Raw genomic sequence first — 72,089 nt, forward strand, 5'->3', positions numbered from 1 at the left:
TGTTTTCTCTAGTTTACAAGCCTCACCACTCTGTTGTTTTACTCTAGCTAGCCCTTTTCATTGTTATACCCGCCTGGTCTTGGAAGGGTGGGGGGATAGTTTTCTTGTTATTTCTAGAGTTTATAATAATAAGAAATAATAGAATTTGATTTCCTTATAGAGTATTTTACTACATAAAAATTTAAACAAACCACTCTGTTGTTAAAGATTCTATTCATTCTAGCCCGGTGTTTCTCAAGGTAGGGGATTTGGCATAGAAGTATCACCATCTTCTGGGCACTTGTCAGACATGCAAATTCTCAGTCCCTAGCCCAAATCTGCTGAAATAGAGTCCCAGGAATCTGCATTTCAACAACCCCTCCAGGGGATTTAGATGGTTGTGCAAGTTTGAGAATCACTGTTCTAGACAATGCTACACAGTAAATCCTCACTTAATGTTGGTGCTAGATTCTGCGACTTGAAGCAAAAGTTTGGATAATGAAACCAATTTTACCACAGGCTAATTGATACAAACAAGAGTTAAGTTCCTAAGGCATCTCATTAACACTATAATGAAATGACACTCAACTAAATGACATTATTGGAGGACCTGCTGTACTTTGGAGTGATAATCTTCTAGAGGAAAATCTGTCACTTAGAACTGAGGGTAATCCTTAGATCCACACATAGTCCTGTGTCCTCTTATCTCCATACTGTCTTGGAATGCATCTTCTCTCAAATTTTAATTGATGCCCTCTTTTGGCTATGAATATTTCCAAATGTATAACTATATCCCTAACCATTATTTCCCTTTTGGCCTTTTATTGTTTCATTTCTGGAAAACTCAACCGCAATGTTCTGACAGTATTGTAAAGCTTCCTCTTGGCCTCCCGTACAGATTTTTCTTCCCTCTTTTGCCCTTTATTATCAATGACCCGGTAGCAGGACTGGGCCTAGAACTGGCTAGGGTAACTTGAATGAGTCACCGACCTCAGGTGCAAAACTTCAAGAGGGCACCAAAAATCCCAGAAAACAAGATAAACAGTATTTTAATGAAATATATTTTTGAAAGACATTTGATGCCACATCATACCAAGTGAGGTAAAGGCAGAAAGTCAGTAATGCTTATCCTGTCTGTATTTAAAATGTTGATATTTTGCTCATTATGGATACTTTACATAATTATTTATTTTCAAAAGTACTGCATTAAAATATTTCTGTCTTGGTTACTAAATTTTTTGCTGCCCAGTGAAGTTCTGTGCCTGAGGCATAATTTTGTGCCTTGCTGGCCTCACCAACGCCCCAAAGACTGAAGAGCCAAAGTTTCTCCCAAACCTTGGATACAAACACCATTGCTTTATGAAGGTGCCTCTTACTCTTCTCTGCGTTCTCAGACCTTTCTGCTAGTTACAGATGCACTCAGAAAGCAGACAAGAAAGGTCATCATAAGTGGGGATACAAGAGCCAATGAAAAATTGCCTGACCTGTCAAACTCAGCTTCTTCCTTTGTTTTAGGTTATTATTCATAGTTGATACTTTGGTCCCAGAGGAAATAAAACAGATTTTGATTCCAGGTTCCAAAGGGGATACAGGAAAAAATCTTGGATCCCATAAGTCTCCCTTGTATTAACAGGTGATGGGGCTCCTGGGGATCGAGTTCCCAGGTAAGAGGAGAGTTGAGATGGAAGGGAGAAGCCTAGAGTAGAGGGGAAAGATCATCGCTTCCCAAGGCCCATGGCTATCTGCTCATCATCTCTGTAATAACTGCACACTCAGCATATACTGAACAACCTTACACTTGCTGGCAGACTCCTTTGTAATTAGTCTGTGAACAAATCAAATGTGTATATTTATCTTCTCCAATTAGACTGAACTTTTTGATTTTAGGGATCATGTTTTCTTTTTTTTTCCTATCTAATTCTTTGAAGAGGGTGAACCACATAGCCATTGCAGAAGAATGATCTATGCTCCATTTGACTTCATCCACTCAACCTTTTCTTTTTGTGGTTCACAGTACACATGAGATCAAATACAAATGAGGAGATGTCATGGAATGAAGCAACTCAGCATTAGAAAAAGTTAAAAGCAGAGCTGCCTTTTGTGTCTACTAATTGTTGACAGTTTCATGGAGGTAATTAACTCTCCAGGAGCTTCTGAAGCATGGAGGTAGATGCCCCAATGCAGACATATATAAATAGTACATATAAAATAACTTAGAACATTAAATCAATGTGTCAAAGTAAATTGACAGTTAAATCATATTCTTAAGGAATAGCAGTGCTTCTTTCATATGTTTCCAAACCAAATGCTACATGTACCCACAACCAGACTCATGGGTCTTTGAAGATGCAAGCATTCTGAACACAAATTCACCTTTCATGCAAAATTCCACAACCCAGCTCACAAACATGCCCTTCATAAATCACCAAATAGTCTCTTCAGTTGTAGTACTACACAAATTAAATTGTCAAGAGGGGTTTCCTTTTATAGCAGTTGACTCAGTATCTTTTCAAGTCTTCAAAGCTGCCAGATTTCTACATTTGAACTCCAGTAAATAAGCTTATGCCTTTCTTTGTATCTAGAAGTTTACTGTGTAGAATTTCAAGCTCGGACCTGTTGAGAAAGTTGCCCTACCAGTGAGAGTTTATTACTATGGTAACTTAACAAGATAGAAGTATTAAAAGCAATTTTCCCTAGTATTCTCAGGGCAGTTTGTCATCTATGGCTTCAAATCACTGCCTTACATTTAAAAAATATTGGGAGGTGATCTTCAGATGGTGCATTTATTTTTATATTTGTCATAGTTTAGAATGAATTTACAGACTGTATTGAACTGAGCAATTGTCTTTTGGAACAGTTTTACACTGGTGAAGAGCTGTTCTGCGTCCGTGGGGCTTGGTGCCATCGAGACAGCAAACAGGCCGTTCCGCTCTGCCTGGCTTAGCACCTGCCACTGGCACGGAGGGATCTGGGTGACAACTTCATTTGTTTTGAGCTGATGAATGGCCATGTGAGGTGCCAACAATTGATGGAAGGGAGCCATTCCAAAGTCACCATCCCAAAGATTCACCTGAAAGCCCCATGTATAAACATCTGGAGGATACTGCCCCACAGCCAAGTTCACTGGAGCGTGAGGTACAGAGCCCTCACTGCAGTTGAATCTGTGAGGCACAGGAGCATAGATGTGCACATGAAGGACACAATACCTAGTTCTCTGTGTTATATTTACAGAAGACCCTACAAAACGATGCCTGGATGACGGACACAAGGAAAGGCTCACCGTAGTATTATTACACACCTACCCAACAAGATTGTGATGCTCACGGACCTGATGAAGGGAAGATACCTCCAAAGGCAGTACCGTCCTGGGGAACAAGTGAGTCACAGTAGGAAACAGCCAAGGCCCCCAGAACCCTTTTGCATGGTGCTATGCATAAACAAGTCGCGAGGCAACTTAGAATAATATGAGGTTAAAAGAAATTTTTCATTTTAATAGTTTTAAAATAATCTCCAAGCATCATCACAGCAGAAGTGGGAGAGGAGAGTAACGTGTGTGTCCGTGTGTGCGCATGTGCGCACATGTGTGTTTTGCTTGGTACTTGGTTATTCTTCTGACTGTCATCTTTTCAGGGTTTGCTGCTCCTACAATACCTGCTGAGGGTGAGTCAGTTCCCTTTCAGCTGGATATAATTTGCAGCCACATTATCCTAATAGGAACAAAAAGCAGCCAGAAAGATTTCCTGAGGAGCAGCTGGCACATGCAAATGTGAGGCTGCTCATTTTAATTTGGGTTGTCATGACATTTCCTCAATGACCTCATTGACCTGAATCACACTTCCTCATGCTGCTTTTAGCCTCCCAGTCTAGAAGATTCAGACTTGTTTTCTTATTTGGATAGCCCAAAGAAAAACCATGAGCAAGTCTGGACGTTATGTTTCTCTGAAATGTTGGATAGAGGCAGAAAATGTCATTTGAAACTGTCACCTACCAAGAATATAACCAAACAAGCCTGGCAGTCAAACATTCACTGGGTTTATTTCTTTGCCAAGTAACTGTTCATGGATGATTTCTTCATTTCACAAATAGAGAAAAAATATGCTCATAACTGATAAATGTGGAGGGTGCAAAGCACATATGGCTAAGAGAAACAATAAAATACAAAGATATTCATGTGAAACCACCTGGATGGCACGGACACAAACTTACGTATGTTCCCTAAAGATGTCAGCCCTCATTCCTCCAGGTAGATGCTTAAGAAATGCTGTTCCGCATCTTCACTATTGCTGGCACGATAGGGTTGCTAATAGCCCTCAGTTGTGTTTCAAAACATAGAGAAGAGAACCACTGGTCAAATCTTTGCAGCCACTCTGATTTGTCCTCAGAAAGACATGGAGTACATATTCTAGCTCTTTTTTCATGATAAATAAAGATTTTAATATACATCAGACAAATACATTAACCAGTCACTGAGACATATGTTAAACAAATTACAAATGTAAGATATGTTCGCATAGCAAGAGATGTGATATGGTTTTCAGTAATAAAGAAATGAATAACTAGCACTGATATATATATATATATATATATATATGCAAAATAATTATAGATAATTAGACTTTGGGGGGTACTATGGTTAAACAAGTAAATCCATGATTACAGTAATAATTATCTACTAAGTTTTATGAATGTATACAAAAACTCTTATTTCTTATTAGCTGTTTTCATACATTGCTAATGAGGGGAATTTACTAAACTGGTTGCTGATGAAAATACAGACAAATACAATGAGAACCTCTGTTCATTCTCATTATGCCTAACCTGTAAGAGCATTCAGACCAGTCTTTCCCAGAAGCGCTGAGGGTACATTGTGTCTGAGATCAGATGGTCAGGTGTGCGGCCTTTGTGAATAGGTCTGTTCTGCTAATATTTACCAAAGACCACAAGTTCCTGTAGATGGAAGATCCAGGAGCTAACCTATTGTTTGAGCAAACTGAAGCTTTCTTTGGAAAACCTTGGCAATGGGAAGTGCATTTTCGTATTTATTTATAACAACTGCCATACGTGTTTCTGTCTAAAGAAAAATAAGTCTTTAATTTCCTATTGAAATGGCTCGGTTGACAGAAGTTTTATTATGCAAGAGCTTCATGTATAAAACATGAAGCAGGAACAAACTACCAGTACTGTATGGAAATCTACTGAAAGGAAGCTCTCTCTGGCTTGAGTCAGCTACACTGGCAACACAGAAGTGATCTTATTGAAAGCAGTGCTGTATGACGTGAATAGCTGAAACAATTTTCAAGTTTCATCTATTTAGAGTACAGATAATATGGTAGTACGTTGAAAGAGGCACAGAGTGATAATTTTAGAAATGGGATTTGCCACCCAATTACAACATTTTTTTCATAACATTTCCTAGTGTGCTATTTTTCAAATATCATTAGAATACTAGAAAACTCATCATAGAGATACACAACCTACACCCTCTGCCTGACTTTTAGTATCTCATACCCGTATGTATGATTTCTTGGACTTCAGCAATATCTTAAAGTACACCTTTGTCCTAAGGAGATGCCATAGGACGAAGGAACCTAGCTTTTGAGAGCACTCTACCCTCGGTTAGATTCCAGCAGGCTACCAACCACCACCTGCCCCCCATCCCTTTGGTTTTCAGACTCTTTTGCATTTGTCTTACTGTCTAGGGCCTGGTCTCTGGATTCCACAATTACTCCTTTAAAGCTGGGGATTGTGTCAAGTCAGAAAGTCCACAGTAACACTAGCAGGTCCTCTTAGCTAATATATTTTTCAGAAATTCTGAATTCTGCTTATTTCTCTGCACCCTGTCTACACAGTTATTTGGGACTGGAAAAGGAACCCAATATTTCTGATCCAGCCTAAAAACACATTTCAACAGTAATTCTGGAGACCTTCAAATAAACCTATATCCTTCAAAATGGACTTAAGTTTTCTCAGCAGGTCTTGGCTAGCTTAAGCAGCAGTACAAGAACTCTCTGGAAGCAAAACACAACAAAACCAAACAAATACAAAACGTTGCCAACTAATTAGCTTTGCAGTTGCTGACAGGGAATTTTAAGTTTCTAAGTCTTCCCCTTTTCCAACACGCTAAATTGGTCTGGTATTAATTTAGCCATATTTTGGTAAAAGACATACAGTGTATGTTAGCCTATCTGTATAAATACATTCTTTCTGCCTTAATTAATCAAATATTTTTACTGAGCTCCTTCTATTACTAAGAACTATGTCAGGTGCTATGGTCCTAAAAGAGGCAGAAGATTCAATCTCGAAACCTGAAAAAAAATTTCAGGTTTACAATTCAGTTGATAAGACCAAATTAATGGAAACCAAAAAGACAATGTATTGCTAAAGTAGCTGGTGTTGAATTTGGCACACCATGATGGGAGTCCATGGTGTGATGACACGATGTGTGAGGACTGACTGGGGGAGGGTCAGTGAATAAGGTCACACTGGAGCTGTTTACTGAAGGATGGTCTCGACGGGCAGAGTGGTGGGACAGCCTGCCACAAGGGGAGAATGGCACCTAGCAAACGACCCCAAAAGGAGTAAACATCATAAAATTGGAGAATAGGAAAAAGCTTTGGGAAGCCAGGCTTTTGACTTTTGGGGGGCACTGTTCCTGTGCAAACAAACAAACAAACAAACAAAGCCCTGGTTTCCGAAGATCTATTTCACATTTATTCCATGCATATAAATATGCAAGATAAATCATGCATTTTTCTCCAGACATAATTGTCTTAACCATGTAGTTCCCTTCCAATACAATAATCTGTCATTCCAGATCGAAAAAGGAAATATCTTTTTCTCAGCTTTTTTGGAGGAGTATAATCACAGCTTTTTTTTTCTTTAAGGACAGGAAATTAATACACTAAATGTGCTAAACTTTCTTCTTGAATACCTAGTGAGATTTTGGGGATGTAATCTTAACAGAACCTGATATTTGGTAACTCATTGCATTGTTTTTTAATGCCATGATGAAAAAGTAAAACATATTTCTTATTATGTCAATATAACCTACCTTTAAAAGTACTTCAAACTTCTCAGGGATCTAAAAATTCAAAAAGATAGTTGGGATGTAGTTGAAATCTAGTTAGCTCCACAGAGTCCACCGTGGACAATTTACGCTTATGTGCTAGCACGTCCTAGGTTTGGTGAAGCCATGGTTAGCTTACTATGGCCAGAAACCGGGACTTTGTTTGTTTGTTTGCACAGGAACACTGCTCCCCAAAAGTCAAAAAGCCTGGCTTCCCAAAGCTTTTTTAAGTTTGCAAAAGTCCTGTGAAATGTCACTAAAGACATTACAGTGTCATAAAGTTTTAAAGTTGGAAGATACTATAGAGATTGTGATCCATTTCAGATGACAGTGAAGAAGGGTGAGCTGTAGCAGTACACTGCCATCCCGTCTCTGCTTTGCTGTAGGCTCTGACCCTGCTCAGCTCCCTTCTGAATCTCCTCAGCTATAGACACCCTGCAGTCTGCATCCTAACACTTGAGCTGCTTCCCACTTTGCCAAGGCGTGGCGGAACCCCTGGGGCTGGGAGCCTTCTCTGTGACTAAGGACACTGAGCAGAGGGCAGAGACCACACAGCTTCCGAGTGGTCCCCAAACGAGGGAGCCACTGAAGCAAACGAATGGGTGCCCACGGTGAGTATGAGGCCAGAGGAAGGTCCTGCTTTACTCTCCTTCCACGTGAAACTCAGTCCTTAGAATAAAATTATTTTTAAAACTATTTTAATGCATATAGATGTGGAAGAAAACCTCATTTAACAGTTGCAAGCCCTGTTCTACCTTTAAAGATAGAGGCTCAGATTTATACAGCAAACTGGGAGAAACCCCACAATATGCATTTTTTTTTGTTGTGTAAAAGATAAAGCAGAACTTCGTCTTACTTCTTAAAGAAAAACTTGAATGTAGTGAAATAAATTAGATTTAGATGTCTCAAACTGAGAAGTTCAGTTCCCTGTTTAAAGTCCGTCTGGTGTACAATATGTGTTAGCAGTGGTTACCTAGGGGCCACAGTTGGTTTTCTCTGTGCTGAGTTAGACACTTCTGCTATATTTGTTACTGAGTGGCCTTGAAGAGTGATTTTCAGTCAGAGGTTTCCTTACACCACCACTCCTCCCCGCTCCCCGAAAAGTTAGAGCCATTTCAGGAAGAAATGGTTTAAAATACGGAAATAGCTTACCCTGTGGAGGAGTCAAGAAATTCAGGGAGTTTGGTGGTGTGCCACATGGGCTAAAAGAATGTTGTTTATTTAAGACTGAATAAGCCACATTTGGAGAAATACATTAAAGTTGGAGGGCCGTATATGGATCAGGTTGAGGCAACAGGTCCGGATCACGTTCCTAATGGTGGGTGTAGTGGTTTCTCCTAAAAGTGGTGGGTGATAAGCTGTTCATCCACAGGGAAGGGACAGATACTGAGAACGCAGGTGCTCCAGACTGGGGGCTTGGACCGTTAGGGTTGGAGGTGGGGTACTGGGGGTCTTCTCTCCTCTCTGAAACCTCATGAGATTCAAGTAAGGCAGACATGCTGGAGGAATACTTGCTGAAGTGCAGCTGGCTGTCCTTTCCAGAAGGCAGGAGACTGGGAGGAAGGCAGAAAAGTAGAGGACTTAGGGACTCCTTGAAGAATGTCGTCCTGGCCTTGGGGCTGAATGGTTCAAGCACATTTGCATGTAACTTATAATTAAGCCTGTATGTGGTTCCTTCCTTCCTTCCTTCCTTCCTTCCTTCCTTCCTTCCTTCCTTCCTTCCTTCCTTCCTTCCTTCCTTCCTTCCTTCCTTCCTTCCCTCCTTCCTTCCTTCTTTTCCCCCCCTTCCTTCCTTCCCTCCTTCCTTCCTTCCTTCCTTCCTTCCTTCCCTCCTTTCTTCCTTCCTTCCCTCCTTCCTTCCTTCTTTTCCCCCTTCCTTCCTTCCCTCCTTCCTTCCTTCCTTCCTTCCTTCCTTCCCTCCTTCCTTCCTTCCCTCCTTCCTTCCTTCTTTTCCCCCTTCCTTCCTTCCCTCCTTCCTTCCTTCCTTCCTTTCCCTCCCCCTTCCTTCCTTCCCTCCCTCCTTCCTTCCTTCCTTCCTTTCTTCTTTCCCTCCTTCCTTCCTTCCTTCCTTCCTTCCCTCCTTCCTTCCTTTCCTCCTTCCTTCCTTCCTTTCCTTCCTTCCTTCCTTCCCTCCTTCCTTCCTTCCTTCCTTCCTTCCTTCCTTCCTTCCTTCCTTTCCCTCCCTTCCTTCCTTCCCTTCCCTTCCTTCCTTCCTTCCTTCCCTCCTTCCTTCCTTCCTTCCCTTCCTTCCTTCCTTCCTTCCTTCCTTCCTTCCTTCCTTCCTTCCTTCCTTCCTTCCTTCCTTCCTTCCTTTCCCCCTTCCTTCCTTCCCTCCCTCCTTCCTTCCTTCCTTCCTTTCCTTCCTTCCCTCCTTCCTTCCTTCCTTCCTTCCTTCCTTCCTTCCTTCCTTCCTTCCTTCCTTCCTTCCTTTCCCCCCCTTCCTTCCTTCCTTCCCTCCTTCCTTCCTTCCTTCCTTCCTTCCTTCCTTCCTTCCTTCCTTTCCTCCTTCCTTCCTTCCCTCCCTCCTTCCTTCCTTCCTTCCTTCCTTCCTTCCTTCCTTCCTTCCTTCCTTCCTTCCTTCCTTCCTTCCTTCCTTCCTTCCTTCCTTCCTTCCTTCCCCCCTTCCTTCCTTCCCTCCCCCTTCCTTCCTTCCTTCCTTCCTTCCTTCCTTTCCCTCCTTCCTTCCTTCCTTCCCTCCTTCCTTCCTTCCTTCCTTTCCCCTTCCTTCCTTCCCTTCCTTCCTTCCTTTCCTCCTTCCTTCCTTCCTTCCCTCTTCCTTCCTTCCTTCCTTCCTTCCTTTCTTCCTTCCTTCCTTCCCTCCTTCCTTCCTTCCCTCCTTCCTTCCTCCCCACCCTCCCTCCCTCTCTTTCTTGGAAAAGTAAACGTTTATTTTTTTTCACTGGTCTGTAAGGAAGGTGAGATAGCTTTGCTAGTCCTTTCTATTTTCCAAAAACTTTTCAAAAACCCTCATTAGAAGTTACCATTGGGTGTCTGAGAGCCCAAAGACAATCTGAAGTGACTAATTTATGGTAAACAAGTAGGTAAGACTCAAGTATTATTTTGGGAACTTCACAAGAAAATATGACTTTATCATATATTCACATGCATCTGAGGCTTGAACCTTTAATTATAAAAATTTGTGTAGTAAGGCAGAGACTGGTCCCTTCTTCTTTACTGAGGAAAATAGTAAATCATCATACAACAGACCATTTTCCAGAAACTCTTGAATGGTTTTCTTAGTTTAGATAACTATGCAGTGACTGCTCAGAATTCTTTACCTGGGGGAAGGGCATAACGGGAATCCTTATGGCCTGAACAAGGCTAGCTCCTCACCATACCTCTTAATCGGTATAGCTGGTTGGTCACTGGACAGGAATCTGATAAATTGCACAAGAAACCTAGGAATTTTGAGAGCAAGGGACCCTAGTCCTGCTCACCTCTCGAGATGAACCTGGGTAGGTAGACCAAAGACTTAGGAAGCTCATCAAGGTTCTTCAAAGAGAAACATAAAAAACAGGTACAGGGGCAGTGACCCTTAGCACAGACAAAAGGGAGACATGTTTTAGGAAAAAATGTGGCTGACATTGGAATTGCCTTCAGATACAGCTATGTTGGCCCATGGTTGGGGTTTGGGAACGAAGGCTGAACGTTTGAACCCGGGACACTCTTTGGTTGAGATCTGAGGTGTCATCGCAGAATGGTCTTGCTTTCGTGGCACAGTGCAGTTCTAGGTTCGAAACAAAAACACTTAATGGTAGAAAAAACAAGAGTAGTGATGCAGGACTGAGTAAACCTGGAGCTACTAAACTTAAAAAGGGTCTACATGTGTGTGGGAGGGGAACTTTCTAGGCAAGGTCTCAAGAATGAGATGCTGAACTTCCCACTAACAAGTATGTGGATGCTCTTTGGAAAAATAAAAGAATTTGACTGTTTTCTACCCTCATTTTAATGAATCAGAACATTTGTGTTAATGTGTAAAATTAAACAGAAATGATGTGGCTCCATTATGTAGGGCAATATCAAATCATAATGCATGTAATTTCCCCCTTGTGTTTATTATTTTAAATGTAGGGCCCATGGAACTTCAGGTTAGCAGTAAGCCTGGGAATCTTAAAGAAGATTTGGTTTCTTCTGGAAGGTGTAAGAGAGCAAGTCAAAGCACAGACATTCTTTAGCATGGCTATTAGACATAGCAACATCATGTACCTCCCGATGTACACACTGAGAAGGGCATCACGTCACTTTTGTGCTATGGTTGCCAAGAACACAACCTGAATCCTTAGAAAATATCAGACACACTCAAACTGAGGGCCATTCCACCAAATTGGCCAGCACTATTCAAAAGTGTTGAGATCACAAAAGACTGAAGAACTGTTCCATGTTGTAGGAGATTAAGGAGCCACGACAATTAAATGCAATCAGGGAATCTGGACTCTGGACCTGAAAAAGGACATTGGTGGAAAAACAGGTGAAATCTGAGTAAGAAGTGTAGATTAGTTAATAGCATCACTGTCAATGTCAATTTCTTGATTCTTCTAATTGTACTATGTATTATTTTTGCCACTTTTGTGTAAGTCTGAAATTATTTCAAAATCAAAGTTAGAGTAAATAAATAAATAAGTTTGCTCCTGAAGCCAAGCCAAATTAATTTTTATCTTTAATTTTAATTTACATAAGTTTCAAAATTCAACTGGTAATAAATCAATAGTCCATTTCTGTATTATTCAAACCCATGGATGACAGTCCTATTCTTCTATGTTCTACCGTAGAATTCTGGGGAGACATAAAGCATAGAGGGAAAAATATAGGACTTGCATTTGGACAGACACATTTTCTACATATGTATACCTCAGTTTCTCTATCTGAAAAATGGGGTAAGTAATGGTATTATAGAATTGTGGGACTGAATGACTCAATGCAGGCTAACTCCTTACCACAGTGCTAGGTGTAGGTTTCAGCTTTTTAGCTATCATTAAATTTAAATAAAAGAATGAAACAGAAGAGCTCCCTGGGCCAGTCACCACTTTGTGTCAGAATGGCTCCATCGGCTGGTACTTCACCAACGGAAATGGACATGCTTACTCAAAAACTGTTGAAAGCATGCTCACTACTAAAAAAAAATTTGAAATTAAATAGGGATATTTTGAAAACAATACATGAATCACAATTAAAAGCTTGCACTGGAAAATATCTCAGCCATCAGCACTGCATCAGCAGTTGGTTGAGCATCGTCACTGGAAGAGCAAGGGGAGAGCAGAAGCCCTGTGCAAAGTGTCTCTGCCTGGGACGGAGAACAGGGAAGAGGCCATGACTGCTCCGGGAGTCCAGCAAACCTGCCCTGAGTGGGCGGACAAGGCTTTAAACAACTTGGAAAAGCTCTTCAAAGAACAATTAAAAACAACCTCCCATGGTGGGAGGTGAATCTGGCTGGGAAGCTCCTGCTTTCTTTCCCCAGGGTAGAATTCCCAGGCTTCTGGATCCTGGTGGAGTGCCCTTGGCAGTGGACTCTGAAGTATGTTCCCTTTTCGCTGTCCCGGGGAACGGAGTGGTGGTCTGAGCACACAGGGCAAAGAACATCTGGCTCTCCCGGAGCTGCAAGGGATTTGCAGTCAGCAGGTGGGGGTTGGAGGTTTATGAAAATAGTGGGGTAAAGTTCATTCTGTGGACAGCTCTTGGCCATGGGTGTTATTTATTTCAAATTTTATACTGCTGAGCTCCTGTGGGCTTATCCCAGATCAATTCATAAACAAACACACGCTAAGTTGTGTCCTGGGGATAAATGATGAGTTTATGTGACTTTGGGGTTGCGTGTTCGAGGCGAGAGGGGAGCCACAGCTAAGGTCTTGGTGTAATAAACGGACATTCCAGGCTACACCCTTATTTGGGCAAAAGACTGCAGAAAAGTCCATGAACTATACACAAGTTTTCAGGCCCTGAATTGATGTCTTCAATGTTTCAAAAAGAGTTATGGACTACATGCCGTGAATAATCCCACAGAGTATCCACCTTTAAGAGTGTATGAAAAGATAAAATAAATACCTTGGAGATCTGAAATATTCTATAAAATAGCTTTAATATGTATTTAATATTTCTAATAATAGTGATCCAAAATCATCATTTATTCAATCATTTTGTAATTGATCAAAATAAGTGTCTACTATGTACCAGAACTTTCTATGAATGAAGCTTCTAATTTATGGTCAATATTTTCGGATGATTTTTTGAGGGTAGTTTCTCCTTCATAAGAAGGTGTTGACCTTTTGATGTCACAAGCATCAAGAGACACCCTCTACAACTTAAAACAGACCCTTCTGGAGCAATTCCGTGTGCACGTGCCATTATCTTTGTGTGTTTAAAGTGGTGGAAACTCCCTGGGTGAGACTCACCTGAGTAATCACGAGTGGGTCAAGGATGGCCGTCCTGTCTGAGCAGAGCAGGAAAAAGGCTGTACATGCCCAAATCACACATGAAGCAAAACGATGTTTATTTCTCCCCATGAGGTCAATCTCAATGCGATCTCAGGAAGAAAAGCCATCATCAGAAAGAAAGAATCTTAATGACTCCACGAGACATCTAGCCTGCAAGTCCAGTCCAGCGTGTCTTTTTGCAACACAAAATGTAATAGATAGACAAAGATATAACTGAAAGAGAAACATGAGTGAGAAATAATGAGAGAAAAAAAAACACAGCAGAGAGGAAGGGAATCAGACAAAAGTTAGAGGTTAAAAAGAGAGAGAAAAAAGAAAGTGGATACCCGGCGAAGAACCGAGAGCCCGGCTCTAACTCCCAGTGTGATGTGGTAGTAATGCTTGTAGCACAAGCTGCTGTCCTTGCTTTGTTCCATCCCCCACCCTCGGAAGAGGTTCCTGCTGGAACAGAAGGTCATATAGGATACAACCCCAAGATCTGACACCAAGGCTAGGGAGAGATCCCTTTATGAAGCTGACTCTGGATGGACAGCAATATTTATTGGGTGACTTTGTTGTCTGCAGGGTAACCAGAGTGGGAAGTGGTTTGTAACTGAGTTAATGGTGGCATCAGTACATTTCTCAGTTCAATCAATAGAATGCTTCATCATATTGCAATGTGCAGCATAAAATAATAGTGATTTTGGTAGCTAATTGGATGGTTGAGAATTTGTTAGTAAAATTATTTACTAATTAATTATTTAGTGTTAATTCATCCCCATGGGAAAAAAAGCACTCTATTTGTCAAAAGCAGTTATTCCAGTCACTACAAGTGTAAAGTTGGTACTTGGGACAAGAATTCTTTCTCTCTTTCTCTCTCTCTCTCTCTCTCTCTCTCTCTCACACACACACACACACACACACACACACATTTTGCATATCAACTGTATTCAAGTTCTTCTTGCTGTTACAAATTTATGTTCTTCAACATCAGCACTGCGTTCTTTGAAAATCCTTTTCCTAGCTGTTTCTAACTCATCACAAAAGTTGATTGCTCTCACCGCCTTCATGAAGTTTATCACTCTCCTTACCCCTGCTTGTGAACTACCCACCTCTCTGGGAACACTTCCTATAATTCCTTAGGCTAGTGTATAAAGCCTCAGACTTCAGCACCCATTTTACTTGATTTCTCTGAGGTATTTCATACAACTCATCTGAAACTCTCTCTTATTTACTTTCTAGAACACCACTCTTTGTTTCTCCCCTTCCCTCTCTGCCTTCTCTGTTTCTTCCCTTTCAGTGTTGCTGTTGGCTAGAGCCCTGGCCTGGGCTCCATTCCCTCAGCACTGTCACTGGGAAATTAATCCTTTCCCCTTTGTAACCCGCTTCTGTGCTTGGCACTCTCCAACGCAGACCTCCAGGCCGGTTTCTTCTCCATTACTGAAGGCCAAAGTAAGTAAAATGCAACCTGTAGGGACATGAACCCTTATCTTCCCTCTCAAACATGCTCCTACCTCTCTTTCTTAACTTGGTGATTAATATGTCCAACCATCAAATAATCCAGGACCAAACTTGGGTTTCTCAGATTCATCTCTTCTTCTCATTTTCTGTGTTCAAACCTTTACCTACTTCACATACCCCAAGTCTGTCTACTCCATTCCACCCTTCCTTGCCTCAGTTCAGACCCTCATCACCTTTTAATTTGGGAGAAATTTTAATATTTTCCCAACTGACATCCCTGCCTGTATTCTTTCATACTGCTAAGTGATTATCCACACTTCAGGCAGAGCGATTGTTTTAAAATTCAAATCTAACTAAATTATGTCTCTAACTTGCAACCTATTATTGTCTTCTCATTGCTTTAATGTCTCTCAAGTGCTCAGAGCATGAAGGGGAAGGTCTGATCCAGTCTGCCCCCTGCCTGACCTCCTGCTTTGTTTCTTCCCACCGCCACAGGCTGGGGTCCAGCCACAGCCCGGTAAAAAATCCTGAGTTGAACAGCTGGAGCAGGTGACCCTATAGGCTTGAATCAATCTAAAATATGTTCTTAAATGGCTAAGAAAAATCGGGTTTGATATATCCTTTGCCTCTATCGGCATGTACTCTGGTTTATAGATTATGTTGAATTTCATCATTTTGGGGCATTCTTTTCGCAGCCTTCAACTTTATCTATGCTGGTTTTCCAGGATCCATGCGATACTCTCATACCATTTCTGATATTTGCTTCTACTGAGTAAAGAAGACTTCTTTGTGTTACAATGAAAAATGGAAAAATTTAACATTACATAGATGGGATCTGAGGCTCTCTAGCAATAACATATGCCATTAATTTCAGCTTTTGATAATCCAAGAAGTATGGAAAATTCCCACCTCCTTACTTTTTAGCAAGATTCACAACTCTGCCAAGTTTTGTAGCTCATCAGCTATTTACGAGATAAATGTTGAACTGTGGAAAAAAGACATCTTCACATATTTAGTGAGAAGCTTTACAAAGAGCGTTCAAAGAAGGCAGTGTGGTTAGGAAGACAAAACACTTTCCAATTGCAGCTTTTCCAGGAACGAGGGGTGTGATCCTGGACAGATTCCCAAGCCTTTCTAGGACTCAGTTTCCTCAGCTGATCCCTAAAATTACTTCCAGCACTAAAACAAAACAAGACAATCAAAACATGAACAATTTTCTTTCAAATCCCTGCCCAACTAGATGACTGTAGAATGTTTCCTTCATGGGGAGGGGATATATAAATTGGCTTCTGAATTTTTTAAAACTATGTGGTCCTTCTTTAGGTCCTTTAGCCCTTCATTGCCTACAGATCAAGTTATATTTAGTTTTAAGTAGCTACTGAAAAATTCAAGGCACTTTTTCCCCCTCACCAACTACCCTGTGGATAATACCCTTTCACAAATACTGGAAGTATAACATACAGCCCAAAGAGTTTCTCCTACTTGCTTTAAAAAGAAAATCAGCTTTTCATCTTGGTAAGAAATACCCTAGAGCTTTAACTACTCTGACATTAGCATGGAAAGGTAAATGTAAAAAACTATAAACAATTAGGAGCTGGCCCTGACGAGTGAGGAGTGAACGGAGGGAGAGTATGTGTGGCTGGTGACTTACAGGAGTGATTTTTCTACAGAGGGAATTGCCATGTTACTTTCCTTAACTCTGGAACACTTCTCCCAGAACAATACAGGCTCCTTCTCTCTCCTTTCAGAACTATGACAGCCACATGCTTGGAGTAAAAGCAACCTGAAAGCACAACCAACATTTTGGTTTCATCTAAGTTGGAAATCACAGCATACTCTGGGTGACTGTGTTTTCTGCCACCCAGAAAGACAATTAAAGCACTATTAAATTATATATCACTAATAAAAATACATATTTTAAAATCCCATAAATTTGGAAATTAATGCCTATAACATAAATAGATACAAGACATCATAATGCAAATTAGAAAATACTTAGAACAGACATAGTAAAAAAAATCACATATCAAAATGTGTAGAAAGAAAGTAAAGCAGTAATGAAAGAAATTTTAGTTTTAAATATATGTTAAAATAAAAATTAAGGCATTAAATGACCAACCCAAGAATTTACAAAAGATACAACTGAGTAAACTCGAAGTAAAAAGGAAGAGGAAAGACAAAAGACCAGAAATTAATTAAAATATATTTAATGCTGTAGAGAAAAATAACTAAATCAATGGCGTATTCTTTGAAAGACTAATAGTCAAATCTTTAGTGAGACTTCTCCAAAAGAGAGAGAGAAAAGAAGTAATAAACAACATTGGAAGTAAAAAAAAAAAGAAGGAAGGAAGGAAGGAAGGGAAGGAAGGAAGAAAGTCGGGGCATACCTGCGGATGCAGCCTAGATAGAAAATAATAAGAAAATGCTATCAATAACTGTGTGCTAATAAAGCTACATATTTGAATGAATGGCCAATTTCCTGGATATCAATATCATAGCATCAAAACTGACTCAAGAAAAATAATGTCTCTGAATAGTACACCCTTTAATGAATGAGCTCATGTGGAAACTGATTCTTTAATTCAAAAAGGATAATATGAGAAATAAAAATTATACATTCATCTCATTTTTCCTCATAAAGTTAAAGTTATTTTTAAATAGAGTAAGCCAAAATGTAGCAATGAATTTATTTAAACACATTTCACAACATTGATAGAGAATAAAAATAATATGGTTATTTTATTGCATACAAAAAGTGGATAAAATATAGCAACTTCTGAGTTGATAAATACTCTTAACGAACTAGGAATAAAAGTGATTTGCTCATCTTGATAAAGTGTGTCTTTCAAAAAACTTGTAACAAACTTGAAGGAACAAACTTGTTCCTTCATACAATTCAGGAAAAATTTAACATATTCCTTTGAAATATGGAAATATGGACCAAGAAAATAATGCTCCCTAGCACCATTTAATTTATTTATTTATATTTATGTATATTTATATTTATTTATATTTATTTATTTAAATAATGCAAATTAGAAAATACTTAGAACAGAAATAGTAAAAAAATCACATATCAAAATGTATAGGAAGAAACTAAAGCAGTAATGAAAGAAATTTCTGGGAGGGAGAAAGAGATGGAGAGAGAAAACATGGTTTGCCTCTTGTATGTGACTGGGGACCAAACCCACAACCCAGACATGTGCCCTGACCAGGAGTCCAACCGGTGACTTCTTGCTTTGCTGAGCCACACTGGTCAGGGCCTCACCAACACTATTTAATCTGCACAACTCATTCAGCACAATAAGATGAGAGACAGATTTTAAAAAGACCAAGTCAGGTATTGTTTAGAGATGATATGATTACAAAGAGAATGCAAGAGAATGTGCAGAAAATCAGAATAATAAAAGTCCAGAGAGGTTGGGAGATAAATGCTCATTATTGAAAAAGCAATCATTTGACTTTATATTATCCAAAAACAGAAATTTGATTTTTAAAAATGTAATAATAACAATAAAGTAAATGTAATAACAACAACAAAGTAAATGATACCTAGGAATAAACCTAATAATGGTGTGTAAGACCTTGTTAGAAAAAAATTATAAAATCCCTGAAAGATATTCAAGAAGCTCTTATAATAGGAAAGCACATACTGTGTACAGCAGCAAGAAAAATCGATATAAAAATGATGTCAGTTCTCTCATAATGCAATCACAACATTATGCAAAACATGGCCTGTTATCTGATTCATTACATTACAAACAACCAATGTGCCAAACACTTACTTTGTTCCATTTTATATTTAAATCAGCATTAATAAAAGCCAAATCAAACTGTGCTTGTTTTTAAATAGGTACTGAAAAATGAAGGACACTTTTTTCCCCTCACCAGCTGACTCTGCTGATAACACGATTGCACAAACTCTGACTGTGATGTCCAGCCTGAAGATAATATGCAACCCTCTTTAGGCCAAGTTTTCACTGGGAGATTTTTACTAGTCAGGGAAGAGTCTCCATAGCCAGTATGGTTAGAAAGTTCCCTTTGCTTCTGCTTACTCTTCTACTCTGATTTACCTAGTACTCGCTCTATCCCTGCTCTCAAAGTAAGAGGGAGAGGCACGTTTTGTTTTGCTTTGCTGGGTAGTCATGGAAGTTGAAGATTATCCACTCCTCTGCTGGAGGTGGTTTTCTTCCTGGTGAGAAGCAGAGGAGCTTCTAGCTTCTAGGCCTAGTCCACCTCAGCCTCGGTTAGTCTAGAGAACCTTGTCTCCTTCTGTAAGCTTCCTGAATAAAGCCATGGGTCAAGGTAAGATGGCAGCAGGGCTTCCTGGGCAGCTGGTCGAATCGAACTTCTCTGCTTGGCTCACAGACACAGCTGGGGGGCAGTCCACTTGCTCAGGATAGGAACTTGTCCCCTTATTAACAGGTCCATGACTAATGCTATTAATGGGCAGTGGCAACAACAGGCATTTGATCCCAGATCAAACACTGGAGGAAAGTGTTATGAGCATTTCACTGTCTCTCTCATGGAAACCTGTCTGCTACAGTTAAAAATCATTCCTTTCTCTTTTCCTCCCCTCTAACTCTCATCTATACAGCCTCTCTCTTGTCATTTCCAATCCATTTCATTATTCTCTATCCATTTTTCCTTAATTCTCCCCTTACCCCCATTTGCTCTTTTTCTATCCTCTACTTACTTCTCCCTACCCCATTTTTATTCAACATCTGGGTATGTCCCATACCTCTACCAATTTCCCAAGGTTCTCTTCTTCCTTGATCATATTCCTTAGCTTTCTAGCATTCATTCTTCTAGAACTTTCTTATCTCATGGTAACATGTAGGCCACAATTCTAACACAAAGAGCTAGCAAAGCTCCCAACACAGCAGATGCGTGTTAACAGAACAAAAACATCGTCCAGATGAGGGCCTGTGCTCCATGAACTTCCAGGCCTCCTCCTCTTTTGGCACAGGCATTTCTTTATTTCTTTTTTGTGCAGGCAGATAATGTTTCGGATAATACACCAGAGATTAATTATCGTGAATTAGCCCGATGCAGTTTTTACAGCTATCTTTTTTATTATTTTATATTTAAATATTGTCTTAACTAGGAATCCAGAAGCCTAACCAGAGCTCTATAGCTAAGTTATTCACAAGAATATTTTACAAAAAAACTAGATGCTCATGTGCACTTCTGAAAATTGTAGTTATGTGTGCCTCAAGAAATTAAAGGCTGATGATGGATATGTAGCGGGGAGGGAAACTTTGTTTTGGTTTATTGATCTGTAGAATCATTTTCATCTTTGTATCCTTGGTACCTAACACAGTTCTTAATGTCGAAGAGAATGTCGGAAAGCGCTTGTGAAACAAATACTGGTTCCCATCCAGGGCATCCTCCTGGGATCCCTGAACACATAACTGGAAGAATCTCATATTTCCACTTCTGTAACAAATAACAAAATTTGCACATAGAAATGAGCATGACTGAATTATTTCTTGGCATTTAAATAATCCTTTACAATTGCAAGCCATTTGATAGTTTTAATGAACTGACTATTCATCATAAAAAATTCTGTGGAAAAGGGATTTTTACAAATTTACTGACGGAAAACCAAAGGGAAAAAAAGGTACAGCATGACCTTGAATCATGTCATCTAGTTCTATATCCTTTTGTTATAACATTGATGGGATGCTGTAGGAACTTAACTCTCACTTATATCATTGACCTTATGGTAAAATAGTTTGTGGTTTCATTACACATCATTTTGCTTGAAGTCACAGAACCTATTGTCAATATTGAGGACTTACTGGACACTGATCCTAACAAGTGATGGGTCCCCCCCACCCTAATTTAAAAGAAATAATAAAGACATAAAGGGAAATTGTTGTGACATATTATACAAACAGAGCTTTTCTGAGTAGAGAAGAGGAAAAATGATATGAACAAGAAAAATATGGAACCAACCTCAAGTGATCTCGAACAGTCTCTGGATTTGTCCAGTTACTTGACACCCTAGCTTTCCCTCAGTTTCCTTCTAGATAAGTAAAAAAATAGCAATTTCACAGCCAAGCTCAGTCAGTGCTGAATTACCTGGGGGAAACTATCAGCGCAGGCTGGAAGCACCAGCAAAGCAAAAGCACAGATATTATATCTCGAATGATATTTAAAAAGCATTCAAAATAGCTACCCCAAGAATCATAATTTCTTCTCATCCTTTTCTCTTGTACTTTAGAGATGTTAAAGATTCTGAATTACACGTAGCAGGAGGTGGAGGAGCTACAGGAGCTCATTCTGCAGGGCCTGCAAAGGCCAAGCTGGGCAGGACCCAGCCGTACAGCTTGACCGCTGACTTCCCTCTAACATTTTCACTAAACATAAAACAAGCATGTTTATGTTTTGAGCAGACAATCATACACTTGAGCAAAAGTGAATATGTCAGGCAGCCATAGAGTAATCAAAACTGACAAAAATATTCATCGGGACACACCTTGAATATTACACATAATTGTTACAGCACTATTAAAAGCATTAAGCGTAGACAGTGTGAGAGGTTGGTGAATTCCAAAAGCAATCTTGCTCACAGTTAGGCTCAGGGTTATTTCTGGCCACCTGCTCTCCTCCCCATCCTGCCATTACAGAGTGGAGATGGAAGATTTGCTAGTTGAGGCTTGTCCCATGTTTCCGATCGGACTGGGATGGTCAGGAGAGAGAGAGCAGTATAGAGCAGTGAAAGACAGTGGGCTCATGGGTCAGACTTTACTTTAAGTCCTGGTTATTTTACTTACTAGCTGTGTAATCCTGGGCAAGTTTCTTAAAGTCTCTTACTATGGAGACAGTAATAACAACCTCATAGACTCTTGGGGAGATTAACAAGAGAAAAATATGTGAGGAGGTAGAAAGCATGTGAAAGCCGTGCTGGTCCAATGAGTACGTGTTCAATAAACGGTGATTACTGCCATGCAGTACTCACAGCCTGGTCACCTAGACAAGAAGTCTTCATCTATCTAACCAGCATTTATTGCACACAAACTATGGGCCAGACGCTGGGCTAGGTGCTGACGTGGGCTGCAGACTGCTTCTGATGTGGGGCACGAGGTAACACGGAAGCTGGAACTGAGGGAGAGATGTGTGATGTAATAGAAAGTTGCTCTCAGCCCCTTGACAGGGAGAACCAGTTATTCCTGCCCCCACAGGATGAATTACCAACACTCAGAGGGTCTGCAAAGTTGATGATTCCAACACCAGGCAAAGTTAAAACAGGTGATTCCATTTCATGCATGGTTTCCTAATTTTTAACTCCTCCTCTTGTGGGTGAGCTGGCTCCATTCATTTAGATGTTAATCCAGGCACCTACCTGTAGGAACAGGAGAGAAAAGTCTACACAGTTTCCCCCCAGCCTCTTCTGCCCCCATTATAACTCTTCTTCAAAGAGAATAATCTAGTTGAAATCAGTAAGTGTATATCTACTTATAATACAGCCAGAAACTTCATCTGTTAGAATATAACTTTTAAAGATTTTATTTACTTATTTTAGACAGAAGGGAAGGGAGGGAGAAAGGGAAAGAAATATCAATAGGTGGTTGCCTCTTGCACACCCCCTTTTGGAGACCTGACCTGGCCTGCAACCCAGGCATGTGCCCTGACTGGGAGTTGAACCAGCGACCCTTTGGTTCGCAGGCTGGTGCTCAGTCACTGAGCCACACCAGCGAGGGCTATTAGAATATTTTTAAGGTTTATAATTTAATGCCACAAGAAGCTATAGACTCTTGTCAGTCATTACAACCATATTGTGAATTTGTTTATTTCACTACTTTCTCCATAATCTCCTTAGCCAACTGTTGAGGGAGTTACTGTCTCACCAGGATGACAGCCTTTCATTTTCCTGTAAGGAACCCCAAAGCTCTAGTTACTGCCTGTGGTAAACAGAAAATAGCCCCCAAAGATTGCCGAATCCATGAATATGCAAATTTACATGGCAAAAGTGATTTTGCAGTTGTGATTAAGTTAAGGATCTTGAAATGTGGAGATTATGCAGGTGGGCCCAATCTAATCATGAATGTCTTTAAAACATGAAGAATCTTTCTCAGATGTGTTGAGAGAAAGACAAGTGACAATGGAAGCACAATCAGAGAGATGCTACATCGTTGACCTTGAACATGGAGAAAGGGGGCCATGAGCCCAGAAATGTGTGGGGCCTCTAGGAGATGGAAAAAACGAAGAAATTAATTCTCTCCTAGACCTTCCAGAGAGGATGTAGCTATGTTGACATCTTCATTTTATCTTCCTGAGACCCATATAGGAATTCTTACAGAACTATAAAATAATAAATATGTGCTATTAAGCCTGTACATTTGTGGTAATTTGTTATAGCAGCAATAAAAAATTAAGGCACAGTGGATGAGGACATGAGATCTCTTGACAAAGAGGGAAGATTTTGAGGGGCTGAGGCAGGGCAGTGGGTAGGGGACTTGAGTGGATGGCCTTCCTTCATCCAGAAAGCACAGCATGGGCACCGTGCTAGCTGGCCACGGATAGCAGCAGAAGCAGGGCGCTGAAATACAGCAGCCATGGGTACATACTTGCTCACTTTCAGAGAACTTGGTTCCCCATTCCGAGGCATTTCTTCTCTAAAGATCTCTGTCCTTACTGTATGTCACTGTCACTGCTTACCTTAGAACTTCTCCTGAGGTGTCACCGTCTTCTTTCTTTTCTGGATTACTTAATACTTTATTTTACATTAGAATATAAACTCCCTTATTCCAATTAAGACCCAAAACTCCAAGAACAAAAGGACTGGTGTGTATATTCATCATAGTATTTGTAATGCCCATTCACTGCGGAATGAACAGGGGTATTTCCGTCTGTCTTCTGAGCCCGTTGGCCCCTCCAGGCTTCTACTGTCCTTTTAGGGAGCAATCTGCAGTGGAATTGTAGGAAAGACAGGCATGACGAGGAAGGAAGTTTGTCCTTCAGTATTTCATGGTCAAGGAATTGATTTGTTTACAGCAGCTAAATCATTTATTAAAGTTCATTCTGTTTTGTTCTTTGGGTTAACCTCAATTTTCAGACATGTGAATCACCGAGTGTTAACTTGTAATGTGATCACGGAACAATTCTGAGAATCGAAACACTGAAACAGTCACCACCATACAAGGGCAAGAAAATACGTGCTTTTATTCAATGGACCAACTTGAAATACAAAGTCCTTGAAAATTACAAGATAAATGATCCAAAGGGGAGCCAAAGGCTAGTAGATTGGACCAGCCAAAGGTCATATATAAAAAGATTAGGTGGAGTTAGAAAAAATCTAGAATTCATGATTTTCAGTTTAGAAGTTTTGAGTTTTTTCCTGTTTTTCTTAATCACCATCTTTCCCCAGCAGGCCCATCAGAAAGGGGGTGGAACCCAGACAAATCCTGTTTTGTTTTATTTTATTTTAAAAAAAAATTAGCAGTTCTTTTCCACTCCTCTGAAAAAAAATGTTTATACCGGTAAAACCAGGTAAAAAAAATATGAGCCTCAATTCCTATAAGCCCCAACTGGTCAGGACAGAGAGGTAGGAAAGTCCCCTTTCCTCATGTGCTGTCTTCCTCAACCAGCCTGGGGTCCGTGCCATAAGACTCTGCAACCATTGCCCAAAAGGCCCATGCATGGCCCTTCAAAAGATGCCCATGACAGTTAAATCCACCCATGGCAATTAAGTTTATTGCTTTTCCCTTCTTCATCTCTTCTCTCTATTTCCTCCCTGTCTCTTGTTGGTGCCTCATGCTTCTCCTCAGTCTGTAGTTCTGGTACCTCCCCTAATTTAGCTCTTGGCTCTTCTCTGGTCGGAAACGGATTCTGGCCTCGCAATACTGCTCCACCTCTGGCTTCCCAGACAGGACTTGATCTTCATCCCTTGCTTCCCAGCCAAGGACCAGCCTTCTCCAAGTTTCAGCTGCAATGAACTTAGCATGTGACAGGCTTGCCGTGCTAGGGACATCTCTCTGTTTTATGATTTTTCTTGTTTTTCCACCTTCTCTGATAATCAATGGGGGAGGTGTTCATGATAGAATTCTTCTATTTTCTTTCCTTTTAAAAATGTTTTCCACTTAGAAACAGGGAGTAGAATGGTGGTTATCAAGGGTTAGGGGAAAAGGGGAAAAGGGGAGTGTTTGTTTAATAGGTACAGAGTTTTAGATTTGAAAGAAAAGTTTCAAAGACCTGTTTCACAACAGTGTGAATATATTTAACACTACTGAACTGCAGACTTTAAAATGGTTAAAATGGTAAATTGTATGTTTGTGTAGTTTCTTTGAATCACAAATCTTTTGAAAGAAATGTAAAAAATTTTTTTTTCTCCAGAGCTCTTTCTGCTCTTTATGACTTATAGTGTTGAATTAGGTACCAAATTTAATCAAACGCTTATGCAACTGAGTTCTAGAACCTGCCAAGTGACCCTATCTTTAAGTTTGCCCAAATTACTTCACCTTGAGCCCAACAATATAGGAGTATATTATTCCAAGAATAATAGTTGAGCACCAACTATCTTCTAAGCACTGGCAAAAATTCAAAGATGAAGTGTGAAGAAGCCATTATTACTGAAGTTTATATATTTAAACTATAATAATTATAATAGAGCTTCCATTTAATGTGCTTACTCTGTGCCAGAAACTACATTGTTTATATGCATTATTACTTTATATTCTTTTAACAACCTAATGAAGAATGCAAATTTTCTCCAGTTCTATAGTCTTTCTAGTGGAGTTGATATGTACCCATTCAAAAAATAAAAATAGGATGATAGCTATTCAAAATAAAATCAATATACATTAATGTCCTTGTGCCAAGAAGAAGAATGCTGAAGAATCTTACCCACGACATTTTACGTCCATTTTACAGATAAAGAAATTGAGGATCAGCCAGGTTAAGAGACTTGTCAAAGGCCATTTAGCTAATGAGAAAAAAAATGTATTTGAACTGAACAAGGACAATGGAGACAGACTCATAGATGGAGAGCAGGATGACAGCTGTGGTGGGGGAGGAGAGGGAGGAGAGGGGTTGAAAAAAAAGGAAAAAAGGGCTCATGGACACGGACAACAGTATGAGGATTGCTGGGGGGGGGTGTAAGGGGACCAAATGGTAATGGAAAAAATACAATAATGATTAAATTTAAAAATATATATTTGAAGCCAGTGTCTGGCTGATCCCAAATGCTGCATAAATTGTAGCATCATGTGACTTTTCTACATAGCAATAATACAAATTAGAAAGCGGTCAAGTGCATTAGGGTTCTATATGAAATCGTGTAGGAAATGAGAGAAGAGATTTACTCATAGCTGACGTTGGTGAAGTGAGAAAGTAGTCTAAGAAGGGAAACACACCTTCTGAGAAGGAGCAGAAGGAGGCACACAGGGTTCGTATGTGGTGAACAAGCTGTGCACTTGGCTGGGATCTGCCAGGCAAGAGGCAGAGCAATAGGAAGTCAGACCAGGAAGCTCTATGAAGGCCCGGGCCTGCACGACTCGGATGTGCCCAAGGGGTTTGGGCTTCAACAGCTATGTGGTAGAGAACCACTAAGAGTTTTGAGCAGGGAAACTGTGGACCAAGAGTTGTGCTTCAGGTGTTTGTCCTGCAAAAGTGTAGGAGATAAACTGGAGAGAAGTTAGCAGAATGAAAAAAAAAAAACTAGCTAAACTTTCCTCTCCTCAATTCTATCGCTTTTTAGGTTAACATTGGCCTTGACACTGGAAACAGGTCCTCAATGTGTTGGAACCAAGGATTCAATAATGTATTTGCATGAAACTACTTGTTTTTCAATGAATTAAATGTGATTTTCAAAAAAGATTTTCTCTTGAAAGTCTGTAGGTTTAAAGCATAATTTGAAGTTCATTTTCCAGGGAGGAATCCAATTTGGCTTTTGTTGTTTCTGGTCAGATATTATATGATTTTATTTTTTTATTGCAAGCCTTTAGAATGGTTCACAGATGTTGCTGCTAAAATAGATCCTTCTGGAATTGTTTGGTTTGAAAGAATTTCTGTTGCTATGGGTTAAATGAATAGAAGACCATTTAAAATTTAAGACTGTGCTCAAACTTAGAAAATAAAAGTAATTCCTTAAATATTTATAAAGCAGTGATAGGGACAAGTGACATTTGTCACAAGTCCACATAATAGTACTTATGATTGAGTTATGCTGTATTTATATTAAAGACCATTTCTCCCAAGGACAGAGAGATTAACCAAATCAATGTTTTTATAAATGGAGAAATTCATGGTTATTTGAAAAATACCTATAGTTTAAATTATATGTATGGACATGCTACAACTGAACAGACTGTTCACCATTAAAAATAATTGAGCAAAATATGGTCAAATTTAAATATTAACTAAACAGTAGCTGTCATGGCATGTAGGCATGTAGGCTAAATGTATTTCTCGTTTTCCTTTCCATCTTCCTTCTAGTGAGCTCAGTCATTGCGCCTAAGCTCAAGTGTTCGCTGTCACCCACCAATGAGGGACTTGCATGTCTACACATCCAATTCTAACCCATCTTTCAAAACCCAGATCTGTAACAACACCCCAACAGGCATTTGACACTCAAGATGTCCAAACTAAATGGACCATTTAACCCACAGTTCTGTTGCTCCTGCATCTGGTGCCCAGAGTAGGACCTCTACATCAGCATTTTCTAGACTGTGTTCTAGAAACACTAATCCCCCAATATTTTACATTAAAAAAGAGATTTATGGTTGACTAACCATAACCAATGGAGAAACTCCATACCCTGTATCATGCTTTCTTGAAGATTCTCAGTGAAAATTAAACTTTTAAAGGCTCTTAGGTTTCCTGCAGTAGGAAACATGTTTATCTTGTTTATCTCAGTATTTTTATTTGATTTTGGACCTGTTTTGTGTGTAACATCTATTAACGTTCTGAAAAATTTGTGATCACAAAAGATACTTGGAGAGCAGCCACTGTAGACCATTTAACTCCTCCTACACCTTAATTGCTACATAGAATCCACCACCTCCTGTGTAGTTAGGCTTAACGGTACATCCAGGGCCAGACTGCCTGAATTCTACTTCCTGACTTGACCATTTACCAGTAGGCAAGATCTGGGAAAGTGGCTTCCTCTTTCTTTGCTCAGTTCTCAGATCTTTAAAGTGGCTGACCCTCCTTAAAGATGGTAAGAATTAAATGAAGTAATGTACACAAAGCACTTGGAACTGGGCCTGGAACATAGTATCTGCTCAATAAATGTTCACTTTTATTACTATTACTGTTCCCTCTAAAATGTCTCAAATATTTGCTGTTTCCCATTGCCTTGGACACTTCCATGACTGAGGTAGTCATATTTTCTTTCCTGGACTATAATAATAACAATAGCAATTTACACTTAGTGTGCTTCTTTGTAAATTTACTTGATGTTTTCATGTACATTATCCAGTTAAACTAATAAACACTTCATTTACACTTCACGAACACTCTACTTTGCAATCCACTCACCACACTGCCATTTGATTCTTTTTAAAGTACAAATCTAATGATATCATTCCTATGCTCAAGGACATTTAATGATCCTCCATTATCAATGTAATAAAGAAAAGTAATAGCTCATCACCAGGGTGGGCACAGCCCAGATTTCACATTCCCATCCCAGAGCTGTCGAGGTTGGGACATACACTGGGCTTTCAGACCACTGGGCTTGGCTGCTATTGCATTTTGTTTTTGCCTTTCTTCCTTCTTTTACTTATTAAAAATTTGACTCCTTCTTTAAGGTCAACCTCAAATTTCGCCTACTCCAGGGAATATTTCTCAGTTCTACTCTCTAGCATTCTCTTCATTATTTTACATTTTCTCAAAAAATACGTAATTCATGTAGCATTACGTTCCACCTCACACAGTTTATTTCACAGAGACGATCTTCCACATTAAGTTGTGAGCTCAGTAAGAGGTGATGTCTGATTCATTTTGTTTTTACTTTATGAATAAAACACAGTGCCTTACATATAGTAGGTGTTCGTATAGATATTTATTGACTAAATTTGCCTACAGAGAGGGCTTCTTGCTACTCATTAGTGTATACCACACCTTAAACAAATATTACATTTAAAAGAGTCCATTGGTTGGTAATTCTCTCCTTGCCAAAAGTTTGTACTCTTTACAAAAGAATTCACAATAGAACTCCTTTAATAGGGAAGTGAGCCAATATCTTTAAATAAAAACAATCACATGGAACTTTTATAAAACACACCTACGACACACACCTGTATCCACTAACCATCCCAGGATTCTGACTTCTTGGGACTGTATCATGTTTTTGTTTGGATTCTCTTGGAATAAATATAAAGGCCAATTAATATACTGGCTCTATCATAATAATTTCCTATCTTCATTTTTCCTATGGAGACTTCCTGGTTGGCTCTCAGAGAGGTGATCTAATCTACAGTCTTACTCCCTAATCTAAGTTCACTTTCAGGTCAGATATCCCCAGCTTGTTTCTGATTCAATGACTTCATCTCCTTCAAGGGAGCTACTCTCCCTTCAAAGGCTGCTATTGGAAAATCACACTGGAGACTTACCTACTACAGATACAAATTTTCCAGATCCGAAGTACAGAATTTTCAATAGGGCTGTTGACTGGCCTAGGAAATAACAGGCATAATCAGGATGAACAGATAATGCCTTAATAAACCTTCCATTTTCTGACAAGGGCATTTAATTACTATTTCCCAAATAAGTTTAAATGCTTATTCTTGAAAGCATATTTTCAATTTTTTTTCTTATTCTATGACTACTACAGGACTCATGTGTCAGGTATAAGTAGGAGACGTCAGGGTGGCATGAAGTCTAGGGCGAGTGTTATGTGTCACGTTCTCTTTGTTCTTCCTGACGTTTACTGACCACGCTTACACATAATCCATGCTCTGGACCTCTTAGCTCTTACTGCTCCCCATGACTGGGATAGTTTAACTCCGTCATTCTGGTTAATGATAAACTAGTATCTATCCCCGCTGCACCTCTGCCAAGAGCTTTTTTCCAGAAATTACTTTATAGTTATTATCTAATCTTTATAAAACGATGGAGGAAGTTTTCCCATCTAACAGATGGTAAATGATTAAGGAGAAGACAGTTGAAGAACCTGCCCAAGGTGACACTGTAATTCAGTGATGGAATAATACTGACTGTTCCCAATGTTCATTTTCCAGGTCATTCATTTTCCATAATTCAATCTACAAACCTCTGAATGTTACCTCAGTTTGAGTTCATTTAGAATTGTTTTACTTTTCTTAAAAGTTACTTAGCGGTTAAATAAAATGAGAAGATGAATATGAAAGTATGGGATAGATAGAGTTAAAAGTGCTCTATTGAGGGTTATGTGCTGATTTTATTATTGTTGTTCCCCGACTTGGCTGGTATTCACATGTTTTTGAAACAATTGCTTGATTACAAAACAGTTACCACCATAGATGTAATTAAGCACATAAGCTATTAAGACTTTCCATGAAAATTATATAAATTCTTAAAATAATTTTGAAGGCTGTATGTTACTTTTTTTAAAATTAAAAGAGCAAAAAATATTTTTACTTAGAATATGTTTGTATTCATTTCAATGGTATATTCTATCTTCTATTAACAACCACGATTTGTTATTGAGCAGCAACTAGGTGAGAGTTGGGGAAGTGAGCTGATTCTGGGGATATTTTCACCAATCTAAGTGCATAATTAGTAAGTGCTAAATATCGTCACTTTTTTATTTACAAATTTCATTTGATCAGATTCAACATGACTCTTTTTACCTAGACATTCAAAAAGCCAAAACCACCTTGTATTTTACAGATTATAATACTTCAATTCCTACTTATCCTGCAAGTATTTATAAAGTTTAAACACTGGGCTACTCACTAGAGTGTAAGCCCTGGCTGGTGTGGCTTAAATGCTGGCCTGCAAACCAAAATGCCCTTTGCCCATTTTAAAAATCAGGTTATTTACTTTTTGGCTTTTGAGTTGTATGAGTTCTTCATATAGTTTGGATATTAACCCCTTATTGGATATATAGTTTCCAAACGTTTTCTCCCACTTATGTGTTGTCTTTTCACTGTTTTGACATCACACGTATGCCATAAAGGAGGTGAGGAGAGCCACGTCTTTGGTCAAACCAGGAGACCAGCCCACAAGTGAAACATGCATCAGCAAACACCCCAGAATATGTAGGGACACAGGCACAGGACGAGTCAGGTAACTTCTGTCCCTGGGTCCAGACACAGTCCTTGAGAGGAGCAGAGTCAGGGAAAGGACGTCTCTGCATTTTGTCCAAATGAGACTGAGAATTTATCTAATGAGATTGCTTAAACTGTTGAATCAGAAAACACTAAATTGGTCTAAATATCATATAGTATCTTACATTGTGGTTATTTAGGAGGGAAATCAGCTCAGATACAGGATAAGAATAAAGGGAGAGCACATTTTTTCTACACATTGGAGTGTAGTTCAAGTGCGTTTGTAACCCCACTGAATATACGTAGTCGTTTCTATTTTCTAGATAAGCAAACCAAATCACCAAAGTCAGAATTATATCCATGATACATACAGCAAACACTAAACCTCTTTTAAAGCTCGGCCCAGTGCTTTTTCTGTGGACATTGCTGCCTCGTGTCCCCATATTCCACTATCTTCAAACTCTACTATTGTGCCTTAAACCTCAGATGTAAACCTTGGATCTAGTTTTGGGATCTAGTTACAACTATATTGTGGGGGAGAGAGAGAGAAAATGGTTTTGGGGGATTTTCCACAACACATGCACACACACACACTCTCACAGATTTGCATGGTAAATATTTTCTATGTGTTTACATACACATACAGGCAAACATGGCAGGGCACACGTGTGCATGAGCACAAAGTGGTGTCATAGTATGTAAAGAATCTATTTTGCATACCTATCCTATGGAATTAGGGGTACCTCACAAGGTACCCTTTTTCTCAGGCTTTGGGTACTTGTTTTTCCTGTGCCCTAGGAGGAATGTCTGAAAAGGAATGTGGCTTGTTTGCCAAATACTGTAGTCACCCAAGGCCCCCCATTTCTAAGAGGAGGTGAAAGATTCTACGTTACTCACCTTTGGGGGATACTCTTGGGGAGTATAAAAGCTTACCCCAAGCTAAAAAAGAGTTAGGAAATCTATGATCTTCCTCTGGCAATCATAAATGAGTACAAAAAAGTTATGCAATGGTATCTCACAATACTATGTAGATTTGCTTCCCCAAGGGACTTAAAAGACTACGGACATTCTTTGTAAGAATTATATGGCCTTGATGGGCTCCATAGGGTAAGAATAGCTCTCTCCATATGGTGCTGTCATGCTTCCAGAGGGTCCTGGCAGTTCCTGGTACATGAGGACGTGAAGAGCAGCAGCAACCCTACCCTACAGAAGATTTGGCTGCCAGGAAGCGCTGTTATCAACCATTAGTGAAAGGAGCCCACACAGAGGGTAGCAGCTGTCCCAGGAGATGTAAGTGGGAGCTGATGGGAGTGGCTACAGAGAATCACAGAGAGGGATTTGCTAGGAAGGACTTCCCTGCAGTTCTCATCCCGGGTGAATTTTTCTGAAGAGATAAGAAAGTATATCTGCATTTTCTACATATCATCATATGAGGCTAAAAAGTGAATTCTCTTATCAAAAAATAGTAGAGTCAGAACCTCAGAAACTCCCAGTTAGAGCTGATGTCCCACAGAGACGCTGCCCTCAGCTTCTCAGCCTTGAGAGTGGACTCAGGGAAAGTGTGCTGCCTGCACGTAAGATGGGGCACAGTAAATGCTGCTCCTGTAACCTTATAGTAAAACCAATGGCACCACAGTTAACAGTCCTCTTTTGTAATTGATGCACAAACTGGAAGACTGTTGACTTTGAAGGACTTATTTTGAATATTGTTGACACTGTAAATAATTTTTTTTTAAATAATGGCACACCTGATTCATGGGCTAGAAGTATTCTCCATGTCTCTGACCTTTGTTCTTAGGTATAACTGCAACTCTTCAGTTATATTGAGTCACTGTTTCCTCATGTTGAACTATCACTGTATTCCTAAAATAAATGCTGTTTTTAATGTGCTGATGGATTTTTATTTATGACTTTGTATCTTATCATCTTATTTTTGTTTGCCATGTTTGGCTACTTTTAGTAGGTTATGCTAGCCACATGTAATGAACTACCATAACCATAGTTATTACATGTACTCTAATAGCTCAATTAGCATAAACATAATTTATTCTAAAAAGATAGTCCACAAATTTATCATAAGACCTATAGAGAGGTACAGGAAAAAGGACAATTCTTTGACAATTTTCTTAATTTCTTTTGTGGTTATTTGTTCCTTTGTTATTGTTCTTTTAATTTCTTCCTGTTTTCATTTTTTACATTTATATATTTCCTAGGAAAAATATATATCTCATCAGGTTTTTCAAATAGATTAGCAAAGAATTGTGGATAATGTTTCTTATCATTTTTAATTTCCTATGGATTTATAATTATATCAGCTTTTATAGAATAGCAAAATTTTGGTTGAAATTTTAATTTATTAAATAAGGTATTTAAATTTCTAAATATGTCTATCTTGGCTGTGTCTTTTGAACATCCATCTTTTACATAGCAATTTACACTCAAATGAGAAAAACTTAAATGTCAGTGTTTGAGGAATTTATCTAAAAGCCCATATTCAAAGGATGTAAATATTCGAAAAAGTGTGAACAATCTGAGAACAGTGACATTCCAGTGAGCTGTAACCAACTAACTGGAACCAACCAGCTGGATTTGTGTCTCGTTTTCTGCTTTTAAGAGCAAACTGTATGGGGAAGTCTCATATAAGATGTATGGATAAAAATTAAAAATATTCTTCAAGGGGATTACTTAGGCCAATGTATATTAATTCCAAATTCCCATGCTTTTTCCAGTTCTTATTGTATAATGACTAATGTTCAGAAGCATGTCCTGAGACATTGCAAAACTGTCATCAGAGATTATATTATCTTTACTATACTTGTCAGGAAATGTCATTAGTCCGTTTCTATAAGAGTTGGAGTAATATTTATAAGGTTTTTGACAAAAAGAAATTTAATTCTCCATTATTTACAAAATACCTCATCCCCTGAGCATGTCAATGAAACATGATTTCATAGTATTTATTATATACCCAAAACAATGATGCTTGCCTTTCCTGAGTACTTACTGCATGCCAGTTAGGTGTTTTACCATTTTTACTGTACAACACAACAGCATAATGAGGAAGGCAGTGACGAGGAAACTGAAACACAAAATGATTAAGTCACATTGCCAATAAATAGCCATGTCAGCACTCAACATCACACCGTCTTCCTCTGGAGCCTGTGTTCTTAATTCTTTACTACCTACCGATGGATTGAAAAGTGTGAGGCCACAAAATTCAAGAGAAATCCCGTGTAAATTTGTGACTGGCTGGTACAAAGCAGAACAACATGACTTAGATATACGGCAGCATTAACTCTTTTTGAAGCTATTTCACCACATCAATGACAGAGTGACGTCCCCAGTGCAGAGACACAATTCTTTACAGAAGGTCTGTGACCCTTTTTCTGCCATCCCAAGAAGGAATTATACCCATCATAGTATTAGCACGAACACACTTAGACTGTTTCTAGAATGTCTTTCAAGTCATGTATAAATTTGCCCATTCAAAGGAATCTCATTTAAAAGAGTCTTTGCCTCAGTATGATGCCACACCCAGATGAAGTCTGTGGTTTTATTTGTCTGTGACATCAGTGTTGGGAACCAGGTGCAACGTCCCCAGCAGATCACAAGATGTGCCCTCAACCAGGCCACCCTCAGAGGATGTTTTCTTTCACATCCATATGTCTTTTCCAAGTTGGCATGGGATGGAAACTTGGGCTTTGCTTCTGGAGTGTCCTTTGTTTTTAGAACGCTAATATTCATTTCCTCATTTTCCTTGGCAAAAAAATAAATAAAACAATAATAGTAATAAGACTTGGCACTAACAATGAGAACCCAGAGAAAGATGAAAACGGGAAACTAATTAGGCTATTCCACTGTAGAGCTCCATTCAAAGGGACACTCAGAAATTTCACTTAAAAACACCATGCATAATCTCAAACTTTTCCATTCTCCTCTGTTTATCATGATTTTATTATGCTGCGATAAAAATTAGACAAAAGACAATAATCTTATTCTGACTCTTATTCTACATGGTCTGTTAAGTGTTTGTCACACCATAAGTCTTCCTTCGCAGGGACCAAACGTGTCACCTTTATTGTGCTTTCTACCTTACCTGCCAAAGCTTATGAGTCTCTCTTAGTTCTTGTACTTGCATAGTCACGCAATGTCTTCTTTTTAAAAAAGAAAAATAAAGAAGCTTAAATAAAACAAACAGTTGATATTGATCTAAGCTCACTACAAAGGAAAGTAATTAAAGGATGGATCATTATTTCACTGATGCAATTTTTAATCACCCCCACAATAAATCCTCTACCATCATTATCCCTCCACAGTCAGAGATTTTCGCTATTGTATTCTAGGTTTCATGAGAATTACCTCATGAATGTGATCAAGGCAGTTTTATTTGGTTCTTGTTTTAGTAAGTACTGTTGTAGTCATGATCTGGGATTTTGTTGTTGATTTTTTAAAGACTCTGGGCAAATAATACCAATAATGAGAGTTTACAGAAATGTAGCTATGTCAACAAGAAATGAGTTGCTATTGACTGTTAGTCTAATTATGTCTTGTACTTACTACATTGAATTCAAATGAGAGGGAACAAAGTCTTCAAATTTAAGCTGTATCTTAGCAACTTTCCTACATTCTATATAAAAGAATAAAATGGAATAGTTTAAATTCTTGTTGAAAGAGAATTAATTTTGTTTCATTATGACAACACTTCAAGGCATTCTCCTCATCTAAAAAAACTAGAATAAATATATGTATAAATTGGTTTCATTGCATTAATTTTCTATTCACTGTCTACTCATAAGTTTGAAATAACAGCACTAGATATTGTAATACAGCATTTTGTATTTAGCATGGTTTCTTCTCTTATCCCTTCATGTGAAAGACTTTCCTTTCTATTTCTTTTCATTAAATTATTTAATCCTGTCTAAGTATGGTCATGTTCTGCCACTTACTGTTTTTTTGGGTATGGTTTACTTCCCCAATTAGATTATAATCCCCTTGCAGAAAGGGGATTATATTAACATCTATTTCAGTCCCCTAAATGGTACATAAGCAAGAAATATTTATTGACTATGATTTGGAATTTTCTCAATGAAAACAATAAAAGACTGAGAAAGTAATGTAATACCTATTAGAAAAAGAGGATCAATATATATGGAAGCGAGTGTGATACACCTGAACTACATGTACATTTTGGGATTTAATCCTTGGGGTAATTATTATTATTTTGCTGCAAAAAGCTTTATTGTTTCCATTTGGTCTAAGGCATGGGAGAGGGCTATAGTGTGGTTAAAGGATGCCTAATGGTTTCAGAGAGAAGCTCAGGCAAAAAGCCTGCCACCAGGGGATGCAGAGGGGATCCCTCAAAGGCCTCTGGGCTCCACAGGCTCCTAGTCATGCTTAAAGGACAGCCTTTCAAAGAGATACTCACCCAGCCCAGCCTCGGGGCAGGCCAGCCTGCAGAAGTTAGTCAGGTGGTTGCCCATCACCTTAACTAGTTTCACCTCCTTTTCCAGGAAGTGGCTCTGCAGGAAGTCACAGAGATGAGGGTCTGTGCGGATAGACCCAAGGCATGCAGGTCCAAAAGGGCCTGGTTCAGGTTCTTCTCCAAGGTCTTGGTGGCTTCCATGGTGTCCTGAGTTTCACTCCACTCATCTTGGGACAGCTTCAGCATGTCCTAGAAGAGGCCATGGCAGCCACACTGGTTTTGCACCTTCTAGGGATGCTTGGTGCCCTTGAGCTTCTCCCCATCCAACTCGAGGAGGAAGTGGCCCATGTCCTTCAGAGCTACATCATCAAAATCAAAACATGTAGAAACCCATAGCGAGGTAGGTGTGGGAGGCCTGCAGATGCAGGCTGACAGCAGCCTCCACCTCAGTGGAACAATTCTGACGAGTTTGGGAGCTCATGGTTCCTCATCAAAAAGGAGTTAAGCTCAAAAAGTGGTGCTGGCTGGTCTCAAAGACCTAGGGTGGCTGAGATATCCCAAAGGTGGGGAATGGAAAAGAGGTTGGAGGGTGGTCAGAGGGGAGAAGAAGGGGCATCTCTGGGCCTGTTCCTTCCAAACACTGTTGAAGCCAGAGAGAGATCCATGGGCCTGCCGAGGGCACTTCCTTGAGGTAATTACTTATTTCTTCCACTTTTTCAGTGTGGAAATGGAGAGACCTAGTGAGGTGAGGTTCAGGAACTTAGCTAGAGTCAAAGTACAGAGCCTCCTCCCACTGCACCATGACACCTTTCATGGAAACATTAAAACACAGCTCTGTACAAAAGTAGAACTTGTATTTGGTCTGCAAGGACTGAAAGATGTTTTTTGCTGCCAAAGACGGTGATTTCTTTTCTTCTTCCACTGGAGACGACAAGGGAAAGCAACTTGTCACCAAACTATGCAAAGATAGGTGTGCACCCTAGATTATAAAGGATAGTTCTTAAAACTGAGAGAAAAGAAACTTCTGATCCCAAAATCAGAGAATATAGATGGGGATATGACTCAGTGAGGAGAGAAAATTTCTGGCAAACAAATTGTCACAGCATAAGGAAGAAAAGATGATGGTATAAGAAGGAACCCAAGACTATACATTCACAGATAATTTCTATGGTTTGGTAAGAAGGAACCCATGTGATGTTAGTATTTAAGTAAAAAAAGAAGGGGAGGGGAGAAAAGATATATGAGGAGGCACTCAAAAGAACTGGAATTATCTTCTGGAGGGTTGGCCCTTGTACTACAAGTCTTCCCCGCTAGGTGAGTGTTCCAGGAACCCAACTGTATCAGTGTACCAGCTGGCATTGTTGTCAGGGCCTGTGTTCGGCTTCAGTGATTTCTTCTGAAGACTCTTCCGACACGTTTGCCCATTGCATGATGGGTGATTTACCAGCGCAACTGCTCAGGTGTGCTGAGTGTTCAGCAGTTCTTGACCCAAAACGCCATGACCCCTGTGCCCCTACCCTCCCCATTCACCTGATCTCTCCCTAAGGGACATTTTTTTATTTCCCCAGATGAAAAAAGTTGTCAAAGGAAAATGTTTTGCTGACGTGGAAGACATGAAACAAGAAAATAGCAGAAGCACTAAAAGGCATCAAAATCCATAAGTTCAAAAACTGTTTTGAGCAGTTGAAAAAGTCTTGATAGGTGTAGTCCATCAAGTGAAGAGTGCTTTGAAGGTGACTGAAGTTTAAACATGTAAGAATAAACACACAATTTTTTAATAAGTAAATTCAGCCCTGGCTGGCATAGCTCAGTGGATTGAGCTCGGGCTGCAAACTGAAGTGTCACAGGTTCGATTCCCAGTCAGGGCACATGCCTGGGTTGCAGGCCCACGGCCCCCAGCAACCACACATTGATGTTTCTCTCTCTCTCTCTTTCTCCCTCCCTTCCCTCTCTAAAAATAAATAAATAAAATCTTTTTAAAAATCTTAAAAATAAATAAATAAATAAATAAATAAATTCCATTTTGGGGGGTCCTCCCTTGTATATGAGTATGTGTAACAATTTTCTGGAAGTAACCATAAAAAAATTTGCTTTCTCCCAAAGAAGGGTGCTGAGATACTGAGAAGGAGGAAAGAGCCTTTTCACTATTTACCCTTTTTTATGCTTTGAATTTTGTAAAATGAGTTCATTAACTAAAATAAAAATGAAAAATAAGTAAATTAAGAAACTGATATGATTTCATAAATATCTCTTGAACTCAGATCTGAAAGGATATGTCTAATAATAAAAGTAATAACAATAAGAAACTTTTGTATATATCTGAATATATAATTTATATAGTGCTTTTGCATATATTATATAATTTAACCACACATCTATAATGGCTTCCTATATAAAATGGAGTATTTTTAGTTATGTTTTGTAGATAAAAAAGCTCTTAGTAAGCAACTTGACCCAGGGTACATGCAATAGATGGCACCCTCAGTTTTGACTCTGAGTTCAGTATTTCCATCATACAGAAGACAGCATGAAAGACAAACAGTCCAAAAAACCGAGAAGTATCTCCAACCTGTTACAACAGGACAGACAGAATAAAGCCCACATTAAGACATATCTAACAAAAATTTAAAAGACTACAAAACTAGATATATTTAGAACAAGAATAAGTCCCACTTCTTATGAAAGACATCAGAGAGAAAATGAACTTGTCCACATTCTAATTTTCTGTTATCATCTTTGTCAACACGATTGGCTGAAAAGAGGGAAAACACTTACAAGGAGGCAACCGAAGGCTGAGATTGGTTAAGGGATAAAAGGAGAACATATAATTACTCTAAATGAGTTTGAATCTCATTACCTGTACAGATTACATCTGGGATACAAAAAGAGCTTGTGTTAGTGAATTGTGGTGGAGAAGGGAGGTGCTGAAAGGCTACATATGTAGGTACCCAAAGATTGGGTATATATGTATATATGTGTGTACATATATGTATGCATATGTGTATATATATTATATACCCAATCTTTAAAGGGGTAAAGAACAGATCTTGCAAACCACATGCCATAAACTGAGCTATTGATGCTAGACACAACTCTAGACAGAATTAATAAAGAATAGCTTGGAAATCCTTAAAAACAGAGTGGAATCAATTAGATTATGCATCAGTTTCCTAGGGCTGACATAAAAGTTCCATAGACTGGGTGACTTAATAAAAATGTATTTTCTCACTATTCTGGAGTCGAGAAGTCTGAGATCAAGGTGTTGGCATGGTTGATTTCTTCTGAGGCCTATATCCTTGTCTTTACATAGCCTACCTGTGTCGGTCTTCATATGGTTCTTCCTTTGCACCTGTCTTCAAATTTCCTCTTCTTCTAAGGGTAATAGTCATATTGGATTAGAGTCTATCTTAATTTGATCACCTTTTTAAAGATCCTGTTTCCAAATACTGTCACATTATAAGGCACTGGGGGTTAAGACATCAACAAATGAATTTTGGGGGATAACATTCAACCCAGAACAGATTAAGTCAGATTTCTTTTTATTTTTATTGGTAATAGAGTCAGTCATGTGTCACTTACAATAGGGATGCATTCTGTGAAATACATTGTTAGGTGATTTTGTTATTGTGTGAACATCATAGAGTGTACTTACAGAAACATAGATGATATAGCCTACCACATACCTAGGCTATATGGCATGTAACCTATTGCTCCCAGGCTACAAATATGTACAGCATGTTACTATACTGACTACTGTAGGCAATGTAACACAATAGTAAGTATTTGTATATCTAAACATAAAAAAGGTACAGTAAAAATGCAATATAAAAGATAAAGTATGTGTGTGCACATGGGAGGGTAGGGCGAGGGCTGTGGAGTGAGGTGCCCTTAGAGGGACAGTAAAAGTCAGGAGGAGGGAGGGAGGAAGAAAGAAAGAAAAGGAAGGGAAGGGGGAGTGAGCAAGAGAGCAGAGACCAAAAAAGACCCAGAGAGGTGAAGATTGATATGAGAAATAATAAAAGCGAGAGAGGGGGGAAAGAATGGGTTGGAAGAAAGGGAGAGGGGGATAGGACCTCGAGGAAAGAAAGAAGGAGAAACAGACGGGAGGGAAGTGAGCATGTTCACACAAGTGTGTGGCTGTGCGTATCTGTGGTCAGGGGTAGGCTGCTGGGGTCCCCTTCTCCCAGCCCTTCCCCAGGCTCTCTTGCCAACTCCTGGTCTTAGCCACAGCGTGCACAGCAGGCGAACAGTGTGCGGAGTCTCCTTGGCTATTTAACGCCCCCAGAACTAGCAATAAATTCAACACCACAATCCAGTCCACCTTCTTCTTCTAACACAGCAAACAACTTTTTGTTCCCAGTCTACTACAGAATGTGACGGGGTTACTGTGACATGTTGTCCGTTGTAGATGGAAACATTGAAACTTCATTATGCGACACAAGACAGCACAGATGAAAAGAGAAAAATGAAGTGACCCTGAGTCTTAACCAAGGTGGAGGAGCCTTGTGTTAGAATTGACTGGAGCGTTTTCTCAAAGTCTGTTTCCTGTCCTACATGGAGATTCTAATTAATCACTATTTTCTCCCTGTCCCAGTTGAAAGCTACCATTTTACATTTTAAAAAGCTAACATTTATTGAATACTTGCTACCTATCAGTCAGTGTTAAGTGCTTCATGTGGGTTATTTTATCTGATCTTCATAAAAACCTTATGAGATAGTAACACTGTCCTCATTTTGTAGATAAGAAACCTGAGGCATGGAGCGTTTAAGTAACCTGCACGTGGTCTCAGCACTAGTGAGCTAAATAGCTAGGGCTCAAAACCAGCGTATCTGGCTCCAGATCCCATGCTTATAATCACTGCCCCATCTTCTCATCACAGTGTATCCGAATTCAGCAAGCATTTCTCGCACTACTTCATGGACATAATGATATAACGGAAACTGAATTATAAAACAGGTAAGTGGGTCTATAACATTTGCATGACTCTTTCTAAAGAACATTAGCTAGTGGATTGATTTCGACATGGAAGATGGTCTAGTGGAGACCTCTCACCTCAGGCCTCTTCCTGGGTCCCGCTCTGGCTTATATTTAAACCAATGACTTGCAGAAGAAAGTAAACAAGAATTTTAAATTAACGAATGGGATTGAACTGGAAAGGATGGAAAATGTTTGTTTTAGAATCAGGGTTTGTATTTCAGCTCTGTGTGGAAGACACAAAAAGTGGTCACTTCCTTGCGAGCTGAGGCCCACGGAGCCCGGATCGCCTAGCCTATGGGTTTGTGGAGGCGTGACAAAGGGGGCCTAGTGGCCTGTCTTGATGTCACCTTTGAGCCCTCCTACTAGAAAGGTCACGAAGAATAGGAAGACATGGAATCTAGGGAAGAAACACGAAAGAGGTCACTCTGTCAGCCCTGACAGAGGCAAGGAGGGATAAGGCCTACTTATTACCTCACTTAGAACCAAAGATCTTAACTCTAAGACTTCAGAAGCTTTGAAGGTTTCCCATGTTTGTTTGCTTTTTAATCTGACTTATTTCTCTGTAGTCTTTAGTGGAAAGACTCCCAAGCCCTTGAAATCACAAAGAACCTATGTGATAACCTTTGATGAGAGCAATGAAAGGAAAGACTAAGATACTGTTTCTTGCTCTTCAAACTCAGGGGCAGGGATAATGGGAAGATCCCAGGGAACAGAGGCCAAGAGTGTGTGTCTTCCTGCAGGTAAGAAAGGAAGGTCTATGAATTGTCCGTGGCTGCATAGGGGCCCCAGGACATAAAAGCAGAAATGCCTGATAGGGCCTCTAATAACTGGAGTTATTTAGTAAATGCACAAGAGTAATTTTAAGGTAATGAGTTTTCTACAGAAGATGGATAGAGTTGTAGAAGGGATTTATGTTTAGAATAAGAGGTTGTTGTAGATTCTGTTATGAATCTATTGATTATTTATCTATGATTCTATTACCATTGAGACATGCAAAAATAAATATAGATTATTTCAAAGGGTAGTCCCAAGTCCAGAGGCTATGCCTAATATTATATATTCACAAAAGTGTACTATAAGTTTTCATAACTCTTTAGAGTAAATAAGGTATCTTTGAAGACTTCAGATCAGTATTTACATTATCTCCTTTAATTAATTGCTAGTCAAATCACTCCAGTCTAGCTTCCACTTCCACCACTCTACTGAATTCTGTCTAATAGGTGATGTCCTATTTGCCACATGAAATCGATGTTTTTGTATCCTCATCTAACCAGACTCACACTCTCTGATCCTGCCTTCCATGGTGGCACATGGTTCCGATTATATTCCTATCGCTCTGACCGTTTCTTCTTGATCTCTTATTGCCACTGCAGGCTCTTCTGGCATCTTAAAAAAGGTGGAATTCCTTGGGGTTTTCCTTCACTCTTGTTTAATTTTGAAATTCCAAATTCTCCTAGGACAATCACATCTAAAACCATGTTCTCAACCAACGACTAGCTGCCGATGTATCCAGCTGAGTCAGTGTTCCTGACCTTTAAACCAGCTTTTCCTACTGTACGCCGACCATCTTCACTCGGCCGTCCCAGAGGATTTTCAGATCTGGCACAGCGAAAATGGAATGACTCATCTGGCCTCCTGATTAACTCCATGCTCTTCTCTTGGTGTTTCCAAGGTTCTTGGATAACATTTCCAAACTTTCAAGCCGTTTACCTGGAAATTGTTCTGGATCTTTCCCTATTTCACACTCACACTCTGTCAAAGTGCTGTTGTTTCCGAACATTTCTTTCAGTTTGCAGGTCAATGCTCAGTCCATTGAGCTACACCAGCCAGGGTTGCTTCCGAACATTCCTTAAACCTTTCCCTTTTGCCACCCACGTTGTTACTGCCATAGCTCCGATGTTTACCATCTTCTGCAGGACAACTGTAATTACTTCCTGCTGCAGCCTGAGATTTCATCAGGCCAACCTCCACATCACAGTTTACCAGATCTTTTGAAATCACAAACCTAATGGTGCCACGGCTTTGCCACACTTGCTCACCATTGCCTGTGGGATTAACAAACTTTATGCCTCAGCACAGGGCACAGTCCCACACATTTCTACGTTTGTTCCTTACGACGCACCCCTCCTTCCCAGACACCACCTGTGCAAGTCACATTATGCTGTGGGGAGTTCCTGATCACATCAGACTCTGCCACACCTCTGTGCACATGTGACCCCTCTGTCTTGACCTGTTTTCTCATTCTCTCTCCTTCGCAGCTCGGACATCACTTCCTTTCTGACATCTCTACTAGCTGTCCCTTCCCCCTGAAGAGCTAGGAATCTCTTCCATGCTCACACGGCTCCCGGTGTAAAGCTCTGTATTTGTACTTATTCTGTACTTTAACAATCCATGTATTCAACCATCTCCTTAAAAAATGTAAGCTCCTTATGTAGATACAATGTATCAACTCTTTTTGTACCCTAGCAGTTAATGCAGTGCCTGATTTATAGTGGTTTACAGACATCTGTTGAATGAACAAAACACATTTTGCCTAGAAAAAAAAATAGCCCCCCCCCAAAAAAAAAATCACCAGGAGAAACTTATAAAAAGTGCTTGATTTCCATTGCAAGGCATTGTGTGTTAATGAAGTGGATGTATCTCTGACAAACATGCCTGTATCGCCCCAGATCAGTGACCTCCACAAGTTCTAGCCATGCTCTTGCCCACTGCACCACCAGGACCCAAGGAGGCAACAGCAAATGAGGCTTGGGGAGGCTCCCTGGCCTTTTATGATCACCTGGCTTATATTCAATGCCCTTAACTGACCTCCTACCCCTCCCTCCACCTTCAAGGCTTTAACAAGAAGTAACTAAGAGGATGAAAAGAGGAACAAATATATGAAGTGAGGTAGGGAGGGCACATTGAAGAGCCCAACACAAGCAAACAGGCAGCAGAACTTCAGTTATCTAGAGAATGGAAGCATCATGCCCCATGGCTCCCCACTGCAAGGGGAACTCAAAAATAGCTCATGAAACCAAGTCACAGACCCAGCAATGTACCAGAAGGGAGGCCCTGCACTTCAGCTGGCAGGCCAAGACACTCAGAGACAAGAGGTGGTATATCTCACTTGAACGTGGGTAATTTGTGACCTTGAAGAAAATTGTCAAGGAGACAACCCAAGGCAGGCTGAATGCCTGCAGGACCCTGCAGCAAGTTCATGCTACAGCAGTCAGTTGTGTGGTCACCGTCACCTTATCGTCTGTGGACAAACAGGTCCTAAATCAGGGCTTGGGGAACAAAGCCAACCTGTGCCCTATTTTTGAACAGCCTGCAAGCTACAATTATTTTTTAAATATTGTTTAAAAAAACAACAACAATGAAAAGTATGTCACAGAGACCATATGGTGGCAAAACTTAACACATTTACTCTCTGGCTGGACCTTTACAGAAAAACTTTCCTGATCCTTGTGTAGACCCCTCTGTACAAGTAAACCTTATATCCCACTCACTCCCAGAACAGATTATAAAACTGCACACACTAGAATGAGGTTTTTGAAAATTATGCTCCTATTATATTTTTATGGCCAACTTGGACTTCTCCATATTAAGAATTAAAAAATAGACTTTATCATCTTGCTTCTGTGAATGATATTTATTTGTGGTGAACCTCTGTGTTCTGGTGAGTGGAAAGCACAGGGCAGGAAGTTAGGAGATCTGGTTCGCAGTGACGACATCAGGGCTCTCTGCAGATCTCAGGCAGCTCCCTTCACACGGCTGTGTTCTGATCTCCCAGTCTGCAAAATGGGGCAATGCCTACCTCACCGTCCTTGCACCATGTGAGTGTACAGGGGGATCATAGATGTAGCATGCTTTGCAGAGTTGAAAGGGAGATACAAATAGAGGTATTATTAGAGATATAACATCATCAACCCTTAATTATGGTTACTTTGGAGGAAGATGAAAGATGGATAAATTGTTAGTTATTAGTGGAACTTTCTACTCATTTATTCTTTTATCTCTTTCCTCATTAAATCTTTAATAAAACTAACAAGTGGCAGGGCTGATTGAGTTTGAAGTTTTTATCCCTTAATTCAGTAAGTTTGTGTGTTTGTTGATTGTGTATTATGGGCTTAGGTCCTTTGAGAGAAGGAAAAATGAACCATTAATGGCCAAAAGACATCATCAGCATTAGAGGAGGTAGGAAGAGAGATACCTAAAAATTTTTTAAAGCAAAAACAAACAAAGAAACAAAAAACCTCACACTTTTATTATCAACAATTTCTTTAAAGCTGGCTAAAGGTGTTTCCATTCAGGACCTAACTCAAGATAAAACAATCAGGAAGTACCAGGAACTCAAATACAATCTGACTTATTCTCTTTTGTATCAGACACAGTGCTGTTTTTACTAGGTCTTATTCATTTCCCTTTTCTCTAGCACACAGAAAGACTGCACTTTTCAATGACCAGCTCAGTTAGGCTAGGACATGTCACTAATTCTGGCCTGTGAACTAAAGCATGGTGACATCAGTCACTTCCAGGATTAAGGGCAAAACAATACTGGGAGTTTTCCAGAAACTCTCTTTTCCTCTGCTCTAGAAAGCTCATGGAAGATACAATTCAAGATGGCAAAGCCAGCCATGGACAGGTTATTCAGTTGGTTGGAACATCATCCCATACACCAAAAGGTTGCGGGTTCAATCCCCAGTCAGGGCACATACCTAGGTTTCGGAGTTGATCCCTGGTTGGGGCATGCATGGGAGGCAACGGATCAATATTTCTCTCTCATCTCTCTCTCTCTCCTTTCCTCTTTAAACATATCCTCAGGTGAGAATTTAAAAAGAAAAAAAAAAGAGGAAATATTTTTTTGAAATAGTTAAGCCATAAAATGAAAACAGCTTCTGAGCATTATTCTGAGAATGCTATCCTGGTGAAATGGAAGCATTTTCTTTGTGTGAAGGATGAAAAAAAAAGCCACTGACATTTCGAGATTTGTCTTTAATGAAGATTTACCTAACCTGTTCTAAGACATTTCCCCTCTAAGCTGATTATCATAGTCAATATTTATCTTCATTGAAATAAACAGTTCTATATTTTAAATATTAAATAACTGATTGTTATCACAGACTATAGTTTTTTTCACATTTGTCTTACTTTATGCCCTGTGTGTCTACACTGTGATCCCTAACACTAGACTGAATAGATCACAGTTACTTGTATATATTATTGTTATATATGATTATGTATACATATAAAAATGGCCTCTATATTATATATGAAGTCTGTCTGCAAAAAGTCCAGCCATTGTTAATAAAACAGGAATGATTTGTGTGATATCAATGTAACCTGGAAGTCAAGGAGAGTGGACTGGAATGCTCATGGGTGAACAATGATGACTTCACTGTACTAGTCAGTGGGGGTGGTAGATGCCATTGAGTGGGCATGTGTACTGTGTGGCCATTACATTCAAAATGACTGAATAAATACAGCAAAGAATCTGCATCAAATTTTGCATTAAGCTTGGACAGTCCTCCATGGAGACTATTGAGATGATTCAGAAGGCCACAGCTATGGGCAACTGGTGACTGGCAGCTTCACCATGACAATGTACCTGCATCACATCCCATGCAGGGTGTTTTGGTGATACATTAAATCACCCAGGTGACTTAGCCCACCTATGACTCAGATTTGGAACTCTATGACTTCTGGGTTTTCCCCAAATTAAAATCACCTTTGAAAGGGAAGAGATTTCAGACCATCGATGAGATTCAGGAAAACACGACAGGGCAGCTGATGGTGGTTGGGAGAACTGTGTGAGGTCTGACGGTGCCTACTTTGAAGGGGACTGAGGTGTCATTGTCCTGTGTACAATGTTTCTTGTGTCTTGTATCTTATTCAATAAATGTCTCTATTTTTCATATTACATGACTTGATACCTTGTGGACAGACCTCATATATGATTATGTATGTGTGTGTATATATATATGCATATATAATATTATAATATATATATAGAAACCCTGTGTTAGAACATTAGTCATTTCCTCTACCTAAAGTGTTCTTTCCCCAGAGATCCCCTTGGCCACTTCCTGATGTCCTTTAACTCTTTGCTTGAGTCTCACCTTCTCAGTGAGGCCTTCTCTGACTATCCTAGTTAATACTACAACCTACACCTACACACACACACACACACACACACACACACAAATGAATCCCTCATACTCTACTCTATTTTTGCCTTTTTTCTCATAGAAAATTTTACCTTCTAATATACTATATATATTTTAAATTGGTTCCATTCAATTACTGTACAATTAGAAATAATTACTGACTCCATAATATTACTAATTTTATAACTGATTATGCATGGAAAAGTCCCCATTCCTAATACAGCAAGGGTTGTGAACATAAACACCACAGTTCAAAGGCATCAGGAAAATGTAGCTTATTTATGTCCTATAGCTCGTCTCATGTTCCCTATCCTGTCCAACAGGGGGAAGCTTAAATTCGAGAAGTGCCCCTGTCTCTTCTGATAATATGTGGTCAGTTGTGGGTAACTCAGTTTAATCTTCCAGATGCTCTGCCATTCCATCTGCTCCTTCTCCAGGCAATGCTGGATGATGGTGAGAGATGCTTAGCAACAGAGAATGAAGCCTTGGATCTGTGCACACAAGTGCTTGGGCCATCTTCTGGGTTCACCAACTGGGTGGCATCATGCCATGCCCTCCTATCTCCTGGGGGCCCTGCTGGCAGCCACTGCTGAAGTATTCAGAAGAGAGACTTGGGATCTGTCCACTTGGCTTGACCAGGGCTTTGGTCCTTTAATCATGCTGCCCCCACATTAGCCCTAAATGGTTGGACCCATCTCTATGAATCTCACCCACATTCTTTACCTGCCCTCCTGGTAGATTACAGCGCCACAGTCTCAGACAAATAGTAGTCACTTGTCCCTTTGTCATGAAAGTCTCTTGGCAAGTCTTCTAGAAGTGGAGAAATTCTAGATTAACGCCACCACACCTAGCAGCTGAGGGAGGGGTAGGAGTGTGATTCCATTCCTCTCTCTGCCTATTACATAGCGTAACATTTTTCCCCCTCATGGCCACTTCTGATGAATGGATGAGGAAGGGTGCCCCTCAGACACTGTGTCTTTTGAGATTTCCAGCCAGAAAACCTTATTGCTTTCAGCCCTCTTATCCTAACATCAATCTCTGAGCATCAGGTGGCTACAATGGTACCCAATGATCTCTGCCTTCTGAGAATCAGACTCTTGTGTAATTCTCTCCTCTTGAATGTGGGCTGGGTCTAGTGACTCACTTCCAGTTGAATGGACTATACCAACAGTGATAAAATGTCACTCCTAAGACTAGCTTTACACAAATTTTGTGGCTTCTATCATGTTCATTTTCCCTGGCTCTCCCACTAGCTCACTCTGATGGAAGTCAGTTGCTATGTTGCAAACTGCTGTACAGAGAGACCAACATGGCAAGTAACTGAGAAAAGCTTCTGGCCAGCACCCAGCAAGGGACAGAGGCCCACATTCTAACTGCCAGCAACCCTGGGAATGAGTCTGGAAATGGATCCTCCCTCAGCCAACCCTTCAGATGAGACTGCAGCTTCACCAATGCCTTGATAGCAATGTTGATGTCAACCTCGAGCTGGAGGACCCAGCTAAGGATGTTCGGATTCTTAACTCACAGAAATGGAAGTTTATTGTTTTAAGTCATTAAGTTTGGGGGTAATTTGTTACACAGCTATAACTTAATACACTGCAAGGTTTGGGTCCTGAGGGGGAAGCATTGGTAACTGACAACAGATTGGTAACTGACGACAGACTTGCAATGGTTTGACTTAGAATTTTTTAAATTTATCATTGTGCAAAAGAAATATGCATAATAAATACATGAAATACTCAAAATTTCATCATCAAATAGGCTTTCCTAGATGATTTTGCCCAACTGTAAACTAACAGAAGTGTTCTGAGCATGTTTAAAGTGAGCTAGACTAAGCGATGGTGTTCAGTAGGTAAGGTGCATGTTTGACTTATCGTATTTTCAACTTGCAGTGGGTTTACCGGGACATAACCCCATTATAAACTGAGAAGCATCTACATTTATTTCCTTTGTCCCCCTTTTCCTCACTTACCCCTGGGAAAGAGGGTGTGGGACTTTCACTTCCTCTTCCCAAAAGCTCAGAACTCCTCTCATGTGGATGATTCTTTTCCCCAGGGCAGTGAGTCTCACGGTCAAGCTACCACAGGCAGGAAGAAAAGCTTCTCCACATTATGGCAGGAACTGTGTGGTTCTTTTCCCCCCTCTGATTGTGATATAGTTGACATGTAATATTACATTAGTTTCAGGTATGCAATAAAACGATTCAGTATTTGCATATATTGCAAAGTGATCACCACCATAAGTCTAATTAACATCCACCACCATGCATAGTTACACATGTTTTTCTTGTGATGAGAACTTTCAAGACCTATTCACATAGCAACTTTCCAGTATATAATACAGTATTATTAACTATAGTCAACATGCTCTACATTCCATCCTCAGAGCTTGTTTATTTTATAACTGAAAGTATATTCCTGTTGTATGGCTCTTGATGGGCAACATACTCAGAACCAGGGAGTGTTGGAGGGTGGGATGTAGCATTATTTAGAACCTTAAGAATTATTTAGAATCTTTAAGAGCCTTAAAATATTGTCTTTATTATACCAGGAAAAATAACTTACAGTAAATGTAATCTGCTTATGAATATACTCTAAAATGAGCAGTCTGTCCACAGAAAAATTATGAGCCAAATTTTCTAAGAAAATTATTTATTCATTTTTTATAAGTGTTTATTATTTCCTTCTATACACCAGGCAATAAGTTAGATACTGTGACTCAAATGATGTAAGGCCCAGTACCTTCGTTCAAATCATTTATAATCTAGTGGAAGAAACAGACAAGTAGCTTGACAGTTACAATGTAGTGTGATATGAGAACTCTAATAGGACCAGGGATGGGTAGCAGACAGGGAGGAAGCTAATCCAGTCCTGATGTCAGGAAGATTCCCAGGAGGAGGTGATGTCTGTGTCCAGCCCTGTGATGAGAGTATGCCAGGCCAAGGGAGGAACACACAAAAACTCCAGAGGGTCAGAGAATGTGTGGCTAACTTAGGGCCATGTGAGCAATTCAGCAAACTAAGGTGTGAAAAGATGGAAAGCGTTGAGAGATGAGGTAGAAAACTCTGCTGGGGAATTTTCAAGAGGAACCTTATACACAATTACAAGGCTTTTGAACTCTGTTATGAGCAACGTGAAAGTCATTGAAGAGCTTTCAGTAATTTAAATCAAATGTAAATATAAATATATAAATGTGAATGAAAAACTCAAACCTAAAAAAACTAAATATGTGAGAATACTGTTCAGGATACTGGGGGGTGGGAGAGTGTGGTGAGGGGTAAGAAATTGGGAAGATCTTCTGAACCAAGATCTCAAAAGGCAAAACCAAGAGGAGAACTGGTAGATTTGATTATATCAAAATTAAAGATTTTTAAAAAATAAAATGTTAAAATAGCAAAACAATTTTCCTGTAACGTGAATTAAAAATAAAAAACTTGAACTAAAAATTGTTTTTAAAGATTTTGTTTATTTATTTTTAGAGAGGGAAGGGAAGGCGAAAGAGAGAGAGAGAAACATCAATGTGCAGTTGCTGGGGGCCGTGGCCTGCAACCCAGGCATGTGCCCTGACTGGGAATTGAACCTGCAACACTTTGGTTCGCAGCCCGCACTCAATCCACTGAGCTACACCAGCCAGAGCTTGAACTAAAAATTTTAAAGATTTCTGCTCAGTGGAGAGATCTCTAGGTAAAGTTAGTGGGGAGCCAGAGATATAAAAAAGAAAGGATAATTTATATAGAATATATAAGGAACACTGAAAAATTAGCAAGAGAAATGCAAAGTATCCCATTTTTTTAAAAGGCAAAAGAACAAAAATGGGCCATTCAGAGAAAAGAATGCCACCTGACTTAGCCTCACTAGTAACTGGAGAATCGTATATCAAAACAACTATGAGATACCCTTCTTTACAATCAGATGGGCACAATTTAGCAAGTTGAATGAGGTTGTAAATAAGAAAGGAAATGGAAATTCTCAGACATTCCTGGTGAGACAGTGAGTTGGTGCTGCCATTTCGCACAGCAGTCTGTAAGAATGCAGTGAAATTAAACATGCTATAGCAAGGAAATCCCACTTGGGGGATATGTCCCAGAGAATTATGCCTAGGTCCACAGGAGATGCAGATGAGAATGACAATTGCAACATATGGTAGTTTGTAATATCAAAGAGTCAAAAGTAATCTAGGTGTCTATCACTAAGGTATGCATGCACATACATGGTATTTGCTGCTGATGGAATGTGTAGCAGTGGGAAGAAATTAGTTAAATGGACATGTATCAGCAAGGAAGATCACACAAAAAAAATAGTGAATGAAACAGAATGAGGTTCAGAGCACAACTCCATTCCTTTTCATGTAAAAATTCTATTTATGTAAATTTAACAACACTGCATCCTCAATGATGCATATTTATCTAAATAAAGAAGGAAAGTAGAATGGAAGGACTTATGTTTAATATAATTAAAAGCTGCTACCAAGAGGGATGAAGAGAATGGGGGCAAGAATAAAGGAGAAAAAAATAATAAATAATGAAATAAAACAATAACATCAAAACCATACTGGCTTGAACACTACCCTCTCCAAATTCATGTCCTTCCGGAACTTCAGTATGTGACTTTATTTGTAAATAAGATTGTTGCAGCTATAATTAGTTAAGATGAGGTCATACTGAAGTATGGAGGGCCCTTAATCCAATATGACTGGTATGCTTCAAAGAAGAGACATAGAGATACACGTGCAGAGAAGGAAAACCATGCGAAGACACATGGGGAGAATGCCACATGGCAATGGCGGCAGAGATTGAAATGACATCTCTACAGACCAGGACTTCCACAGATTGCTGGCAACCACCAGAATCCAAGAATGGACAAAGAAGGATCTTCACCTAGAGCCTTCAGAGGTAACATGGCCCGGCTGACACCTCGATTTCAGACTTCTAGCCTCCAGAATTCGGAGACAATAAATTTCTATCATTGGAAGCCACCAAATTTGTAGTACTTTGTCATGGAGGTTCTCACAAACTCATACAAAAGCAAAATGAAGTCTCGCCTAGACCCACAGTAATGGCCATGAGATGAGGTGCAGTCCCCTGAGTTACTAGATTAATAGAGGTTACAGTGGAATTCTTTTTTATTCTAGAATTGGGTGACAGTACTAACACCCATGTGAGAAGCAAAGACTATGCCCTCTGAGACTTGCCAGGGCTGTTATTCTTATTTTACTTATTTACTTTTTACCCTCACCCAAGGACATTTTCGCATTGCTTTTAGCGATGAGAGAGAGACATTGACTGGTTGCCTTCTTGTACACTCCCTGACAAAGGATCGAACCTGCAACTTGGGTATGTGCCCTGACAGGGAATCAAACCCATGACCTTTCATTCCAAGAGACACTGTTCCAACCAACTGAGCTACACCCACCAGGGCATCAGGGCTGTGTTCTGACTGATGCTACCTCCATGGTTGTGTAAGAGCAGTTATCATAGAAGGGTGCTCATTCTTCTGTATTTGGGAACATAGCCCAAACTTACTTAATTGGGGTAAGGGGGGGGAAATGTTTGGATGAGTCTGTGTCAATCATTTCTACAAGAGGTTCTTAGGGCCCTACCAAAGAACTTGATTTCTGAGAATGGCTATTTTCAATTCTGCTGAGGAACGAAAACACCAGAACTGGTCCCAAACCCCAGTTAAGTGTTGGCACTCGAGCACCTCATATTACACACCCTGAAATCTGACTTGTTCCTAAGAAGACACAAATCCCCCCAGAACTGGTGGTCTGAGCATCTGCTTCTCCTCTAAAGTCAGCATTATTTTGACTTAAGGAGCAAAGAGCTCTGCTTCATGACGGAGTACCCATGCCTGTTGCTGCTCAGACAAGGCCTGCTCTGTCCCACTTACAGCCCCTTCCACAGTCTTTCAGAGGCACAACTTAGCAAAAGTTTCAACACACATCGTCTAAAACAATGGTTCTCAGCCTCTTTTTTCAGCTTCGCCGAGGCATAATTGAAAATAAAACTGTTAAGACATTTAAAGTGTGCAATGTGATCATTTGACATACATATACATCACAAAGGAGTCCCCCCATTGCCTTAATTGATTTGATATATACAGGTGCATTACCAAAGGAGCCCCTCCCCACGTCACGTTAATTAATGCATCATCACCTCTAATATTTATCCTTTTTTGTGTGAGAACACTTAAGTTCTACTCACTCAGCAAATTTTAATTATACAATACAGTGTTATCAACTCTAGTCACCATGTTATTACACCTTAGATACTCATCTTACTCGTAACTGAAAATTTGTACCCTTTTACCAACCTCTCCCTCTTTCTGCCACCTTATGGTTCTCAGTTTAGATGCTCACAAGATTCACTTGTTGAGCTGTAGTTGTTAAGCTGTTGAATCCTTAGGCTCGTGTGCCCCCAACCTCAACACCTTCCGTGTCCCCCAAAGATTCTCATTCAGGAGTTAAGATGAGGACAAAAATAATCTGCATGTCATTAAACAAACAATGAATACTTCAGATGATTCTAATGCAGGTTTTGTTGATGATACTTTGAGGAAGAGTTGCCTATGTTTTCCCGTTTTTATGTGCCTACGATTTATGTGAGGTTTTGTTAAAGTGCAGATCTGATCCTCTAGGCTTATGATGGGGGTTTCCAGAACTTCCAGCAGGCTCCCAGGCGATGCAGACACAGCCGGTCCATAGACAACACTTGAGGGAGAAAGCTCTAGAAATCCAGAGCCTCTGCAGTGTCAGAGCAGGGGACTCGAATTTCTGGGAGTTGCCCGTCACCAGTATTTTCTTGTTTTAAAAATATTTTAATTGTATTTTCTCCATTACTATTTATTCCCTTTATGCCCTCTTCCACCTTCACCCAGTCCCCTCCCCCCTGCAATCACCACACTGTTGTCCATGTCCATGAGTCCTTTTCCTTTTTGGTTCAATCCCTCCACCCACCAACATCAACCCCTAACCCCCAAAGCTGTCAGCCTGCTCTCTATGAGTCTGTCTCTATTTGTTTGTTAGTTCAGTGTGTTCATTAGATTCCATATATGAGTGAGATCATACGGTACTTGTCTTTCTCTGACTGCCTTATCTTACTTAGCATAATGTTCTCCAGGTCCATCCATGCTATTGCAAAGGGTAAAATTCTCTTCTTTTTACGGCCTAGTAGCATTCCATTATGTAAATGTCCCATAGTCATTTTATCCACTCACCTATTGAAGGACACTTGGGCTGCTTCCACATCTTGGTGATTGTAAATAACATTGCAATGAACATAGGGGTGCTTATATTCTTTTGAATTAGTGTTTCAAGTTTCTTTGGATAAATTCCCAGAAATGGAGTCACTGAGTGATAAGGCAGTTCCATCTTTAATTTTTTGAGGTAACTCCGTACTGCTTTCCACAGTGGCTGCACCAATCTGCATTCCCACCAACAGTGCAAAAGGGTTTCTGTTTCTAAAGAGGACATACAGATAGCCAATAGACATAGGAAAAGATGCTCAACATCACTACTCATCAGAGAAATGCAAATTAAAACCACAAAGAGATATCACCTCACACTAGTGAGAGTAACTATCATAGATAAATCAGTATTTTTCTAAAACTTCCAGATGATCCTAATACAAAGTTGGGTACTAGGCGGCAATGCCAACAGCCACTTCCAGGTGGCAATAGTAGCTTCTAACTCACAGACTTTCTTCCAGACACAGATTAACAGTAACTGATATTTCAAAAGAAGAGATGACTGACTTCAGAGAAAAAATAAATTTAAGAAAAACAAAACTTGGGTTTAACCATAATATTTTTTGTTTAACAAACTCATTATTTCAGTGCTTAAAGAAACACTGCAATTACTTTCAACTACTTCCAGCTAATTCAAAACAAAAGTTGTGAATAGACCTCGCGTGCTTGTCACTTAAGAGTCAGAGTTTACTGTGCTATTTTTCTTCTCGTGTCTGGAGTTAATCCTGGTTTCCGAGCCCCTTCTGTACGGACGAAGCTGTGGGACGGTGTTTCCGAAACACGGCAGGGCAGCCCTACACACCTCTGTGGGTTCACAGTGATGAGAATGTGAAAGACGCCAGGGCGGTCCCACGCTCCGCGTGTGGCTGCATCCCCCAGCGTTCCTTGGCTGCGTGCTCATCTGTGTCAGAAACTGCCTCTGGGGCCAGAAACTCCGATTGTTCTGACCGCACCTGGAATCCAGTTTCCAAACCCCTTCTCTTTTTTCCCCTTCCTCTTCGTGACCTTTTGCTTACACCAAATGATTGATTAACAAGGAAACTATTTCTGTCATTAAATTCTGGTTTCTATAACCCCCACCTGTTTCTGTGGTTGCTTCAAAGGGGCTTCGAGGACGTTTGCTTGCAGGAGCCAGATTTCTCTTCTTCACTTTCTAACCATTTAAAGGGGACGATAATACAGGAAGTACCTTGTGAACTGCATTGTACTAGGTCCTCTTGCAATTGATAGTTGTAATTCCATCTTCTTCTGAGTGATCAGGAGTAGCATTTGGCCAGATAATCAAAACATTTGTCTAAAGTAAGAAATTGTTTTTAAAAGGATGTAAGCTATCAAAATCTTATGTTTTAACCTAAAAGATTTGTAGGCAGAACTGACTTTCAGCCCATATGCACCGGCCTGTCTGTAGAGTCGTTTGAGTGCCCTTTCCGGTGGGACAGGCATTTGTTCTGAACGGTCAGTGTCAACACCATGCTGGTTATTAAGATATCTGGTCATAACCCCACTGTGTTCATCAATTTGTGACATAGGATCAAAGTAATTTCTTTGAGTAGACGTCTTCTAATAGGAATTCTGTTTCTTCCTATAAACTACACCCAACATATCACCCTGAATTTCCAGTTTCAGTTTTTTGGTATACAGTGAGAATTAAAAATCACTTAAAATGCAGAGTATAGACTTCTACAATTTTACGACCCTACCTCCCTCCCCAATCTTTCAGAATATCTTAATCTTTCAGATATGGATCTCAGGCAACAGCAATTTTTAAAATCTCACCACAATGAATCTAAACAAAGCATTCAGTCTAGTTCTCATTGAATCAACAACTTTATTTTCATCCTCATACTAATATTCTATGGGTTTACATAATATCTAATTACATTATGTGGTTCCATAAACAAGCACAACTGTCACAAAATGTTTGGGAGCAACACAACTGATCCTGGTCGACATACCATTCAACCTGTGGGAGAGGAAGTTTGTAGGCATACTAGATTCGGCCCACTAGCCCTAGGGCCCAAGCCATCAGGGACATTAATATCAGGTAGAAGTACCTGCAAACGCTGGTGTTCCATCATTTTTCGACCCACAAAACCAGAAATTCAATATGATTCAACCAGTACGGTATACACAGCGATGAATAGCTGGTCTGTGAGTTGACTGCAAGTCAACTAAGGCAGCTTCTATGATAGTATTAAAAGAACAGAGATGCTTTTCAACACTGTGCTTCCTCTTCAAGACTTTGGATTGCACTTGTTAATGGTGCTTATTCTTCTGCCAAGCATTTCACAAAAGCTTTCTTGTGACTCCAAAGTCAAAGTTCAAAATAAATGCTATTGTTAAACAAGTTTGGGAAACACCACACACCATACCCATCTAGGAGGTTCATAATGCTCTTTAACATATTAAAAGCTTTGAGAAGTCCCCTAGCAAAGGCCTTTGTTTAACTTTGTTTACCTTTGGGTTTCATAAATTTATTTGACAAAAGCAGGCCCATTTCATGTAACATCTAATCCAGAAGAGCTAATGTTTGATGAAACAAACACACTTTAGTAAACACTAGCCAACCAGCATTAAGACAAGTATTATTCTGATTTTGCAGTAGATTAAACAAGTACCGTCTTAATATCTGTTCAAAACAGCATGTGTGCAGGTGTCCCAAAGCACTGTACAAATTTCACCCAGTGTTAGTGTTCTCCCCCATACAAATGGAGAAACAAGAGTATAAAGAAGCATTAGGTTGCTTGCCAAAATACACACGAGATTGAGACAAACTGGAACCAAAGCCCGCATGTCCCAACAATGATTTCTAAGCTGTGTTTACAAACAGAGCCAAACCGTAGCCATTCGTTGTTTCTAACTGCAGGAACTATTTGAGAAAAGCTCTGCCTTGGTAATTGCCTTTTCACTTGATGGGTTTTAATTGAATGCACTTGTACAATCCACACACATTCATTTCTGGCACTTCTTTTCACATGTTTACCTCTTTAGAGGTAATTCACTGTCCCTTCTGTTAACTGAGTGGTGAAGAAGGTAGAAGGGACTCTGCCTCTCACTTAGACCCACGTCTTATTGAATAGTAGACATTTCTTCATGTTACTTTAACATTATGTAAAATAAGAACCAAGGTAAAGAGTGTACTCCTTAAACCAGAAATGGAAGACAAGACTTTGCATCTCCCAGGGACAGAATAACATTGACCTCTGTGTTTGATTGCTGCTGACTTCCATCAATAACGGAGAGCAGGAACTGTAAAATCTCTGAGCTAAAGGGATTCAAGGATCTACGGTCTTAGCTCGGAAGCTCATTGAAAAAACAAGACATAAATATATGGCTCCCTGTTGGCGAGATTCTGACCCTGAGAGGATGAATTTCAGTCATTTATAAAAGGCTAAATAGATTTATGTGTTCTGAAGCTTGTCAGAATAATGGGTGTTTCCCAGCATTTTGGAATTGCATGCTACGTGACAGGGGAATAACTTTTAGAACATACCTGCTCACCCTCTCTGCCAGGGTGGGAGGTGGGGAATGTGATGTGTGACTTAAGAATCAAATTTATAGACATCCTTGCTCCTCATACATTATCTTTGAATACCCTGCTGCACCACCCGGCCTCATTCCCTCTGTCACAAACACTGTCTGTTATTTCAGAACACTGCAGTGCTTTACCTCAAGGCTGAACGAGAGTTGTCAAATAGAGATGAAGAGCCTTTTGGAAAAAAAAAAGTGCTCTTAAAATGTTTACCTTCTCATACCTAATGGTTTTAGATCATATCTTATTAGCCTAGGAGACCATTTTATAAAGCACAATTAAGATCTCCTTGACATTTTCTAGGAGTTCCAATTCAGCTTTGCTAATGGCTATAACTTCATTGCTTTTTTTTTTCCCCCTTTTAATTTAATGCCACACAGTGTAGGGAATGCAGTTTACAATAGTGTGGACTACCCAGGGTGCACTTGCAGTAATTACACAGAATGTCAACAGCCTCTCGAGCTGGGTCCTGTGTTGATTGCTTCTTGTGACATTCTCATTTGGTCAATTTGCTAGAATTATACCTCTACCTACAGGTTCCTGCCCCTCCGAAACTGTTCAAAAATTCTTCTCCAAACTTTCGGTTTGATCTTGTCGATTGAGTTTAATATTCTCCAGATTAGAAAGAGAAATTAGACTCGGGCCTAGGAATTGGATAATTGTGCCTAGGATATAGGCCAGTTTTCTACTCATAAGTCAGTAACTTTCATTCGAGAAGCATCTACTGAACATCTATTACACATATTCAGCCGTGTTTTAGGCACCGAGGGCACAAAGCTGAATAAGATCCTCTCCTGCTGTTCAAGTGAGTTTGGAGACATCTTTCCAACCACAGAAGAATTTCTTCACAGAAATGAAATCCCACAGGAGTCAAAACTTGAGCCACAGAGTTCTATTCCATAGCCCTTTCCTTTTCTTCCCTTTACACGTTTTCTTTTGCAGGCCCATGCTCTCCAGACCTCTGGCTATCAATTGGCTTTCTGTGGCTTACAGTTTGGTAAGTAGGTAAAATTTATGCAGTGCCCATGCTATACGGGGCTCTATTATAACCTCCTGTACAACCAACTCATTGCATCTTCACAACAAATCTACAAGGCAGATATTATTATCTATTTTACAGACCAGGAAACTGAGGCACAAAAGATTTTTTTAAGTATATTTTATTGATTATGCTATTAACGGTTGTCCCATTTTTCTTCTCTCCTTTATCCCCCTCTGCCCTGCATCCTCCCTCTCCAGCATCACCCCCTGCCCCCAGCATTAGTTCATGTCCATGCATCATACAAATAAGTTCTCTGGCTTCTCCATTTCCTATACTACTCTTAACTTCCCCCAGTCTACTTTGTGCCTAGCAATTATGCTTCTTATTCCCTATACCTTTCCCCACTTCTTTCCCTTCCCCCTCCCCACTGATAACCCTCCAAATGACAGAGATTTTTATTTTTAAGTCTCACACAGCCAGTGAGGAGGAATTCTGAAGTTTGAACCTTGGTTATTTGCAGTCAAAGAGCCTGATATTGCTTTTCCCTTGGGAGGAAAGTCCTGACAAAGGGTCAGGATGGTAAATTAAACAATATAGTTGCCAGAAGATGATGAACACGTGTAATGATAACAGGATAGCTGTGGAAGCATAGGGTCAGGTCAAGAAGAGAACAAGGATTTCTCTTTCACTTAGCCATCCCTGCTTCAGTTCCAACGGCACCCACTTTCTGTAAGAAGAGATAGGGGTTATCACAAGAACGGCCATGACCTCCATGTGATATGCAATATGTTTTAAATATACTGATGCTTAGGTTAACTTAGTGTACCATATAGTGGATCCTACAGGAGAGGTTCATTCAGAAAAATGATCCAGTTTTGTTCTATTTACAAAGCCCTGAGATAAAGGAACTTCGTCCAGTATTATTAAAGCAGAAACCCATGCAGGAAGGTAAGGTACACCCCATGGAACAACTGCTGCCAGGGTTCTGGGGAGTCATGGGCAGACTAGGAAAGCCACACCTCTTAGAGCATCTGACTGACCCAGGCTCATCCAGAGCTATAGGAGCACTCCATTTTATATGTATAATTCATTATTTTGATACTAAATTAAAAGTAAGAAGACAAAAGAGCATCTGATTTACATGATGCTCCCAGTAGACTAAGGAGAGGCTACACCTTTGGAAATGCCTGCCAGGAGTTTTTCCTGAGATACTCATGTTTTGGTCTGCTCTGGATCTGGAAAGAAGGAGCAAATGGGCAAATAGGTCGACTGTACAGGTTAATACCAAATCTCAAAAAGTGCTAAATTAGAAACCAGGAGGTGTTAAAGCATTGATCCAAGAGAGACCCTGCCTGTTGTGGAAGGATCACCTTTGTTCTCAGCGTGAGAATTGCTGGGGTGAGACTGTGTCTTTACCTTTACAGAATCGGTCATATTTTCGCTCGCCAGACTGGTTAAAGAACAGGTTTGGTCCTGTCCCTAATTACCACCAGGGTTCAAATGTGAACGAACTGTAAAAAAGTTGTGCTGATTTAAACTGGCTCCTACTCAGTTCTCATTGTCTTTGAGCAAAATTTATATATGTCATCTTACGTTCTTTTAAAGCTATTTGATTATCCTTTTTTTTCCCACTGAAAATTCATTTGCATCTGGCTAAAAAAAGCTCTAACACTTTTTTATGATTCTCTTGGCCCTGGAGTTAGATGTTTTCTGTCACGCTTTACATATCATCATGCTGTAAGTTATTGGTTATAAAACTTTTGTTCATTTTTATAACTGCATTGGCTGAAAGACAATGTTTTATCAATATATTTGAAAGACTTATAGATATGTAGAAAGAAGATGAAATCCATTTGAGAAATTCATTCTTAGTCATGCATTTATATTTAAAAAGACTTTTTACTGTTTCATTGTACTTAAGTTATAGCAGGCTTTACTGAGCTTATAAAGTTTCAGTGCAAAACTTTCAATAAATTAATATATATGGATATATTGATTATATTAAAATAATGAAAATGTTGGGTCTTATAATGGACAAAGCAAAAAATAAAAATAAAATACTACCTAACAGTACAAATTTAGTTTAGATGAATTACTTGAGACAGTTAAGTTATTGCCTTTTACTTGAGTAAATGCAGAGACTGTAGGGCAAATAAACAGGTAAAATGAGAAGAAAATACAATGTTGTAGAATCACTGAGATGAGCCATAACAGCATTCATGGTGAGAAAATGACAATAAAAAGGTTTAAGTTTCTCAAAAGAAACAGATCTAGAATTTTAGGGCAAAACATGTATCTGCCATGTTCGTCAAACTTGTTAACCTATACCATCAAGATTTGTACACTTTACATGTTATTTCCCAAAATATTATACACTGCTTAGCAACTTATGAAATGGTGTGTAAGATTACACTGGTGAGCATTTTAATGAAAACTTTTTATTTCATTTTTTAAGTAATATATGATAAAACTGGCTGTTTTCTGTGGTGTATGAATTTTAGCATTGCATAGATTCATGTAATCACTACCACAATCAGACTACAGAACAGTTCCATCACCCCAAAAAAACTCCTTCATGTACCCACTTTTAGTCACAACTTCCCCACACCCTGAACTCTTGGCAATCACTGATCTGTTCTCTGCTCCTGTCATGTTGTCTTTCGGAGAAAGGCATATAAATGCAATAACACAGCGTGCAGCCTTCTGGGACTTGCCTCCTTCACTCAGAATCATGCCTTTGAGGTTCCCCCAAGTTGTCCTCTGTTTCTGTCATTCATGCCTTTGTATTGCCATATCGTACTTCATTGTATGCTTGGACCATAATTTATTTATTTGTTGAAGCCATTGAAGAACATTTAGGCTGTTTAAAATTGGGGGCAATTACAGAGAAAAAAAACACTGTAGGCAGGTTTTTGTATGACCATAAAATTTGATTTCTTTATGCTAAATGCCTGTGTGTGGAATTGCTAGGTCATATGCCAGTGTACGTTCAACTCATAAGAAACTGCAAACTGTTTTCCAGAGTGGCTGTTCCATTTTTGCATTCCCACCAGTTCCAGTTGCTCTGAATCATTGCAAGCCTTTTCTTTTTTAATATTAGCCATTCTACTACATATGTAGTAGTAACTCAGTAGTAGCTCATTGTACTTTAATTTGCATCTTCTAATGGTAATGATATTGAACATTATCAAGAATTGTGAAGGGTTTCAGATGTTACTGTATTTGCATGATAACAAGTCAGCCTACAGAGTATTCGTGAATGCTGACAAAACACACGTGTCTCCTGAGTCAGAGACACAGGACATCTAACAGCAGTAGCAGTAGCTAGAGTGTCAGCATGTGCACTGGTTCTACAAAAGCCTCATTTCTACAGAGCAATGTGAAGAGAGCCAGGTGATACCTGAATGTGCAGTGGATTGAGTTCTGGGAGAGAACCCTGAGCTTAGAGAACCCAAGTCTTTTGTAATGGGCAACAACCAGCCTGTCTACCCTTACCATGAGGGGGACACGGTCTCTGTCTTCAAGGACTATTTGCTCCACAAATATCCTTGAAAGACTAATTGAAACAAAAGCAGCCAATGCTTCTATCTAACTCTTGGGGATACAGCGGAGATCAACAGCCTTCCAACCCCAGCTGCCTGTCTCCAGGGCCTGCAGTGTGAAGTCCTACCCTCTCTCACGCCATTAGAAACATGCGTGCTACTACAACTACATATAAAACCTAAAAGGGAATTCTCTAGATTGATTTAGATTTATTTTAGATAGTTTTTCATCATCATCTTTCTATCTCACTACATTTTTTTCTAGGCCTAGCTAGTCATTCTCACATTGTTTCTCAACTTATGCTCTTATTCAGAACAAAATTTTGTTAACCAAAATATTTCATTAGAAGAAAGTTCATAAAATAAAGTTATATAAGATGGGATTTTTTTCAGAGTTTTATCTCCAACTTGCCCCCATGTTGGCTAAACATGCCAGAAAATGGTTTGTTAGCTGAAATAAAATTGCTCTTTTAAAAATCAGAGACAAACCTGGACAAATAGTAGAGCATTATTTGTCCCAGGTTACTGGAGGAAGTCTCAGGCCAACCAGAAGTGGCTCGCCCCAGAGCTCCGAGGGGGAACTCACGCGCAGTGGGACTCGGAGGGACGGCTGCCCCTTTATCCGAAGCCAGTAAACGGGAAGTGCCACTGCCCAGGTCTGCAAATCTTCTGTCTTCTTGTTTGGCAATCCATGTGTGTTAATCATTCACCTCCAGGATTTCTTAAAGAGTGTTTATTCCCAAAATAGAGATGTAGAAGTCAGCCTATACCACTGGGCAATAACTCCATCTCTTGTAACTTTCCCATAGGAGTAAATCTGATCAATGTCCCTGTTGTTGAAGTTACACAAAGTGAACCAACTACAGAGTGGAATTCCCCCCTGCCTCCCCCACCGCACCCTCCCTCTTGTTTTCATGTACTTTGTAACTTGAGGAGAAGTTTCCATGAGGAAGCAGAGTTTATGTTGAAGTTACTGAGTGATGTATGGAAGATCTCAAACACAGAAGCTGCCTTGAGACTTTGAAAAAGAATAAAACTCTGTTGTGACCACGATTGACCTGTGCAAGTAGAATGCTAAATGTTTTCCTTCTCAGAGGCCTTGGCAAGGTTCCCTCTCTCACGTGAGGATCTTACAAGATGCCCACTGTTCTCCATTCGGACGTCCCCATGGTGATGGAACCACCTCAATAACACTGCCCATGAGGGAGTTTTATCCTTTGGCAATGATGCTCATTCATGATTGTGTGGGCAGCATTCTTCGCTTTATGCAGGAAAAGATTTCCTCCTGACCTGATGCCTGCCTAAATAGAAGCTAAATGCAAACATAAAACAGGGACGTGGGTTAGTTATCTAACAGTTCTGGTTTGTACTTGGATTATTTGAAATGAAATGGAGTGGTTTTTCTGAGTAATTCTTCAAAGCCCTGTAACTTTGCAGAGGCAGTTATACCCGAGAGTAAAGCTGTTGAAGCTTTCCCCACCTATTTGTTCCTTATTCAAAAGTGCTTATTTTTTATCTTTTCCATTTCAATGTCTTACAGAAATTAGTACAATTATGCAAACATTTCTAATCCGCATCACTTAATGGAATTGAATCAAGAAGAAAAGGATTTTACCTGGAAGTTTTGGACACCTGGCAAATGCTTCTCACATTCATTTACTTTGTATGATACTTACCCGAAATCTAACTTGAGATCTAATTTTGAAGGTCTTTCTGTGGGGACTGATGCTTTATCTCTGGTGCCTACTTGGTTTTAAACTGAGGAGGAATTTTGATCATAAACACAATCCACTTCTGTAAGATGAAATTGCATAGAGGGAACTTGCGAGGACTCTCCTGTGGGATATTGGACCCTTCATTTATCAAGTGCTGGGTTTAGTCTCTGACACAGAAAAATAAAGGTTAGCTGAATGAACAGGTAAAGGCTAAAACCATCTAGAGAAATAATCATTAATTTATTTTTTTGAGTTTGTGTGTTGGCACTTCCATTTCCAAATGAATGGTTATGTCATTACATGGTGACTGTTCCCATTAGACGCTAATGATTCTGTGGTGACAGTAGAAATAGTACTGGCTAGCGGTTACTGGGTGCTTCAACGTTCCCAGGCCAACGCTATACATATGCTTTACAAGTAACCACTCATTCATCCGCACAACCACCCTGCAAAGTTGAAAAAGGTTCTATTATTACCCTCATTGATAGATGAGCAGTTTGAGTCACAAATGAGTTTATCTTTTGAATGCTTATTTAGTTTGGTCAATGAGGAAAGTGGAACAGAAAGGAAATGGAACTAACATGCATTGAGTTCCTAGTATATGCCAGTCATATCACACTGACTAGTTAATTAATTCTATTGATTGATGGATTTTAGAGAGAGGAAGGGAGAGGGACAGAACATTGATTTATTGTTCCACTTATTTATGGACTAATTGGTTGATTCTTGTATGTGCTTTGACCAGGGATTGAACCCATAACCTTGGTGATTTGGGGTGATGCTCTAACAACTGAGCTACCCAGCCTGGGCCAGTCACTCTTTAAGCTAAAAGAATACCTAGAAGAGAAATGGTAAGCATCTTTTAGGCAGGAAGACTAAAGTTCTGAGAAATCAAATAATTCCTGAATATATTTAGAAGATGAAAGTAACAAGAAATAATTCCAGGACCCCTCGGAATCTGCCTATTCAAGATAAATGAGGTGTCCAGTTTGCAGCCCCTCCCCCACCAGTGCTCTGTACACAATTTCACCTTCTACATAAGAAGAAGGAAAAGTCCCTTGTGTGATGGATTTGGAGGCCTGGGATAGATTCCTGATTTCTATGGAAGTAGACTGTGCTTATAATCATAAATTTCTCCTCCCTTTGACTATAGGGATAAAACCAAAATGGAACTTGTGTTTGTTTCCTAGGGCGGCTGTAACAGTGTACCATAAACTGGATGGCTTAAACAACGTAAATTCATTCTCTCACAATTCCAGAGGCTGTAAGTTCATAACTAAGGTGTCAAGAAGATGAGTTCCTTCCGAGGGCTGCGGCAAAGACTTCTTCAGGGCCTCTCTCCTGTGCTTGCAGGTGGCCATCTTCTCTCTGTTTACTCATATTGTCTTTCTGCATTGCGTGTCTGTTTCTGCACCCAAATTTTCCCTTTAAAAATGACATCAGTCTTATTGGATTAGGGCCCACCCTAATAACCTCATTTAAATTGATGACCTCTGTAAAGACCCTGAGTCTAAATAAGATCACATTCTGAGGTGATGGAAGTTACCAACATATCCCTCCCTCCCTCCCTCCCTCCCTCCCTCTTTTTCTTTCCTTCCTTCCTTCCTTCCTTCCTTCCTTCCTTCCTTCCTTCCTTCCTTCCTTTCTTTCTTTCTTTTTTTCTTTCTTTCTTTCTTTCTTTCTTTCAGAACCAATTCCACCCATAGGAGAACTGAATCTCAGACTTCACAGAAAATGAGACACAGTGGGCCTATGGTGGTATCTAAGGCTCTGAATGCATATAAAGCATCTCACTTGGCATTTAATCCTGTTACATAAGCTTGGTTGAGGAGTAACCACTGGCTAAGGAATGAAAAAACCACAGCCAGTGCCTGACTCTCGACACTATCACCTGTAACACTGACTTTCACTCTCCTAGCTGAGAGGTATGCTGCCACTTCCCTGCACATGAGACCCTAGGATGCAAAAGGACATCTTGCTCCAGTCTTTTCCCAAGCTTCTAGTTCCACTGGCACAGAGGTTGGCATCTTCCCACACCCTGGAGCAGTGCTCGTAGCGGGCTTCCATTGCAGTCAGAGGAGCTTTGCGGGTCTGCTGCTTGAGCAGAAAGATGTGAATTGGTTTCTCTTCCTTAGGTTCTTCAGATCCAGCACTGTTAACTTCATTGCGGAAACACTGTGCTTATCTCTCTAGTAGGGATAAGCTGCATTCCCTTCTGTCTTAGAATGTTGCTTTCATATTTTGTCTACTTGGCATGTAAGATAAATGTAATTTTGGCATTCATCTGATCCACCAATGTGGATCTCCAAGTAAGATCCAGAAGACAACTTCAGTACAAACATATTGAGCTACAGAGTTATCTGGAAATATTTTTAGTGATGAAGGACATGTTATTTTCTGTAATAAGATTCTAAAAGCTCACACACACACAAAAAGATATGATCTTTGAGGCCAAATACGGAATTGTTATCTCTGCTGATAACATACTTGCTGCTTATTATGGGATGTGTACAATAATGGTGTTGGAGTGAGCAAAGAACTGAGAGAAAACTGGAAAATGCTAAAATGACTGAAGGTTTTTATTTTTTTCATATACATGTGCTCATGTGTATGAGAGAAAGAGACAGACCAGGAAAGCAAGAGAGATAAAAGAAATCCTTTACATGTATTTTTGACACATTCATAGCCTGCTCCTAAAATGCACAAAGGTGAAATTAATTCAGCAAAATTTCTTGAGAGCCTTCAGCCCAGGAAAACCTCTGTTTATTTTTACTCCAGGAACCAAAGAGCCATAGGTATTAAAAGTAGGGGATTCCTAGTAGTGGGAACAGAGTCATAGATTCCTAAATCCCCCAAAGTCTGACTTCTGTCATGTACCTGATGTTCCTTTTCTCACACCAGGTGTCCTGTCTGGAGATGCATCTCCCCCTGATGATGAACAGGAATAATACTCTTATCTTATAGGTGAGATCTATTCCTGACTCTCATTGGTAGGACTGACATGAAAAACCATGTCAGAACACAAGCCAATAAGCTCAATATTCCCATGAGAAATGTACACTAATAGTCACAGGTATGTTGATAGCTCGCAATGTATTCTTTTTTATCCATCCATAATGTGTTGCTAGTATGGTTATGCCCATTAGGTTTTTGGCTTTGGGAATCTTGGAGTATAAGGCCAGCTAAACACCTTAGCGGGGACAGAAAGATGTTCTGATTTTGATGGGAAGGGTTCACAGACCAGGTGTGGAAGACTGCAGGGCCCCATCAACCAGGGATACCATATCATTCTCACTCTCCCATCTCCTGGCCATCCACAGCTCTCAGTGATTGCCAGAAGATACAGCTCAGCGAACTCCTATTTCAACTGTCCCCTGTCTAGGCCTTTCTACTATTTTTCTTTTAAATAACAATAACTTTTTAAAAAAATGATATTAGTGAGAGAGAGAGAGAGAGAGAGAGAGAGAGAGAGAGAGAGAGAGAGAGAGAGAGAGAGAGAGAGAGAGAGAGAGAGGGAGAGAGGAACATCGATATTTTTTGTCCCTCTTATTTGTGCACTCACTGGCTGCTTCTTGTGTGTGCCCTGACCAGGGATTGAGCCTGCAACCTTGGTTGCGACCAAGGTTACAACCTTGGTGTATTGGGACGACGTTCTAACCAATTAAGCTACCCAGCCAGGCCTGACCTTTCTACTTTTAAAGTAGTTCATTTTCGTGTGTAAATTTTCGGGATTGCAGAAGAGAGTGCAAGGTGCAGGTTTTACCCTTTCAAGTTATTTGTGTTAATGTAACTACTTAAATACAATGCATATCAATATATGTGTCCTCTTTGGAAAAGTATTTCTATAACTATGCAAGTATTATTGGCTTTAATATAATAATTTAACTATCTTATGTTTTAAAATGTTTAAAAACATTACTGGAGTATGAATCTGGAAAGAGATATTGTCCCATTTTTTTTTTAATCATCAGAGTAAAAATATTTTGCTCTATTTTACCAATCCTCCAGATTGCAATAGCTTTTTGTATTTAATCTAATTAACTGCAGATTCTCTGATAAGGCACTGGAGTATGAGAATGCCATTAAGTGTAGAAAAAAGTATAGTAAAGAGAAATAGTGATATGTATCTGGTAATATGCTAAATTGTAGTTCATGGTAGTTTTAAGCTGTGTTTGTGTCCATAATATGCTTATCCATCTTGTCTCCTTATACATGTTCTAGAGAGGTTAGGGCCTGTGATTTATTATGCATTAAAGAAACTAACCCACTGAGGATGCAATAAAGAAAGCATATGCATTTCATCATATATATTTCATCTAGCCAATAGAAAAGGATCTGGTTTTGAAGGTATAATATTTATAAAGAAATCATATATTAGATATCCCCAAGGAGTATTTTTGATAACAACACCACTCCAGATCTGGGCGCACAGCCCTGAAGATGCATAAAAAGAAAGTCTTGGCATAAATTATGATGAGCTGTAAATATTGAAAAGTATCATTTCCAAATAGTAACTGTTCAACAACACACAAAATGTTAGGAAAGCTCCCCTAACTTCACAAAATGAAATACATAGGAAGTTGGGAAAAGAATTGATAGGCTCATTTGTATGTCTTTTGAATCAGAAACTTCTATTGAAATGAAGTATAGATAATCCAGAATATTTACATAGTAATGGCAATTTTTTGTGTGATACACAGGTTTTGTTATATTTTGGGGCAAATGATGTTTTGCTATTATATAATGAAAGCCAGTGCATCTTGTCACTCAAAGGATCAATACAAAGGTTAAAGAAGTCAAAACAATTTCATATTTTAAAAAATTGTAAAATATGATAAAGTCTGAATTACTGTGGTTTGCTGTGTTTAATGTGTACTTTTTTGCTCAAATTTTTGAGTGGAAAATAAGGATGTGCATTATGCATGGGTAGTATCTGAAATACCTTGTATTTGTTCTTCTGTTTTGCAATTATATGTTACATAAAATTTCTTGTACCATAATATGTTAAAAATAAATGCTAAAATTTCTTTATAATACCAAAACAAGTATCTAAATATAAAGTAATTAATTAATTAATTAAAAAATTAAAACTAAAGATTTTTTTCCTGAAAGTTTGAGCCAAAAACATGGGTGCACATTAGACATGTCAGAATACGATATATGTGAAAACTGAGAACAAATGAACATATATTTGTTTATATTGTGGTTGCAAGCCACACTAAGGGGACATCTGAAAGAAGAGCAGTAACTACAGAAATAGTGATAAAACCTTAAAGTCGTAGATGTAGATTGTGATACCCACTTTCCTTTTCCTTTTCACATTATTCCTAAAGCAGATTACAATAATTGATTAGTGAATGATATTTCACCAGGTATTTCACTACTGGCAAGCCTGGAATTGCTTGCTCTTTAGTGCTGTCTTTAATAGTACACAGCAGCATGTCACATCAATAAAATTAAAGCTACAAAAAATTTGAGGCTATACAAAGGAAAAAGGAACTGTGTCTAGGCATTATGGCCCCAGACAAGCCTGAAATTGTTTTTAAAATAGCTACCTTTAAAAACAAAACTTGAATCTAAAATCTACTTGTGAAACATGTCTTGGAGTAGTAGAACATGTAAAAGTCCATTAAGACCCTGAAGGTTACAGGGAATGTCACCAGCAAACTCCGTGTCAATATCCATGCATGCTCTCTCCTAGCAGCTCCTCGGTAATGAGTATTTACTTTAAAAGAAGCTGTGTACATTTCTGTAATAAAATGAGTTTTGATATCTAAGCATACACTCACTAAAAAAGAATCAGAAATAGGTCAAATATCAAAGGTAGAAAACCTGTATTTAAAAATTTGAGATTGAAAGTTGACCTGTAAGAATTTAGAACAATGGCTATAAGGATGCCCAAGGACCTTAGAGGAAGACTTGGACAATCTCAGTGAGAACTTAAATAGTGTTGGGAACCACCCTGCCTGGTATCAGAAGCTGTAACCCCCACCAAGGTTAAGGCTGAGGGAATGACCTTGGACCGTAAGCCAGCAAGGAGACAAAAGATTATCTCCCTGGCAGGAGCACCACTTCTGCTCCTTTTACTTCACCCTGCCCGGCCCCCAATGCTTGGTCGATTAGTCAATGACGGGTAAGATTCCCCAAGGGGGGAACAACCTAAGACAGGCACGATCACGTGGCAGGCCCCCAAGGAAGGAATTTGGAGGCTACAGCAAAAGGGGGTGATGGACCCTTGCCCCTTGGCTTTGACATTGCCTAAGTCCTCTTTGTCTGCGAGAAAAATCTCCTAATCTCTTGGCTGCCTTACTTCCCTTGCTCCACCTAAGCCTGAAACAATGATGGAGGGTGGTGCAGCCCTGTGCTGGAAAGGGCAGGTTTCCCGGGTGATCAGGCCTAAGAAAGAATATGTAAAATCCTGTGAAACCTGCTTTGTTTAGAACGCTCTCAATTAAATGATAAGGGTCCAAACAAGGAGTAAGTTTGTTCTTCAAAGTTTTACAGCTCTTTAGCTATCTGACTTTGACTCAAAATAGGCCCTCAGAGTTCCTTGTTATTTGACCCTTACTTCCCAGCAATGAGTAATGAGCTTTACCTGAATTCCTGTGTAAACAAACCCAATAAAAGCCACTGAGGAAAAGGCTCTTGGTCCTTCTCCTGTGAGAGATTGGCCACTTTTCCTCCCCAAGCAGATCATGTCTTGGTAGACTTATTCTCATCCGTGGCAGCCAGTGGGGTGGGGGGCCTCCAAGTGGAGCAGCCCCCCACAAAATAGAGACAATAAAAATTTAAAAGGACACAGGAACCACAAAGAAGAATCAGTCAGAAATGAAGAATACAATATCTGAAATGAAGAATACATTAGTAGTAATCAACAGTAAGTCAGATTAAGCAGAGGCCAAATCAGTGATTTAGAGGTCAAGAAAACAGTAAGCAACCAAGCAGGGCATCAACAAGAAAAGAAGAATTCTTAAAAATGAGGAAAGTTTAAGGGACCTATGGGACAACTTCAAGCATAATAATATCTGCATCATAGAGGTACCAGAAGGAACAAAAGTGAGCAAGGGATAGAGAAGCAGTTTTGAACAAATAATGGCTAAAAACTTCCTAATCTGGTGAAGGAAAAAGTCACACAAATTCAGGAAGCACAGAGAGTCGCAACTGAGATGAACTCAAAGGAGCCCACACCAAGACACATCATAATTAAAATGGCAAAGGTTAAAGACAAAGAGAGTATCTTAAAAGTGACAAGAGAGAGACAGTTACCTACAAGAGAGCTGCCACAAGGCTGTCAGCTGATTTCTCAATAGAAACACTTTAGGCCAGAAAAGAATGGCATGAAATAATCAAAATGTTGAAAAGCAAGGCTCAACAACAAAGACTACTCTATCCCACAAGACTATAATTTGAAAC

The 72,089-nt window shown here is 39.6% G+C and overlaps 1 pseudogene; it reads right to left on the reverse strand.

Annotated features, from left to right (window-relative positions):
• Positions 1 to 36,496: 36,496 nt before the first annotated feature.
• On the reverse strand, positions 36,497 to 37,015 carry LOC123818879 (annotated as a pseudogene).
• Between the last annotated feature and the right edge of the window lie 35,074 nt (positions 37,016 to 72,089).

The sequence above is a fragment of the Phyllostomus hastatus genome, unplaced genomic scaffold, assembly GCF_019186645.2.
Source record: "Phyllostomus hastatus isolate PE091 unplaced genomic scaffold, TTU_PhHast_1.1 phas_contig_29, whole genome shotgun sequence".
NCBI lineage: Eukaryota > Metazoa > Chordata > Mammalia > Chiroptera > Phyllostomidae > Phyllostomus > Phyllostomus hastatus.